The following is a 72,089-nucleotide window of genomic DNA, read 5'->3' on the forward strand; positions in this document are numbered from 1 at the left end:
TATTTCGGCGAGATCTTAAGTTCTCCATAGGTTATTTTATTCCCTTCATCACGTGAGTTTTTAGGTGTTTTAGGAATAACTGTAAATTCCTGTAACACCATCTGCATCTTGACCGATCCCTCGAAGGGGATATGTGCACTGTAAAAAATTTCCGTCATTATACGGAGGATTTCCGTCATTATACGGAGAACTGCAGGTAAAAATACGGAAACTATGCCATATTTCAAAAATACGGCAAAATCTGCCGTTAATATACGGAAAGTGCTCTCCGCTTTAAGCTTTACGGACATTTTCACTGTAATCGTATAACGGCTATACACTGTTTTGGACGAAACAGACAGAATTCCGTATTTTTGTTATGCGAACATCCGTATTATTGTGAGAAAACTTAAGCTGTCTGAATGAGCGCTCGTACTCATAAAGTTTCAGCTAACAATATTTTATTGAACACGCAAACTGTACGCATTATGAAGATGCGTACAAAATGCGAGAGCTAGCCTTCTACCAAAAGCTGCAATAACAGATCGTATAAATATATATACGCATCTTCTATTGTGGTCGCAGTTTGCCGCGCATATGGGCCTTGTAACGCTGATCATATGCGCAAATATATGTGTGTTCTCACAAGAGTCACAATGTTCTGAAATTAAGCGCTTTGTAGTTAATAACACAGCATGTATGTTTAAGTGAATGAAGAGCCGTGGACATACGTGCACACGTAAACAAGCTTGTAGCATTCAGGTGCTGGTGCACTGGGAATGACATTGGTGCTCTATACTCCAAAAATTTTGCGCACTCTAAATCAGTACCGAAACGCAGGAAGTGGTATAATGACCGTAACTGCGTTTACATTTTGCAACAAATGGTCTCGAAGGGGACTGGCGGCCTATAGATCCAGGTACAACGGTCGGGTGAAATTTTCGAATACGGCAAGCAATTAACCCAAGTGTCAAAGGGCATTGCTGAACTGCAATGTAGTTGGTTTAACTCATTCCCATAATATTTACAAAATATCTCGTCTCTGACAATAACTGCCCATTCATTGACACAAATCGATTACGCATAATCTTCACTGTTCATGTGTTAATTCTTGCGATAAGATGTAATCGCAAACATTTGGCGCTTCATCTTGAAACAAGACCGGTAAGTGCGCTTGTTCTTGAACGGTAGAATAAAGAACGCGAACATGCACCGACATGTGTGTAAACTACTGGAAGGTGACTGAAGATGAAGGACCTATTACCGTGTTAGTACTGTGTGTACTGTCAAAAAGAAGAAAAAAGTAATACGGAAAGATAGAATGCCTAGTGCCGAGATGTAACGATTCAAGCTTTATTTCTTTTTGACCTAGAATACACCACCATTAGTTCCATGTGCTTTATATATGGGTAATGTTTTGACACAACTCATTATTTACCTGTTCATTACAAGCACCAACCTGCCCAAATTATCACTATACTAGAGCTTATGGACGCACCGCAGTGCATTGCTTTGCACTTCATTGCAGCACAGGGGTTTGCTATCCCCAGTAGCGAACGCTTTGGTTGACCTCCCTGCCTTTCTGCTTCTTGCATTCTCTCTCCCTTTGTATAAAACACACTAACTTGCGGGAGAGAAAGCGTTCTCCTCTTTTAGAATTCAATTAATTCTCAAGCAATTATATTACAGTTCCAGTAACTAGAGCACAAATGCGAAAACGAAACCGATTCAGTTCTGTTCTCCGCGCTCACAGAGTGCGGCACCAGGGGGCAGCGCGCGCTGCGCGTCCGTTAGGAGTGGCAGACGGAGCTGCACATGTGTAGTCAGCCAGAATTTTTCGTGTCGTGTTGTAAAAGTTGTTAATTTGCCGTAAATATCTCTTGATTTGTACTCAAGAGTGGAGCAAGACCCCAAGGAAGAGAGATTGACGCATCGGGAGCGAAGAACAGAAACGATGGATGCTTACGATGCTTGGGTCTCGGCACGTTCGAATTGGCTAAGTTGCGAATTTGTCGCTGTGTTGTGTACGCTTGTGCGCTCGTCATTTGCCGTCATCGCGAGGAGATATTTGCGCTGGATGTCTTTCACTTCGTGTACAAAACTCTGCACGCTGCGGCATCGAAGAAGTTGTTCTGTGTTTGGGTGCACGTATGCGCTTGGACACGGATAGCCTGCTTGCTCTCAACGGGTGTTCAACAGTCTACGCGCGCTCTTAACTTGCTCATGAGGTAAGCCCATTTTAATCTTATTTGGTTTGCATAACGTAGGTCTTAAAATTCTGTGTGGTAAGCCGGTGTCGCGAACAGAAATATTGTTTCAAAAGACCACTATGCAACGTCTTAGGGCAAAAATGACGCATGTATGGGGAAAGGGATCACCCTATCTTTTCAGATCGATTCCAGTCGTAGCGCGATCGGCTCGATCGCAATTTCTGTGAGGTACTTCTAACCTTTTGCTCGCTCGCGTTAAAAGCGTAGAATAATACTGCGTTCAGTTGCGCACTTGTATTGACGCTTGTATTGGCTTGAGAGCATATTGTATCCGATACAAGAACTTCTGTTAAAACACGGATATAAACGTTCGAGGCAATAGCAGTCACTCACTACCTGTGATCGTTACTTTCTTGCTTGGGTGCACGTTTTAATTGTGACCAGAAAAAAAGTTCTTTGCTCTGGCTGCTCTGCTGTGTTTCCTTGGTGCAACATTTTGCGGTGCAGCAAGACGTGTTGCTTCGAATGATGTCTGGGCAGTCAAGGCATTCGTGTCAGTAAGCAAGCAGTAAACGGGGTATCAGTGCGAAAAAAAATTGGACATACAAGAGAAGCGAATGGTATCATCATCGACTCTTTTATTTTACGAATAATTCAGTTGTATTACTAAGGCGGGGAGTGGATCTGCATGAAAGTCAGATTGTATTGATACTCAGCAAAAACAAGGTAACTTATCATTACTAATCAATCCTTTTCTTTTACTGAAAGGCAAGTTGCTGTTGTGCTGGAGCTGAGAAGAGGTCTGCTGCCTGCAATGGGTCCATCTCTCTCAAGTTATCGCAGTATTGTAGCCCTCGAAGTGAGTGGATTTTTTTTTCTCTTAGCTATTTGCCACCTGAATCATGACCATCTACTTAGCTGTGTAGGTGATCACTCTTAGTGACATTGGAGTGCTGGTGGACAAGCACTCCTTTATGATTGCAACGCATATGACAGAGTGCAGCTGTGGCAGTATGCGAATGTGTTAATCTATAAGGCAAATTAGGTCCTTTCAGGTAATATGTTAATATATTGATGACATTGGATTGTGGTCTAGCAGGCAAAAATGCTAAACAAGGAGAAGTAACTTTAATTTGCACTTGGTAAGATGTGCAAGCAATTCAGGCTGTTATACATGAAATGGGACATTTGCAGATGTCTTCTACAATGCTGCACTCCTGAATAACTTTGGAGTTGAGTGATACCACTATAATTTCTCTGTAAAGTATGCAGCACAATTTACCATTGGGGGAGGCTGGCATCAACAGGCGTCTACTTACTGTGAAGTTCAAATGAGGTGTTACTGTTAGGGTGACTATAAATAATTTATGGTTTAATTCTAATCTTGTATGAGACAGACATAGTTTACCCACTTGGTTAAACAATAGAGATGTAATATCTGTGTATACAAGTATTACCCATTCATTTATGCCATTTGGACAATGGCAGAAATGCGGCTTAGAACGACAGAAAGCTGAGCTAGTTGGTAAGGATTCATTATGCAAATAAAAGGGAGGCGTGCAGACAGGACACAAGAGTAGAGAAGTGGACAACACAACACAGCATTCGTGTTGTCCACTTGTCTACTCTTGTGTCCTGTCTGCACGCCTCACTTTTATTTGGCAATGCATGGGTACATAGACATTACGTCACTATTGTTTAACCAAGGGGTGCCCCTGCATGCTAAATTTTACAGGGCTATTATTAAGTAATGTCAACTTTTGTTGTAACATTAAGGCACCTTTTATATTATTACAGATTACCACCATTGTGTACCATCGTAGTGTGATATTTACACTAAATGCATTTGACTTTGCTATAAAACCCTGCACAGTGGTGCATCATGAAATTTTTTTCTATTGTTTCTGGCCTCAGAAAGCACTTTACGTTATATTCTGGTTTGCAACAAGACTATAATGCAGGTTTCTCTCCTTATATTTTGTGGCACTTCAAACTGCGGCGAGCTAAACCACTGGGCAGCAATACTGGAATCGCTACCGCGTGTGGAGCTGTCTTCAAACACACAGAAGAAATACATAATTGCTTTTTTAGCGCTCAACGTACACAAGAAAGACGACGAGAACAAGGCGCTACTCTCAACTGACATCACTTTATTGCGTCCCTCCTTTTTAGACAGCAGAATCTAGAAGAACATGCACTGTGAACGCCATGTGCAGGAACCACCCAACATCTGATCACAAGAGCACACTCATGCGACAGAATCCCCAAAAAAAACATATTGAGCACTGTGCAAGGTTAAAGAAAGCACACTAATGCACTGTGACCCCAATGACTGTATGAAGAAAGCTTCCGATAACTCTCTGGCGGTGGTATCACGGCTCTTTTTTAAAATCGTAGTATCACGAAACATTGCGAACATAAGCGATCCATACCAGCAGGCACAGGTTCTGATTTGGCACAACATTGTAAAATATGGAAGTGCAAAGCAATGTTTCGTGATACTACGATATTGAAGAAGTGGTGTGATACCACCGCCCGAGAGTTATCGGAAGCTTTCTTTATACAGTCATTGGGGTCACAGTGCATTAGTGTGCCTTCTTTAACCATGTCCAGTGCTCGATATGGTTTTTTGGATCCCGTCGCATGAGTGCGCTCTTGTGATCGGTTGTTGGTGCTTCCTGCACATGGTGTTCACTGTGCATGTTCTTCTAGATTCTACTATCTATAAAGGGGTGACGCAATAAAGTGATGTCAGTTTAGAGTAGCGCCTTGTGCTGGTTGTCTTTCTTGTGTCCATTGTTTTGCGCTTAACAAAGTATTTATGAATTCACACCAACTAGCCCGCCAACACATTGTGTTGCGGGCACTTCTGAAGTACTGTCTGTCCAATAACCTTGGTGGCATGGAAGTGCCGTCCACTTCTATGCGTTGCTTTCTGTTTCATTGTGGCATCACATCACATTCTAATCATAATGTGTATGTACTTTTTCCAAAAGACCCATATTCCTATCCTTGTGTTATATTTTGCTGTCACATTATTTATGTGCAAATGACCAGTGCTCCAAGCTCCATTTTATCGCAAAGTAAACTACTGATACCTAAACAGTTCTGTATATCAGAAAACCAAAGCCGAACTGCCGAACAGTACCATGCAGCAGCCTTAGTGCAGTGTCAAGTAGTCAGATTTTATCGGTCATGCAGAGGTGCACAGCATACCTCTTTATTACTTGCTGAACACTTCATAATAATATTTGGGGTTTTACGTGCCAAAACCACTTTCTGATTATGAGGCACGCCGTAGTGGAGGACTCCGGAAATTTTGACCACCTGGGGTTCTTTAATGTGCACCTAAATCTAAGCACACGGGTGTTTTCGCATTTCGCCCCCATCGAAATGCGGCCGCCGTGGCCGGGATTCGATCTCGCGACCTCGTGCTCAGCAGCCCAACACCATATCCACTGAGCAACCACGGCGGGTCCTGAACATTTAAGCTGTGTGAAAACTGAGTATTTATGTAGCTTCAACCACATGCTATTGGCCATTGCTCCTGCCCTCAGCAAATGTGGAAGATTATCACGGCATTTCTTTTTCTAACTCTTTTTCCTTATTACAGCAGGATTACTGCATGCGTAAGTAGGAAACGGATCACATAGGCAATCAAAAGCCAACAATGTGTAAACTTGGAACATTGATTGTACAGTTTGATGACCCAGAATAAGTAGAAATACACCATAAATGATTGACAATTAACTTTTACTTGACACAGGGCTAGAGCATACAGTAAGCATACTGTATGCTCATACGGTGTCACATCAATTTAAATTTTATTGTAGCTTTACAGTGTACGCTTCTATTGTTGCATTCTGTCAGAGGGATGGTAATGTTTCACGTGTCTAGCAACTAGACTGTCTATATACAGTAGTAAAAATGTGCGAACTGTATTTTTTAATGATTTGATGGAATGTGTAGAACAATAAAGCCATACAATCAACGCACAGTGATGTGACTTTCTCTGCACATGTTGTAGGTTCAAAAAAGCATGGTGGAAGCGGTTGCCAAGGTTCCGACCAGAAAAGACTGCCAGTATAAAAGGGTCCACACCACTGATCTCTACTACAGGGGATGGACAGCACATCGAGCACCCTCGACTGAAGCCAACCTTGTCCCGGAAGTTGGTGCTTCACGACTTTGCAGCAGCACTTCGTTTGCACGGGTGTGTGGCATTTCTTCCCCTAACATGCCTGCCTGATGTGCCATAAACTACCCAAGCAGTGTTTCGAGGTGTCCAGAATTTTTCCATTGCAGTGTCTACAGTGTCGCTAACATAAGTGGCGTGCAATGGAAAGACTGGTAAATGAGAAAAAAACTTGATATAAGAGAACACTATCGTATACGGGTTCAGATTGTCATAAAAGCGCTTACCAGACATGTAGAGACCTCCTAAAATGTGAAAAACCACAAAGAAAAGTTTTTCGGCAGCAATATTATCTGATCGCACCCACTAGTTAGTCCACCATATGCCCTGCTTCCAGGACAAGCGCCTGCATGACACCGCATTTCCACTGACTTCACCTGCATCCAGTGCGGTGTGCTGCATCCAGCAAAACATATTAGAAATCAGGGGTGCACAGTGTTTTCTGTCCCCTTTCTCGACGCCTACTGAACACATGGTAAACTGTTTCCAAAGCAGAAAAACAGAGGGAAAGGGCTCTGAACACATTGCATTTTAAAGTGGCTGGTACTGGGTAACGCAAGTACTGTGGCATAGTAGATTTGCACCAGGCAACGTGGGCGCCCAAAAAGGCTGCTGTTTACTTGCAAATGGCCAACGTATTGTGAGCATGTTGAAGTTCTGTTTTTATTCTCATCGCTTATTTAGCTAGTGGAGACAGCTTTCACAACTGGAGAAGAAGCCTTGGAAGCATGAAACACTCCACAAAACCAGCTTCAATATATCGTGTCTGCATCACAATTTCATGGCTGCATGAGTCAACGCTCTGGTTAACATGTAAGACTGTTCATAATGTTTGCCATGCATTATCCACGTTATTTACAGGTCAACCCTATCTTGAGATTTAAGCTGATGTTGCGTTCAGAGAAATTATGGCCGAGAGCCAGCTTTTGAGAATACAGATTGAGCTCGACAGATTAAACACCAGAACAAGTCGTTGAGGATTTCAGATCAAGAATCTTTAAAGGCCAGTTCATTTAGTGGTGTTAATATTCTGCTCAAAGATGTTGATTGTTACGTTCATATGGTGCCCAAGCATTGCGGTAACAACTTCACTTGGAGTACATAGCAAGGGTGTATTCGACATAAGCTGCTGGCTTTTTTCTGTGGTTTCAAAAACTGGTTTCTTGTTCAGTTTAAATTTTCAAATTTTGCATTGTTTATTAGGTGTTGTGTCCTGTTTCCTTTTCCTTCAGCTTCTTAGTTAAACATCTGAATAGTGAACACAACTGGACCTTTTGCTTGATTTTCTAGATTACACGCTCTCAATGCAAAACAATTTCACTTCAAAAGTGCTTGTGCCGTGCTGAAAGAATAACTTGAAGCAGCCATAGCCGCCAATAACACGCAAGAGATGATTATGAAAATTGTAATATTGTTTTTTGATCTACAGGGTGTCTTAACTATCGTGCACCAAGATTTAGAAATATGTAAATGCGATGTAACTAGACAAAATGAAGGTAACATTGTTTGCCATCGCTTGGAGATACTCTGGTTATTTTTTGCATTCTGCCTAATTGCATAATTCTTAATTAGTTAATAAATATCTCAAATAATTAAATAAATTGTCAATGAAAAGTTGTAGAGCAATAGAAAGCCTCCTGATATACTTTTTTGTTACTGTTACTCATTGTGTGCTACATAAAAGTTTTTCCAAGGAATAAGCCTGCGAATACACAAAGAGTCTTGAGTGGCCAGTCATGTGTCAATTTTGTGGTGCAAAGCCACGAATACAACTTAAATGGGCTCTTTTAAGAAAAAGACTTAGCTCAGAAAATTATCCTTCTTTATGCAGCCTGTGGAGACAAGGTTTCTTAGACATGGCCATGGCCCTCAAGGAAGATGCCGCGGCCACAGGCAGTTCCTCCAGTGACCGTGAAAAGGTCCCCTGGGGCACAAGTCTAATTTGGCACCCCTACCTTTCTCCTGCAGCTTTTCTGTCTACTTAGCTAACCAGGTGGGTCAATGATGGCAAAGGGAAAAATGAATCAACAGCTTCAAACGTAGAACTTGCTCAAGGTCAATGCATTTTTGGTGTGAAGTTTTTCCCTTATCATTTATCAAAAAACGGCTAATAAGTATATGATATGGTCTTCATACGGACACCTCTTTCCCACGGAGAATTAGCAGTAAAAAAAGCAGCTTATGAAGGCTTGAATATTAGCTAGGATGATGTGGCATAGATAGGATAATGATTATGAATGTTTCTGGTGAAGGTAGTGGTAGTAGAGTGAATAATCAGACTTTATTTATAGATTAAAAGACATTTTGTTCCAATGCCAGAATTTTAAATCATCCCAAATAATTCTTGCGTTTGATAGTCTATGCACATTGAGTGACAGTGCTTCTTGAAGCTTGCTTCTTGCTGACATCATTCTTATGCTGCATAATTCACCTGTTTAATTTCCCTATTTCTCCCGTTCAAGCAACTTTACATTCATCATAAGAAACCTCATAGATGAGTTCCCGAAACTTGCTGATGAGATTAGGGGGCGACGTGCACCCCAGGCTTGGATATGCATTCAAGAGCCTCATATGTTGCAAATGTTAGAAATACTCCTGCTAAGCAAGTTCTTGGTGTCATGCAAGGTTATTTGCGAATATGAATTTGCCTAAATTTAATAAACAGTCAATCTAAAACATGTGATGAGATATCGCAGACAATACACACACATTCCAACTGAACTAAATACAAATAAATATAGCAGCACATGCAGAATCATTGGCATGGTGCCATTCTTTCAGTGGAATAAAATCTGACCTGCGTTGTAAATCTGGAATCCTTTATAATCGAGACTACTAAATATCTCATGAGGGTTGTAACGTAAAATATGCATGTATTTATTCCTCGTTTTTACTTTAAGACCCAATAATGCTTAAACAGCAGTGAAACAACTGAGATCACAGTACTTAATACTATATATTGCTCCAGAAATCCGTTTCTCTGCCGATTGCAGCATTTGACACTAACAATTTTTGACAGAAAATGTGAGACAGAAATCACATAACACTTAGGGTAGTGCTATTCACTTTCATTGTTTGGGAACGAAACCCATAATTTACATGTTATGGCCCTATGTGTCATTACCTTTGAACAACAAAAAATAGGGGGTTTGCTTTTTGCAAAACTGCATGGAGGTTTTTACTGTGTGCAATTAAAATTAGAAACCTTCACAGCTGATACTAAATGCATTGTCCACAGCTTTAGGTTATACAGGTGCACTACTTTACACAGAACACACTCTTTTACCTCGTCACTGCCCATACTCTTAGGCAAAGTTACACCCTTTGGAGTGCCCCTTCTGCCACACAACGATAATCGTCACCTGCCTTGATGCGTCTTCTTTCTTTAACGCTGCGAGCCCTGTACTTTCCAGTAACAAAGGGCATGCGCGTTATCAGCATGATAGCATTCCCGACAGGAAAGTAGCGGGCGTGGTGTTTTCAAGAAAGGAAACGCATCAAGGCAGATAACGATTATTGTTGTGTGGCAGAAGGGGCACTCCCAAGGGTGTAACTGCCTAAGAGTGCAGGTGGTGATTCAGATTCTTCAAAGGTGTTTCATTGTATGGGATGGCACATCGCTCTTCACTTATTTGCAGAATATTGCATTCCAATTGTGTCATATGAGATAAATCCATTAGAGAGCTTTAACTTGCCCTAAATTTTTTACAGCTGTGTACTGGTAAACTGGCAGCAGCTTGCAGTGCTTGTGGAAAAACAATTGTAACTGCCATATTATATGTAACTGCTAGTGCACAGGCATCGGCAGCAGCAATGGTTAGGGTACATTTGTTTCTTCTATTCTGGGGTATGCATCCTCCACCACAAAGTAGTTTTTTTTTCGTCTTCCTCTTCTACCACATTGGAATGTGAAATGGGGTGTAATTTGTAGGGTATACTCTTGCATAAACTTCATGACCATTTATTCTTGTCTGTGCCACAGATCATTGTTGCTACCACTGTAAAAGCAGGGTGCCTGTTTACAGCACCCGTAGGGAACAATCTGTGAATCTTTAACGAACAGTAAGGATAATGAATAATCGAATATTATTTAGTAATTTTCAACAAATTTAGCACTCTTTGCTTTCCACTGTGGTGTTTTTCAAACTCCAATGTTGGCACAAGATTTGACTGCAGGATGTCATTTTGTGTGAAAGAGTGCACTTGTGCGCATAACACCTCATCGTCAACATTCTGCTGCACAGAATGTCATTAGCTTTCGTATGCATTGGTCAGTATCGGCTGCTCCTTTGTTAGTTGGAATGTAGCATTTATGTAAAGCACATTTGATGTTCTACAAAAAGCATTGTGCCCTCTTATCCCCTAATTCTCCTACTTGATGCCTAGTGTTATAATAGCATGGTTGACACCATGAGAGTCCGTGTGGTGTATAATTGTGTCTGGTGGGGTGGGGTGTGCATTAACTTAAGCAACTTTTCCAGACGACTTGAATCAATATTGTGGAATGCTGTTTTTTTTTTTTCAATCACTGTTACCAAGTTTCTGTTTGGTTGTGGCAACAAGTATGATGTAGTTCGCTAGCACTCCTGCCAACACATATAATGTGCAGGCATCTGTGTTGAAAAAAAGACCAGCGAATGGTTTGCCAGGAGCTAAGCGCGCATTAGATCCCATAGATGCGATGAATATTTACAATTATTATTAGGGTTATAATTATATTCGTGTGCTGATTGCTGTGCTATCGTTTGTTAACGTAGCTTTCCCTCAAGTCTAAATATTTTAAGGCAGTTTGTCCTGTGCGTATCATGGCCACGCACGCTTATATCGCCTTTCGTTTCTCTACCACGAGTGCGCTTCAAAACCATGGCGCTGCAATTTTGCTTTCCTTTCCTTCCTTCTCCGCCCTTAAACTGTCTCTCTTAACTACTACACGCAGAGACAAAGCAACAGCGCGCGCATTAGATGCCATAGATGAGATGAATATTTACAATTATTATTAATGTTATAATTATATTCGAGTGCTGATTGCTGTGCTATCGTTTGTTAACGAAGCTTTCCCTCAAGTCTAAATATTTTAAGGCAGTTTGTCCTGTGCGTATCATGGCCACGCACGCTTATGTCGCCTTTCGTTTCTCTACCACGGGTGCGCTTTAAAACCACGGCGCTGCAATTTTGCTTTACTTCCTTCTTCTCCGCCTTTAAACTGGCCCTCTTAACTACTACACGCAGAGACAAAGCAACAGCGCGCGCATTAGATCCCATAGATGAGATGAATATTTACAGTTATTATTAGGGTTATAATTATATTCGAGTGCTGATTGCTGTGCTATCGTTTGTTAACGAAGCTTTCCCTCATGTCTAAATATTTTAAGGCAGTTTGTCGTGTGCGTATCATGGCCACGCACGCTTATATCGCCTTCCGTTTCTTTACCACGGGTGCGCTTTAAAACCACGGCGCTGCAATTTTGCTTTCCTTTCCTTCCTTCTTCTCCGCCTTTAAACTGGCCCTCTTAACTACTACATGCAGAGACAAAGCAACAGTGCGCGCATTAGATCCCATAGATGAGATGAATATTTACAGTTATTATTAGGGTTATAATTATATTCGAGGGCTGATTGCTGTGCTATCGTTGGTTAACGAAGCTTTCCCTCATGTCTAAATATTTTAAGGCAGTTTGTCGTGTGCGTATCATGGCCACGCACGCTTATATCGCCTTCCGTTTCTCTACCCCGGGTGCGCTTTAAAACCACGGCGCTGCAATTTCGCTTCAGAGACTTTCCTGTCCTTCCTTCTCCGCCCTTAAACTGGCTCTGTTAACTACTACACGCAGAGACAAAGCAACAGCGCGCGCATGCGATCCCATAGATGAGATGAATATATATATATATATATATATATACATACATATATATATATATATATATATATATATATATATATATATATATATATATATATACATAGAGAGAGAGAGAGAGAGAATTATCAGTCATAGCTCTCGTAGTATAGCCCTCTGGGCCGTTTACTTTTTTTTTCTTCGAAAATAGTCCTATTAGGGTTCTTATAATTACACGAAGGTATTTCGCCCTCGTCAGCAGCAGTCCCTGAGATAGTTATTCTGGCGGCTAGCTTCCCACGCTATGCGTGCTGCCCTCGCACCTGTTTAAGCTTTTCCTAGACGCTAGAGTTATACTAGGTCTACGCAACCTTGAGCGATCGGAAAGCGCGTTTTCCCCTCTTGGCCGGCGGAGAAGGGAGGCTTTGTTCCGGCCGCAGAGTCCTCCCCGTCTCAGTAAGGTGCCTGGTGGTGGTCTCGCACGGACGATGCCCTCTCGGTGAGCGCTTATTCCCCCTCATCTTTTAAGAGGTTCAATACTTACAAGCATTTGTCTCGCAAACCATATTTATTTCAAGGGAGTTTTCCACGTCTCAATAATTTCTCTTGTCGTATTCGAGTGCTGATTGCCGTGCTATAGTTTGTTAACGAAGTTTTCCCTCAAGTCTAAATATTTTAAGGCAGTTTTCCTAGTCTCTAAAGCCGCTCAAGTTCGCTCTTCTCCTCGGGCGGCCATTTTTCCAAGAAAGTGTGCCTTCCAACCACAACAAAAAGCGACTATCGCGGACATCAATCCCTTTCCATGTAATTATGAGGCTCGGAGCAGGAGCTATGGCGCTTGAAAGTAACCTGGGGCCTGAAGAACCGACTGAGCTATCTTTCCGGGCAACATCCAAGGGTCACGAGTTCAAATCACCTCTTATGTTCCTTTAATTCCCCGAATTTTTTTCTTTTTCTTTCTTTTTAATGTCTTTTCCTTTATTTTATCACTGTACGGGAACCCTCCTTCAAAGAAAACGATATATATGGTCAATTATATATGGCCACACATGTGCAGGTCATAAATACCAGGTTCTCTAGCCGAGTGCCATCCGTGCGGTATAACCGAGCTCAGATTGGTCCACCTTGACTGATCAAATAGGGCACCACTGTAGGTGAAATGAGGCGCACAACTCCTGCGGGACCCGCCGTGGTTGCTCAGTGGCTATGGTGTTAGACTGCTGAGCACGAGATCGCGGGATCGAATCCCGGCCACGGCGGCCGCATTTCGATGGGGGCGAAATGCGAAAACACCCGTGTACTTAGAATTAGGTGCACGTTAAAGAACCCCAGGTGGTCAAAATTTCCAGAGTCCTCCACTACGGCGTGCCTCATAATCAGAAAGTGGTTTTGTCTAGAAATGAAATCGACTTAATACTCTGCGCGAACCCTGGCATCATACAAGATGTAGACGTGCTCGGCAAGGTACGCTGCAGTGACCATAGGATGGTAAGAACTCGAATTAGCCTAGACTTGAGGAGGGAACGGAAGAAACTGGTACACAAGAAGCCAATCAATGAGTTACCGGTAAGAGGGAAACTAGAGGAATTCCGGATCAAGCTACAGAACAGGTATTCGGCTTTAACTCAGGAAGAGGACCTTAGTGTTGAAGCAATGAACGACAATCTCATGGGCATCATTAAGGAGTGCGCAATAGAAGTCGGTGGTAACGCCGTTAGACAGGAAACCAGTAAGCTATCGCAGGAGACGAAAGATCTGATCAAGAAACGCCAATGTATGAAAGCCTCTAACCCTGCAGCTAGAATAGAACTGGCAGAACTTTCTAAGCTAATCAACAAGCGTAAGACTGCGGACATCAGGAACTATAATATGGATAGAATTGAACAGGCTCTCAGGAACGGAGGAAGCCTAAAAACAGTGAAGAAGAAACTAGGAATAGGCAAGAATCAGATGTGTACGTTAAGAGACAAAGCCGGCAATATCGTTACTAATATGGATGAGATAGTTCAAGTCGCTGAGGAGTTCTATAGAGATTTATACAGTACCAGTGGCACCCACGACGATAGTGGAAGAGAGAATAGCCTAGAGGAATTCGAAATCCCACAGGTAACGCCAGAAGAAGTAAAGAAAGCCTTAGGAGTTATGCAAAGGGGGAAGGCAGCTGGGGAGGATCAGGTAACAGCAGATTTGTTGAAGGATGGTGGTCAGATTGTTCTAGAGAAACTGGCCACCCTGTATACGCAATGCTTCATAACCTCGAGCGTACCGGAATGTTGGAAGAACGCCGGTGGAAATAACTGGTGAATGAAAGCACACCCAGGAGAACTGAGCACAATATTTTCTTTCATTATAATAATGCTTGTGTACATAGACATTACGTCACTATTGTTTAACCAAGTGGTGCCCCTGCATGCTAAATTTTACAGGGCTATAATTAAGTAATGTCAACTTTTGTTGTAACATTAAGGCACCTTTTATATTATTACAGATTACCACCATTGCGTACCATCGTAGTGTGATATTTACACTAAATGCATTTGACTTTGCTATAAAACCCTGCACAGTGGTGCATCATGAAATTTTTTTCTATAGTTTCTGGCCTCAGAATGCACTTTACGTTATATTCTGGTTTGCAACAAGACTATAATGCAGGTTTCTCTCCTTATATTTTGTGGCACTTCAAACTGCGGCGAGCTGAACCACTGGGCAGCAATACTGGAATCGCTACTGCGTGTGGAGCTGTCTTCAAACACACAGAAGAAATACATAATTGCTTTTTTAGTGCTCAACCTACACAAGAAAGACGACCAGAACAAGGCGCTACTCTCAACTGACATCACTTTATTGCGTCCCTCCTTTGTAGACAGCAGAATCTAGAAGAACATGCACTGTGAACGCCATGTGCAGGAACCACCAACATCTGATCACAAGAGCACACTCATGCGACAGAATAAAAAAAAAAGAACATATTGAGCACTGTGCAAGGCTAAAGAAAGCACACTAATGCACTGTGACCCCAATGACTGTATGAAGAAAGCTTCCGATAACTCTCTGGCGGTGGTATCACAGCTCTTTTTCAAAATCGTAGCATCAGGAAACATTGCGAACATAAGCGATCCATACCACCAGGCACAGGTTCTCATTTGGCTCAACATTGTAAAATATGGAAGTGCAAAGCCATGTTTCGTGATACTACGATATTTAAAAAGTGCTGTGATACCACCGCCCGAGAGTTATCGGAAGCTTTCTTCATTCAGTCATTGGGGTCACAGTGCATTAGTGTGCCTTCTTTAACCATGTGCAGTGCTCGATATGGTTTTTTGGATCCCGTCGCATGAGTGCGCTCTTGTGATCGGTTGTTGGTGGTTCCTGCACATGGTGCTCACTGCGCATGTTCTTCTAGATTCTACTTTCTATGAAGGGGTGACGCAATAAAGTGATGTCAGTTTAGAGTAGCGCTTTGTGCTGGTCGTCTTTCTTCTGTCCATTGTTTTGCGCTTAACAAAGTATTTATGAATTCACACCAACTAGCCCGCCAACACATTGTGTTGCGGGCACTTCTGAAGTACTGTCTGTCCAATAACCTTGGTGGCATGGAAGTGCCGTCCACTTCTAAGCATTGCTTTCTGTTTCATTGTGGCATCACATCACATTCTAATCATAATGTGTATGTACTTTTTCCAAAAGACCCATAATCCTATGCTTGTGTTATATTTGCTGTCGCATTATTTATGTGCAAATGACCAGTGCTCCAAGCTCCATTTTATCGCAAAGTAAAGTACTGATACCTAAACAGTTCTGTATATCAGAAAACCAAAGCCGAACTGCCGAACAGTACCATGCAGCAGCCTTAGTGCAGTATCAAGTAGTCAGATTTTATCGGTCATGCAGAGGTGCACAGCATACCTCTTTATTACTTGCTGAACATTTAAGCTGTGTGAAAACTGAGCTTCAACCACATGCTATTGGCCATTGCTCCTGCCCTCAGCAAATGTGGAAGATTATCACGGCATTTCTTTTTCTAACTCTTTTTCCTTATTACAGCAGGATTACTGCATGCGTAAGTAGGAAACGGATCACATAGGCAATCAAAAGCCAACAATGTGTAAACTTGGAACATTGATTGTACAGTTTGATGACCTAGAATAAGTAGAAATACACCATAAATGATTGACAATTAACTTTTACTTGACACAGGGCTAGAGCATACAGTAAGCATACTGTATGCTCATACGGTGTCACATCAATTTAAATTTTAGTGTAGCTTTACAGTGCACGCTTCTATTGTTGCATTCTGTCAGAGGGATGGTAATGTTTCACGTGTCTAGCAACTAGACTGTCTATATACAGTAGTAAAAATGTGCGAACTGTATTTTTTAATGATTTGATGGAACGTGTAGAACAATAAAGCCATACAATCAATGCACAGTGATGTGACTTTCTCTGCACACGTTGCAGGTTCAAAAAAGTATGGTGGAAGCTGTTGCCAAGGTTCCGACCAGAAAAGACTGCCAGTATAAAAGGGTCCACACCACTGATCTCTACTGCAGGGGATGGACAGCACATCGAGCACCCTCGACTGAAGCCAACCTTGTCCCGGAAGTTGGTGCTTCACGACTTTGCAGCAGCACTTCGTTTGCACGGGTGTGTGGCATTTCTTCCCCTAACATGCCTGCCTGATGTGCCATAAACTACCCAAGCAGTGTTTCGAGGTGTCCAGAATTTTTCCGTTGCAGTGTCTACAGTGTCGCTAACATAAGTGGCATGCAATGGAAAGACTGGTAAATGAGAAAAAACTTGATTTAAGAGAACACTATCGTATACGGGTTCAGATTGTCATAAAAGCGCTTACCAGACATGTAGAGACCTCCTAAAACGTGAAAAACCACAAAGAAAAGTTTTTCGGCAGCAATATTATCTGATCGCACGCACTAGTTAGTCCACCATATGCCCTGCTTCCAGGACAAGCGCCTGCATGACACCGCATTTCCACTGGCTGCACCTGCATCCGGTGTGGTGTGCTGCATCCAGCAAAACATATTAGAAATCAGTGGTGCACAGTGTTTTCTGTCCCCTTTCTCGACGCCTACTGAACACATGGTAAACTGTTTCCAAAGCAGAAAAACAGAGGGAAAGGGCTCTGAACACATTGCATTTTAAAGTGGCTGGTACTGGGTAACGCAAGTACTGTGGCATAGTACCGTATTTACACGATTGTAAGTCGACCCCTTTTTTAAAATTTGAAAGTCTGAAGTTGGGGGGTCGACTTACAATCGAAACCAAAACATGGCCCCGCCAAAAAAAGCCATACCAACGAGAGCTACAACGTAGTTACAATTTCATGTTTGCTCTATAGTCCTACCCGTATCTTTTCGCTATCCCGCGTGTTTGTTCGCTTTTCGGAAGGGTTTTTCAACATTTTTGAGAGTCTTACAGTGCATGCAATACTCATGGGGGTGTGTCGATAGTTGATAAAAGCGCCGCTGTTCCCATTTGCGGCGGCACCCTCAGAACGGCGGCGCTTGCGGGGAGTATCGGTAGTTCATGGAAGAGCAGACACCGCTCGCGGGTTTCTTTCTCTGTTTAAAGGCATTGGTATTGGTTTGACTAACTTCTTGACGCGCTCCACATCGGCTACGTGCTACTTCTACGCTTCCCCAGTCGTCATGAGTGCTGCAGGCCCACTAATATTTCCGCACTCGTTCACAGCAGCGTTCAAGAGGGCTGCCATCCTTTACGCCGAAGAAACAAATCACTGCGCAGAGGGCCGCAATTTCGATGTTTCTAAACGGGTGGTGCGAGAGTGGCGACTGCAGCGAAGCAAAATTTTCACCTATGTGACGGCAAGTGAGAAATTTCCCACGTGCCGAAGTATGGACGCTTTCCGGAGCTGTAGGCTAAGCTTGCGGCGTACGTCGCTGAAATGCATGATCGGTCCCTGCCAGTGAAGTGCGACGTGGTCATGAAATAAGCCCGGACCTCCGCCTTAATTTTAAGGTTCTGCTCCGCCGTGAGTACAACGAGTGGCTGGCGGCAGAAGACTGCGAAATTACGCCAACCGGACCTGTCAAAAGAGCCTCCCTGACGGCTGCGTGTGGTTGGGTGCATTTGGCGTGGGCTGCTGTTCTGCAAGATGTCCTGGTGCGGACGTTTGCCAAATTTGAAATTTCGCTGAACCACGACGCGCTGTGGGACCGCAGCAACGATGACGATGGCAGCACTAGTGAAGACGAGTAGTCCAATGACATACTAATAAATTTTCGTTATCGAATGCGCCCTCGTTTTTTTTTTTTTTTTCGGTCAAGCGATATGGGGGGGTCGACTTACATTCGAGTCGACTTACAATCGTGTAAATACGGTAGATTTGCACAAGGCAACGTGGGCGCCCAAAAAGGCTGCTGTTTACTTGCAAATGGCCAACGTATTGTGAGCATGTTGAAGTTCTTTTTTTATTCTCATCGCTTATTTAGCTAGTGGAGACAGCTTTCACAACTGGAGAAGAAGCCTTGGAAGCATGAAACACTTAACAAAACCAGCTTCAATATATCGTGTCTGCATCACAATTTCATGGCTGCATGAGTGAACCCTCTGGTTAACATGTAAGACTGTTCATGATGTTTGCCATGCATTATCCACGTTATTTACAGGTCAACCCTATCTTGAGATTTAAGGTGATGTTGCTTTCAGAGAAATTATCGCCGAGAGCCAGCTTTTGAGAATACAGATTGAGCTCGACAGATTAAACGCCAGAACAAGTCGTTGAGGATTTCAGATCAAGAATCTTTAAAGGCCAGTTCATTTAGTGGTGTTAATATTCTGCTCAAAGATGTTGATTGTTACGTTCATATGGTGCCCAAGCATTGCGGTAACAACTTCACTTGGAGTACATAGCAAGGGTGTATTCGACATAAGCTGCTGGCTTTCTTCTGTGGTTTCAAAAACTGGTTTCTTGTTCAGTTTAAATTTTCAAATTTTGCATTGTTTATTAGGTGTTGTGTCCTGTTTCCTTTTCCTGCAGCTTCTTAGTTAAACATCTGAATAGTGAACACAACTGGACCTTTTGCTTGATTTTCTAGATTACACGCTCTCGATGCAAAATAATTTCACTTCAAAAGTGCTTGTACCGTGCTGAAAGAATAACTTGAAGCAGCCATAGCCGCCAATAGCACGCAAGAGATGATTATGAAAATTGTAATATTGTTTTTTGATCTACAGGGTGTCTTAACTATCGTGCACCAAGATTTAGAAATATGTAAATGCGATGTAACTAGACAAAATGAAGGTAACATTGTTTGCCATCGCTTGGAGATAGTCTGGTTATTTTTTCCATTCTGCCTAATTGCGTAATTCTTAATTAGTTAATAAATATCTCAAATATATAAATAAATTGTCAATGAAAAGTTGTAGAGCAATAGAAAGCCTCCTGATATACTTTTTTGTTACTGTTACTCATTGTGTGCTACATAAAAGTTTTTCCAAGGAATAAGCCTGCGAATACACAAAGTGTCTTGAGTGGCCAGTCATGTGTCAGTTTTGTGGTGCAAAGCCACGAATACAACTTAAATGGGCTCTTTTAAGAAAAAGACTTAGCTCAGAAAATTATCCTTCTTTATGCAGCCTGTGGAGACAAGGTTTCTTAGACATGGCCATGGCCCTCAAGGAAGATGCCGCGGCCACAGGCAGTTCCTCCAGTGACCGTGAAAAGGTCCCCTGGGGCACAAGTCTAATTTGGCACCCCTACTTTTCTCCTGCAGCTTTTCTGTCTACTTAGCTAACCAGGTGGGTCAATGATGGCAAAGGGAAGAAAGAATCAACAGCTTCAAACGTAGAACTTGCTCAAGGTCAATGCATTTTTGGTGTGACGTTTTTCCCTTATCATTTATCAAAAAACGGCTAATAAGTATATGATATGGTCTTCATACGGACACCTCTTTCCCACGGAGAATTAGCAGTAAAAAAAGCAGCTTATGAAGGCTTGAATATTAGCTAGGATGATGTGGCATAGATAGGATAATGATTATGAATGTTTCTGGTGAAGGTAGTGGTAGTAGAGTGAATACTCAGAGTTTATTTATAGATTAAAGGACATTTTGTTCCAATGCCAGAATTTTAAATCATCCCAAATAATTCTTGCGTTTGATAGTCTATGCACATTGAGTGACAGTGCTTCTTGAAGCTTGCTTCTTGCTGACATCATTCTTATGCTGCATAATTCGCCTGTTTAATTTCCCTATTTCTCCCGTTCAAGCAACTTTACATTCATCATAAGAAACCTCATAGATTAGTTCCCGAAACTTGCTGATGAGTTTAGGGGGCGACGTGCACCCCAGGCTTAGATATGCATTCAAGAGCCTCATATGTTGCAAATGTTAGAAATACTCCTGCTAAGCAAGTTCTTGGTGTCATGCAAGGTTATTTGCGAATATGAATTTGCCTAAATTTAGAAAACAGTCAATCTAAAACATGTGATGAGATATCGCAGACAATACACACACATTCCAACTGAACTAAATACAAATAAATATAGCAGCACATGCAGAATCATTGGCATGGTGCCATTCTTTCAGTGGAATAAAATCTGACCTGCGTTGTAAATCTGGAATCCTTTATAATCGAGACTACTAAATATCTCATGAGGGTTGTAACGTAAAATATGCATGTATTTATTCCTCGTTTTTTACATTAAGACCCGATAATGCTTAAACAGCAGTGAAACAACTGAGATCACAGTACTTAATACTATATATTGCTCCAGAAATCCGTTTCTCTGCCGATCGCAGCATTTGACACTAACAATTTTTGACAGAAAATGTGCGACAAAAATTACATAACACTTAGGGTGGTGCTATTCACTTTGATTGTTTGGGAATGAAAACCATAATGTACATGTTATGGCCCTACGTGTCATTACCTTTGAACAACAAAAAGTAGGGGGTTTGCGTTTTGCCAAACTGCATGGAGGTTTTTACTGTGTGCAATTAAAATTAGAAACCTTCACAGCTGATACTAAATGCATTGTCCACATCTTTAGGTTATACAGGTGCACTACTTTACACAGAACACACTCTTTTACCTCGTCACTGCGCATACTCTTAGGCAAAGTTACACCCTTTGGAGTGCCCCTTCTGCCACACAACGATAATCGTCACCTGCCTTGATGCGTCTTCTTTCTTTAACGCTGCGAGCCCTGTACTTTCCAATAACAAACGACATGCACGTTATCAGCATGATAGCATTCCCGACAGGAAAGTAGCGGGCGTGGTGTTTTCAAGAAAGAAAATGCATCAAGGCAGATAACGATTATTGTTGTGTGGCAGAAGGGGCACTCCAAAGGGTGTAACTGCCTAAGAGTGCAGGTGGTGATTCAGATTCTTCAAAGGTGTTTCATTGTATGGGATGGCACATCGCTCTTCACTTATTTGCAGAATATTGCATTCCAATTGTGTCATATGAGATAAATCCATTAGAGAGCTTTAACTTGCCCTAAATTTATTACATCTGTGTACTGGTAAACTGGCAGCAGCTTGCAGTGCTTGTGGAAAAACAATTGTAACTGCCATATTATATGTAACTGCTAGTGCACAGGCATCGGCAGCAGCAATGGTTAGGGTACACTTGTTTCTTCTATTCTGGGGTATGCATCCTCCACCAGAAAGTAGTTTTTTTTCGTCTTCCTTTTTTTTCCACATTGGAATGTGAAATGGGGTGTAATTAATAGGGTATACTCTTGCATAAACTTCATGAGCATTTATTCTTGTCTGTGCCACAGATCATTGTTGCTACGACTGTAAAAGCAGGGTGCCTGTTTACAGCACCCGTAGGGAACAATCTGTGAATCTTTAACGAACAGTAAGGATAATGAATAATCGAATAATTTTTAGTAATTTTCAACAAATTTAGCACTCTGCTTTCCACTGTGGTGTTTTTCAAACTCCAATGTTGGCACAAGGTTTGACTGCAGGATGTCATTTTGTGTGAAAGAGTGCACTTGTGCGCATAACACCTCATCGTCAACATTCTGCTGCACAGAATGTCATTAGCTTTCGTATGCATTGGTCAGTATCGGCTGCTCCTTTGTTAGTTGGAATGTAGCATTTATGTAAAGCACATTTGATGTTCTAACAAAAAGCATTGTGCCCTCTTATCCCCTAATTCTCCTACTTGATGCCTAGTGTTATAATAGCATGGTTGACACCATGAGAGTCCGTGTGGGGTATAATTGTGTCTGGTGGGGTGGGGGGTGTACATTAACTTATGCAACTTTTCCAGACGACTTGAATCAATATTGTGGAATGCTGTTTTTTTTTTTTTTCAATCACTGTTACCAAGTTTCACTTTGGTTGTGGCAACAAGTATAATGTAGTTTGCTAGCACTCCTGCCAACACATATAATGTGCAGGCATCTGTGTTGAAAAAAAGACCAGCTAATGGTTTGCCAGGAGCTAAGGTTCATTTAGACCATTAAATTTTGAGCTTACGCCGGTGGAAATAACTGGTGAATGAAAGCACACCCAGGAGAACTGACCACAATATTTTCTTTCATTATAATAATGCTGAAGCTTTGAACCGCATTTGAACTGACTTGTTTAAAAAATGACCCATATCCTTGTTCAAGTAAGACAAAGGTTCCACAGGAAGACAGAAACTTGAAGCCGTCAACAGCAGCATGAATATAAACAGCGCTCGACATTTTGCAATCTTGCACCTGGTTATCATATGGTCTATCCCATTTTTTTCCACAGGCTGTTCTTTACTGTTTTATTGTCATACCCAGTTTAATTTTAATGTCCCTATTTTTTAATATTTGGTTAATATATCTTTTCTTCATCGGCTTTCAACAAAATCTATATTCATAATGTGCCTTCATTTACCATTTACATTGCTCTTAACCAGATGCATCTTGATACAAAATTTATTTTCCTTAATTCTTCGTTTTCCTTTTCCAAAAGTGCAAACTGTTTATCTTGATGCCTATTTTGTCTTCTGGGAAGATTATGTCTACTGGATTAATGACTGCTTACATGTGTACATCGTTTTCTGTTTTGGTCACCCCTGCCCTTAGCAAGTACTGACAGCAGTGCTCATACCCGCTCCATCACAATCACCACGGCTTAAGCACACCCTTCCTTCCTTTATTTTAACACTTTGGCTTCTCTTGACCTATTATATGCACCAGTTTCTTCTCCGCCAATGAGGCCAAGGAGGCCAAACAACACAGCCAAGGAAAACATTTGCTACCCTAATGAGAAGCACCTATGTCGAAATGTTGGCTACAGCAACATCCCTTGTTCCAACAATGTTGGTCTACTGACATGTTTTTCTAACACAGAAGTTACTGCTTTGTAGTGTTCTGTGATTATACTCTTTTGCCGCTTTCTTTAGGATGGATATTCACGAATACTATTTGTTTCTCCTAACAGCAGCAAGTTTATCCTTGCAAGCGTTTGGAGTCAAGAACAACTTTCACCAGGAAGAAGTGCAAGATGAGTGTGTGAAGAAAATAAAGTTGCTTCTGTGATCTAAGAACTTGAGGACTGGAATGTTGCACCTTTTTGTATATATGCTATGCAGTGCATTCATATTACAAAGTGCAAAGTGTTTTATCTCTGCAGCCATGTCAGTGTGTTGGCAAGACAATTTTCTCAATGGTGACCTGCTGCTTTGGCTATGAGCTGGCTTCATGATGTTTGCATTAAAGGAGATGTACTATCGTGGACAAAAGTGCCCTGGAAATGCGAGCGTTGACCAAATTGCATTTCTGTTCAAGACCGCTGAAAACAGTGGGTCACGTATGCACATTCCGAACGCAGATGGTAGCATGGCTGATCCCAGCAAATAGTGCGCCATAAAATTCGGTCAACTCTCGCACGTCCTGGGCAATTTTGTCCCCGATGGCACATTCTTCGAACAATGGATATGCTCTGCAAGATGAAATACGGGAAGCACCTGTACTTTAACGGATATAGTACAGATTTAGCATACTGAGTCTTTCGTTTTCTGAATACGGCAAGCACCTGTATTTTAACGGTTATAGTACAAATTCAGCATACAGTGCGATCCGTTTTCTGAATACGAGAAGCACCGTACTTTAACGGTTATAGTACAGGTTCAGAATACGGAGTCTTCTGTTTTCTAGATACAGGAGCACTCTTATCTTGTATTACGGTCTCTCTTTTACAGTTGTCCGTTCTACAGAAATTACCGTTCTTAATTTACGGAAGAGTGTTCGGTCACAAATTACCAGCAAATTTTCTGAAAAGTAAGGCAAATTTTTTTTACAGTGTGCCCTAAGAGATGGAAAACGTGAAGGAAGATGATAGACTACACGGACTAAATTAAACCAACGGCATAGTATAGCATCTCCCTGTAGAAAGAGAACAGCCAGGCAATAGCAGAAGAAAAAAGAAAAATAAAACGGCCATGTCGCACCGATTACAGTAACATGTAAGATCACACGAAAACAAGACTAGCAGAATTTCGTCCCTCCGAAAGAAAAAAATGCTTTAGAGATGACAAGGCTAAGTCAGTTTCTTGTAGGAAATAGGCAGGTTGACAATAAATCTGCTGGCGCCGAAAAGCAAAACCACGTTGGGTTGTCGTACTTTGCCCGCAGAATACGACTCCCGAAAGGACAGGATGTATGCAAAACGGGACCGGTTCAGTGTGCATTGAAGGTTGCGGTTTATTACAGCGTGCGCCACCACAGTCGATGTTGAGTTTCCCCAAAAGATGGTGCATATATACTCACGTTGACGAATCACCACAGACAAACTAATCCTATGAGATTGTACAAGTGTCGAAATTTGCAGTTTTTTTTTAAATCATATTACAAGGCGCATCTGGGAGACGCATTGTTAATGTGCCATTGGAAGTACACCATTCTCCTCCTTAAGCTTAAGCTGGATTGGATATTTCAATACGGAGTGATAATTTTTAAGTTTTAAGGATCTCTAATATCGCTGGTGGCAGGCATCATAAATGTTATATATTTCTAGGAACATTTGAGACGGGTAGGTGATTAACACTTGAGAATGCGATTAACACGAATAACACTTGGGATGGGGGAGTGATTCCACGGTCAGCGTGCTTTGCACAGAAACAGGGTCAACAGTGTGTGTCCGTGCTGTAAAAATAATGTATAGTTGCGTGGTAGTTCTCGGTGATTAGTTAGACGTCAAAGTGGTTTGTTCGGCTAGTTGCTACGTGGATGTAGTCGCTGAATGCCATCAAACTTGAAAAAGGAGAAAGTCGAGAGGTGTAGGTAGACAAGGCGAGAGAAGGGTGTCTGGACAAACAACTGATCTTTATTCTTGCAAACAGTTTCCCCTAGCCGCGCTGAACATGCACAATGCACAACATAATGGCAATGACATTATCAGTACACGGCAACACTGTTGAAAATATTGAAGCTCTTACTTGGTTAGGAACACCGATGTAGCGCTTACACACTTTTCGAGTCCAAGTTTAGAAATGCGATAGACTTCTCTCACCTGTCTTTCCTGCTGCGAGGTGGAATTCCCTCCGACTGACATGTTGCTGAAGATGGAAGTGCATCCGTATTGCTTACAATGTAGCGGAAGGTTGCCGCCCGAGCCTGTAGGCACAAAACACCCACGAGAGGCAGGTGACGTTCTGCCTTTTTCAGTTTGCCGCCACGTTTATATAAAGCTATAAGCACTTCAAATATGTGTCGAAGTCGCGACAAGCAATTTGTTCGTGGCTGTGCTAGAAGTACAGTGTCTGCCGCTGTCCAAAACTGCATGTAGTCAAAACAAAGGGTGAACAAAGCGCGGAAGAGAAATCATTGGAACACGGCACTGCTTATTAAGCTGTTCATTTGGTTTTGAATCGCATGCGCCATGAGCCCGGTCTTGAATTATGGGGTTTTACGTGCCAAAACCACTTTCTGATTATGAGGCACGCCGTAGTGGAGGACTCCGGAAATTTCGACCACCTGGGGTTCTTTAACGTGCACCTAAATCTAGGTACACGGGTGCTTTCGTATTTCGCCGCCATCGAAATGCGGCCACCGTGGCCGGCATTCGATCCCACGACCTCGTGCTCCGCAGCCCAACATCATAGCCACTGAGCAACCATGGCGGGTGCACCCGGTCTCCCTGCGACAAAGGGGAAAAACGGCCCCCTAGTTGCATATCGTTCAGTGTATATATATAAACGTAGGGAATAAAGCATCGTTTTTTTTTTATATTTTCGGGAATGTGCGTCCTCAACCTAAAAGTTGCCCTTAGACTACCGGATCCCGGATGAGATTCACTTATACATGTGTATATATATATATATATATATATATATATATATATATATATATAGGCACAAGATCCACCTCAATTTAAACAGAGAAAGAGTAAAATTGGGCAAGAAAGAACAGGTCATCTTAGAGGCAGTAAGGACAAAAGCAGACAAATTTAGGCTGGTACTTGCTAACAAATTTGCAGCCTTAGAAGAGAGAGATGATGATGACATAGAGGTATTGAATGAAACCGTAACGAGGCTGGCTTCAGAGGCAGCAATTGAAGTGGGAGGCAAGGCACCTACGCAACCAGTAGGCAATCTCTCCCAAATAACAATAGACCTAATGAAGAAACGACAAGGAATGAAAGTGTCCAACTTAAGAGATAAGATAGAATTCGTGGAACTGTCAAAACTGATCAACAAGGCGAAAATAAGTGATATTCCAAACTACAACGTGAGAAAGACTGAAGAAGCCGTAAAAAATGGACGCAGCCTGAAATCAGTGAGAACAAAAAGGACAAACCAAGATGTATGCACTAAAAGATAAGCAGGGCAATATCATCAGCAATCTCGAAGATATAGTAAAAGCAGCGGAAGAATTCTATACTGACCTTTACAGTACCCAGACGACACAGGAGCGCTCTATTCAAAACAATAATGAACAGTATACTGAAACTGCTCCTATAACTAGAGTTGAAGTCAGAAAGGCCTTGCAAGGCATGAAACGGGGAAAAGCGGTAGGAGAGGATGGAATAACAGTCGATTTAATCAAATATAGAGGATATATAATGCTAGGAAAACTGGCGGCTCTCTATACGTAGTGTCTATCGATTGCAAGGGTCCCAGAAAACTGGAAGAATGCAAACATTATACTAATCTACAAAAAGGGCGACCTTAAAGAACTAAAAAATTATAGGCCAATTAGCTTACTCCCAGTATTCCATAAAATGTTTACCAAAATAATCTCCAATAGAATAAAGACAACCCTGGAATTTAGTTAACCAAGGGAGCAGGCTGGCTTCAGGGAAGGTTACCCTGCAATGGATCACATCCATGTCATTAACCAGGTTATCGAGAAATCCCCAGAGTACAATAAACCTCTCTATATGGCTTTCATAGGTTACGAAAAAGCGTTTGATTCAGTAGAGATACCAGCAGTCATAGAGGCAGTGCGCAATCAAGGAGTACAGATCGCTTACGTAAATACCGTAGAAAATATCTACAGAGATTCCACAGCCACCTCAATTCTGCACAAGAAAAGTAGAAAGATACCTGTAAAGAAATGGGTCAGACAAGGAGACACAATCTCTCCGATGCTATTCACTGCGTGCTTAGAAGAAGTATTCAAACTATTAAACTGGGAAGGTTTAGGAGTAAAGATCGACGGCGAATACCTCAACAACCTTCGGTGTGCCGATGACATTGTTCTATTCAGCAACAATGCAGGCGAGTTACAACAAATGATTCAGGACGTTAACAGGGAGAGTGTAAGAGTGGGACAAGATTAATATGCAGGTACAAAGGTAATTATAAATAACCTGACAAGCGAAGAAGAGTTCAAGATCGCAAGTCAGCCTCTAGAGTCTGTGGAGCAGTATGTTTACCTAGATCATCTAATCACAGGGAACCAGACCATGAGAAGGAAATTCACAAAAGAATAAAAATGGGTTGGATCGCGTACGGCAGACATCGTGAGCCCCTGAATGGGAGCTTACCGTTATCATTGAAAAGGAAAGTATACAAACAATGCATTTTACCGGTGGTGACATACGGCGCAGAGACTTGACGGTTCACAAAGAAGCTTGAGAACAAGTTAAGGACCGCGCAGAGAGCGATGGAACAAAGATTGCTAGGCATAACATTAAGAGACAGAAAGAGAGCAGTTTGGATCAGAGAACATAGACGATATTCTAATAGACATTAAGAGAAAAAAAATGCGCTGGGCAGGTCATGTAATGCGCAGATTAGATAACCGTTGGACCATTAGGGTAACAGGATGGGCACCAAGTGAAGGGAAGCGCAGTTGAGGACGGCAGAAGACTAGATGGATTGATGAAATTAGGAAATTTGTGGGTGCTATTTGGAATCGGTTGGCGCAGGACAGGGGTAATTGGAGGACGCAGGGAGATGCCTTCGTCCTGCAGTGGACATAAATAGGCTTACATATATATATATATATATATATATATATATATATATATATATATATATAGTCATATCATAAGAAGCCAACAAACACTGACACCAAGGATAACATAGGGGAAATTAGATGTGCTTAATAAATGAAATGACGAAATGCTAAATTAATGGAAATCAAAGTGGATGAAAACACAACTTGCCGCAGGTGGGAACCGTTTTCCGATTTCTATTAATTTATCATTTCTTCATTTCATTTAGTAAGCACATCTAATTTCCCCTATGTTGTCCTTGGTCTCAGTGTTTGTTGGCTTCTTATGATATGACTAATAAAATTCGGGCCCCTCGGTCAACCCCCTCTTCTCGTTTATTACATAATGAGGGTCTCGAATCCGGCAACATTGATGCCTTCAGGTAGCATGTGTAGGTTTATTGACCAGTTGCCTTCACCCTAAAAGATCACGTTCTCGTGACGTTTGCGGCAAGAAAAAAGGAAGTTCCACGTCCGCCGCTAAGGTCTATGAGTGGTGGCGCTGGCTAATACTCTCAGGGTTCTACTCGGACGCATAAATACCCAGGAAAGTGGATGGGGAAACAGCGTCGCGGTAGCTGAATTGGTAGAGCATCGCACGCGAAATGCGAAGGTTGTGGGTTCGGTTCCCACCTACGGCAAGTTGTTTTTTCATCCACTTTGATTTCCATTAATTTATCGTTTCTTCAGTTCATCTACTAAGCACATATAATTTCCCTTATGTTGTCCTTGGTGTCAGTGTTCGCTGGCTTCTTATGATATGACTAATAAAAATCGGGCCCCTCGGTCAACCCCCTCTTCTCCTTTATATATATAAATATATATATATATATATATATATATATATATATATATATATATATATATATATATATGTATACATTGGAATGGTCAAAAGTAAACAAACAACATACGCATCTCAGCAGTTGAGCTGACAGTCTACTTAAGGCGAGACAGAGAGAGTGAGAGACAACTGCTTTATTGAAAATGCTTGCAGAAACGGTTAGGCTCCCTCCACGCAAGGAGGACAAGCTTTTACCGCGACGCGTCCACTACGTCAGTCTCGTTCGTTGTGCTCCTCAAGGTCTTGGTCTCTCGCTAGTTCCGCAGGTTTGAGAGGGCGGCCGCCCCCTTCCTGGGGGTGCTGCCCCTCTTCTCCTCGGTTTCGCGCGGTCGCTGCCTCTTTAGAACTGCCGAGACCTGCTGGACGGCCTTGAGTTGTGTCTCTTGATCATAGCTCCTTGTTGCAGCCTCTAGCTGCGGCGGGATCGTCGTCTTCTCGCTGGCTTCTCGCGGATTTACGCTACAGTTTCAAAGGATGTGAGCCGCTGTGGCTCTCTCCTTCGTGCACAGTCTACACGCGTCACTCGCGTACACGATCGGACACACGTGCTTAGCTAGCACCGGGGTGAGCAGGGACCCCGTCTGTAACTGTCTGTATAACACTGCCTCCTTCCGGGTAAGCCCCAGGTGAGGTGGCGGCGTAGACTGTCGCGTCAGTCTGTACCACTTGACTATTTCGTTGAAGGTGGTCATCTTGTCCTTGGCACTGCACCGCGACCAACACTACTAGTCGGCCGTGCTTGCAGCTGCCCGGTTGGTTAGTCCTCGCGCGGCCGGGTTCGCCGTCTCGTTGCCGTTCACGTTCCCGCGTTCCGACACGTCACTGCCCATGTGGGCCAGAAACCACTTGATCACCACAGCACTTTTGCGTCCGATGTCTTCGGCCTTGCGCAGTATGCGCGCGGCCTCACCACTTACCCTACCCTTGGTGTAGTTCTTCACTGCCGTTCTAGAGTCACACAAGACTGTAGTGCATCCGGGGTCGGAGACAGCCAAGGCGATGGCCACCTCCTCCGCAAGGTGCGCTTCTCGAGTCCGGACTAAGGTCCCTTAGTCCGGACGCTCGCCGCGGTCTTCGTTGCACCCGTCGATGCCCCGACAACCACCGCCGCGTATGCGTCGCTGCTCCCTCGGTACTCCGCCGCGTCCACGTAGACGGCGCCTTCTTCTGTGGCGTGGAGGTCCACGAGAGCCCTGGCCCTCGCCAATCTCCGCTCCTTGTTGTGCTCGGGGTTAACGTTCCTCGGGATCGGGCAGACCCTGAGCTTTCTATTGATGCTATCCGGTATAGGTACGTCTTTCGGCTGCTTGCCTTCCCTCGGCTCGAGGCCAAGGTCCCGCAGTATCTGTCTTTCGGTTCTCGTTTTAGAGAGACACTCGAGTTGCGCTGTTCTCTGTGCTTCGTCTATTTCGTCCAGCGTGTTGTGGACTCCCAGCGCCATGAATTTTTCGGTGCTCGTGCTCCCGACGAGACCGAGTGCCGCCTTATACACCTTGCGCATGGTGGCGTCTATCTTGTTACGTTCGCTCGGCCTCCAGTTGTGGAAGGCGGCCACGTGCGTTATGTGGCTAACTGCGAAGGACTGAACGAGCCTAGTCAGGCTCTCCTCCTTCATCCCCGTTCTTATGTTGGACACCCTCTTGATGAGTCTCATTGCCGCGGCCGCTTTGCCCGCGAGCTTGTTGACCGTTTCACCGTTGACTCGGTTTCGCTGGATGCGCAGCCCGAGCACTCGAATCTTCTCGACCTCCGCTATTACTTGTCCTCCCGCCGACTTGACCGTGATCTTGGGACCCTCGTACTTGACTTCCATATTCTTTCTTTTCCTGCCCGCTCCTGTCGGTGGAATCACCAGCAGTTCTGACTTGGCCGGAGAGCAAACGAGTCAAGACCCGTCCAGCTGCTCCTCATTGGCGTTGACAGCTTCTTGCAGCGTTGTCTCGATGTGTCCGTCGCTTCCTCCCGGTACCCATAGCGCAACGTCGTCGGCGTAAATGGTGTGCCTGCCTCCCGCTACTCTTTCTAGCAGGTTGGCCACCCCGATCATCACGAGGTTGAAGAGTAGCGGGGAGATCACCGAGCCCTGCGGATTTCCGACACTGCCCAGCTTCTTCTCTTCGAGCTGCAGGTCTCCCGCGCAGATTTCGGTGGTCCGTTCCGTCAGGAAATCTTTGATGTCTGGTATGTCCTCTTGCCCACCGTAGCCCGAATGATCAGGCACATGGTTTGTCTTGAAGCGGTACGTCCATATTTTACATGTGTGTGGAAGTTTTGGACGGCAGCCAGTTTTGGTATGTGCCGGTAGACAACTTCATGAGGTGAAGTGGCAAACGAATATTGGAACGCCGCATTAAGTGCGTATGCAGGTGCCGCTTCGAAATGGTCGTCCCAGTCCGTTTCATTTGGTTTCTTGTTGTTGGATTGAGGGATGAGTCGAGCCTGCAAGGTCTGGTTGTACCTCTCAGTTAACCCGATCGCTTACGGAGTCTACGCTAAAGTGAAGCAGTGTTCGACGCCAGCATTCAGGAGGTAAGTTTGAAGTTCTAGACTATGGTAAAGGGTCGCTCGATCTGGAACCACCTTTCTGGGCAGACCGCGTTTCCACTCAAAGCTGTCCTGCATAAATTTGTGAACAAATTAGCAGCCAGAGAAGGCACTGCAGTGACTTAGAAAAAATTCGGTAAGTAGTGCACTGCGACTAACATGTTCTGGTTGCCTGCTGCCGTAGTTGGTAATGTGCCGACGTCATCAATCCCGATTTTTGAAAAATAATGTCAGGGAGTGGAATGGGCAGGGGGACGGGGTTGGCCTTCTGGGTGACGCCTAAGCTTTTGGATCAGCTCGCAGCTTTTGACGTACGATGGAATGCTGTTATCCACACTATATAGGCCACCAAAAATATCCCTGGATCTTACGAAGATTAGCACGTAGGTCTATGTGTCCGCTTTCCGGGTTATCATGAATGGCGTGGGGGATTTGAGAACGAATGGTCAAGGGGAATATTAGGAGTTGACATTAATCTTGGTTGCCAGTCGAATGGGGTCAATACAAAGTTTTTCGCACCGCACAAATTTGGAATCGCGCTGCTTATCTTCGACGGAGGTTATTATTGATGCCAAATCTGAATCGCACCGTTGAGAGTTAGAATCGTCCTGATGTACGAACTCCATCCACCCTTCTTGGACTTGAGGGGAGCTCTCCACGTAGATGCTTTGCCATAGTGCATCGGAAAGCTGGTTCAGCGTCACAACTCTTTGCTTTATGTCGTAGGCGTAATCTCCCAGTCGAATGACCCAGCGGGCAAACTTCTACTTCAGGCGTTGTTTGTAGAGTTTCGCACGTAGGTAATGGCATCGCCAATGCGGGTACGTTGGTAGCAATCGTGAGGTGGTATGCTTAACTCTCAATAATGGACACAAAAGTTGTGACTGCAGTTCGTCTTCGCAACGACGACAGGTGCGGCTGAGAGGCTAGAAGATCATCTCATGACGCTAGCAGCCAGCATTTCCTGCACCCTTTCGGCAATGAGAGCACGTTCGCGTACGGCGTAACGTCACACTGGTATCTACATAGCTGCGTGGTCATCTGTAGGAAAGCAATGTTCCAGTAACCTATTGCCTCGTAACTACAACGTATTACATGCGAAAATCGCTCTATAGCTCTCTAACACTGAGAAAACAGTTATAGGTATGTCAGGCTGTGGCGACTACACCAGCTGTTGAAGTCGAGGCTATTGGGTGGAGACGGACTGTGCCGCCCTCGATCACGAGATATACGTCAACGGACGGGAGGTAGTCTGCTCGCAGGTTCAGATCTGCGGGTAATTCGTTTAAGGCAGGAGCAAAGGCCAGATACGTGCTTCCATCGTCCGTGTGGAGCCGAAGGTCAAGAGCGGCGCTGGGCAGATCGCGACCCAGAGGTAGCGTGTGCGTGCGCGCGCGCGTGTGTGTGTGTGTGTGTGTGTGTGCGTGCGTGCGCGCACGGAGCGTTGGTAGTGGGCAGGTTTGTTATTGCATGGTCTGTCGCCGATCTTGCGAACTCTTCCTATGCAGTGGCCCACGCTGCCACAAGAAAACCATCCCCGTCTAGCCAGCGAATGGGCGGAGGTGTGCTCTGGGGCTGTAGTTTCCAAACGCAGAATTGCGGCATCCTGCACTTCCACTGCCGTCCGGACGAAAGCTTGCAGACTGGGTTCCACTGGGTGCACGTGAAAAATGACCGCATGGGTGGGAACTCGGACACCATCAACTATGTACTGCCTGGTCCCAGGAGACCCCCAAGCAAAGTTGCAAGCTCCGAGAAGGTGTAATTTCTCGTATATGTATGTGGCGACATCCTCATTGTCAGCCTGCCGGCAGGATCACATGTCCTTAAGGCAAACTATCTATACTCAAATCGCAGCTGCTCCTTTACCGCCCAGGCTGCCGGTCCAAGCCTACAGGCTTATCGCGCCAATGTGACGAAATAATCCTCTATACGCAAGACAGCTCCTGTATTCCCTGATTCCCGAACATACGCATCCTCGCATGCATATAACAACCAACGGTCAAACATAGAAGCTATCCGCAAAATCGAACGCAAGGTTACAGCGGCTACCCGCCTGATCAAATTTATTACAATAAAGCACACGGGCATGAAGGAGGACAGCGTCATACGCCTCATACACGCTTTCGCAATCAGTCACATTGCTTATGTGGCTGCCTTCCGCAACTGGAATGTCACCGAAAGGGAGAAAATCAACACCCTTATTCGCAAGACTTGCAAGATTGCCATTGGCCTAACGGAGTCCACAACCACTGCTCGTCTGCTACAGCTGGGGCTATACAACACGCTTGAGGAAATCGTGGATGCGCAAAGATCCTCGCAACTCGAACGCATGTCCCTGAGAGCCACGGGCCGGTACATCCTGCAGAAACTCGGCTTCAATTACCACGTCCGACACGGTCAGAAACAGGTCATTCCACCTGACCTCAGCGACACACTGATCGCCGCCCCTAACCCCCGAAACATGCACCCCGAATATAATCGGGGCCGATGCCAGGCCCGCGCAAAGGCACTGCTGCGCTCCTTGGGCGGGAAGAGGACTACGCGCTTCGTAGACGCGGCAGAACACACACGCGAACACCGGTTCACGGCGGTAGTCGTAGACGTTAACTCCCGGCTTACGCACGCATGTAGTGTCGCAATGGAATACCCAGAAACAGCGGAAGAGGTAGCGATTGCGCTTGCGCTTACTGACCCCGAGACATGACCCGTCGCGCAGAAGCGGAGACCGCCAATTCGAGTTCGGGGCTCCTGGTTCAAAACACGCGAGAACGCTTGGTCAGCTATAATGACATCACCAAGCACTACCAGCTAGGCAGGTGCTCATTGCCCCCCCCCCCTCTCACCCCAAGCTGAAACGTCGCCAGGCAGTCGTCTGGCGATAACTGCAGACACAAACCTTCCCCAGTCCGGTGCGATTGCGGCACACTTTCCCCGCGCAATACCCGAGTGCTCTTTGTAAGTTATGTCCTCAAACTAGAGCGGCGCTCTCACACATGTTGTGGGAGTGTCGTGTTATATCAGCTACATTGGCAGTAGCTCCGGAAGCTCTTGCGTCGAAGTGGGCCGGAGCTCTGTGCCGCTCCAACCTTAAGACGCAAGAGTGGGCTGTCCAGCAGGCCTGAGAGACGGCGACGAGGCAAGGCCTCGAAGTCCCCTCATGGGAGACCAGAGCCCGGGTCGTTAAACTTCGCCGGATTTAAAATAAAGTTGTTTCCATCCATATCGTAGCTCCCGGAAACTCATCAAATGCGCACATCAACGCCGCGCTCCAGCTTCACCATGTCTTGTAGTGGCGGAGCTTGAAACAATGAACACATCCTTCGGCTCCATGAACACATCCTTCGGCGATCTATCTCTTCTGTGCGTCCGTTTATTGATTGGAGACAGCCAGCGTCCACGCTGTTAACTAAGTGGAAAGAGTCATCCTTGAACCCGTGAACGTCAGCAAGCCTCTGTGCAGAAGTCGCCAAAGCACCGGGGCCGACGGGTGGAGCAAAAGGATGAGTCACATCACGGAGACATTGTGACAAACCGGAGATTGTCGGTGCAAGATCCCCGCAGCAGCACTGCTAACGCCCCGTAGCGATGCCGCTTTGGAGACCTGAACGCCGTCCAAGTGCGTTGCAACAACTGAGTGCTGGGAATTTTGGCCCGAAAGCTGGCGACCTCTTCGGAGCACCGTGTTTGATGGTCAGGTGCTGGGAGTCCCATTGTTAGTCGACTGCGCCATTGTAACCAAGAAAAAGACACAAGACCCGTTCTATGGTCCTCCTGTTTCCTTGATTAATGGTGGTGATGTTATTAAAGTCCTTACCACTGTTTTTCAATCCGTCTTGTTGTTCTTGTTGACTAAAAATATGGCTCGTACGCAGCGTTTTGTTTCCTCCTTTTTCGTAGCCGGAAAAGCATTAGCATGCTGCGCAACAAATTCACTTGGAAATTTTGGAATGTTCCGCTTTCAACGAACACCTATCACGCCGACGCTTCAGCGAACTGCGGCATTCTTTCACTGGGTATGTCTTATTCCTCAAGAAACCTCTCGACATATTGAGTATGAGCCACTGGGTGTGCAGCTTGCGAGGGAACAATTCTCAGCGTTTCCAGGCACAGGCGCACTGCGCGTCCCGTCTCGGGAGGCCGCGCGTGTACTGGCTCTTAAAGAAGCGCGAGCTCCGAGCTCGGTTTCCACATCAAGCGGTTTCCACATCAAGCACGCCATGCATTTCGAAGGACACGCGTAGGCTTGGCGGCGACTAGGCTAGTTGGCGCCGAATGTTTTTAGGGATGCGCGATAGAGGAAAGCCGCTGCAGTACACGCCTCATACATAACTCCTTTGGACGCTGGCAATACGTTGCGGGGCAATATTGATTCAGTGCTATCGCATTAGCCTCGACAGTCATCGGCAGATGGGCGCTGGCGCTGTTTTTTACATTCAGTGTCAAGAACAGGTAATCATCCCTTTGCTTTTCTTGGCATCATTGCCGGATGGGTTCCCATATATATATATATATATATATATATATATATATATATATATATATATATATATATATATATATATATATATATATATATATATATATATCATACGAAGCCAGTAAACACACCAAAGGACATCATCATCATCATCAGCCTAGTTACGCCCACTGCAGGGCAAAGGCCTCTCCCTTACTTCTCCAACTACCCCGGTCATGTACTAATTGTGGCCATGTTGTCCCTGCAAACGTCTTAATTTCATCCGCCCACCTAACTTTCTGCCGCCCCCTGCTACGCTTCCCTTCCCTTGGAATCCAGTCCGTAACCCTTAATGACCATCGGTTATCTTCCCTCCTCATTACATGTCCTTCCCATGCCCATTTCTTTTTCTTGATTTCAACTAAGATATCGTTTACCCGCGTTTGTTGCCTCACCCAATCTGCTCTTTTCTTATCCCTTAACGTTACACCCATCATTCTTCTTTCCATAGCTCGTTGCGTCGTCCTCAATTTCAGCAGAACCCTTTTCGTAAGCCTCCAGGTTTCTGCCCCATATGTGAGTACTGGTAACACACAGCTGTTATACACTTTCCTTTTGAGGGATAGTGGCAACCTGCTGTTCATGATCTGAGAATGCCTGCCAAACGCACCCCAGCCCGTTCTTACTCTTCTGATTATTTCAGGCTCATGATCCGGATCCGTAGTCACTACCTGTCCTAAATAGATGTATTCCCTTACCACTTCCAGTGCCTCACTACCTATCGTAAACTGCTCTTCTCTTCCGAGACTGTTAAACATTACTTTAGTTTTCTGCAGATTAATTTTTAGACCCACCCTTCTGCTTTGCCTCTCCAGGTCAGTGAGCAAGCATTGCAATTGGTCTCCTGAGTTACTAAGCAAGGCAATATCATCAGCGAATCGCAAGTTGCTAAGGTATTCTCCATCAACTGTTATCCCCAATTCTTCCCACTCCAGGCCTCTGAATACCTCCTGTAAACATGCTGTGAATAGCATTGGAGATATCGTATCTCCCTGTCTGACGCCTTTCTTTATAGCGATTTTGTTACTTTCTTTGTGGAGGACTACGGTGGCTGTGGAGCCGCTATAGATATCTTCCAGTATTTTTACATATGGCTCATCTACACCCTGATTCCGTAATGCCTCCATGACTGCTGAGGTTTCGACTGAATCAAACGCTTTCTCGTAATCAATGAAAGCTATATATAAGGGTTGTTTATATTCTGCACATTTCTCTATCACTTGATTGACAGTGTGAATATGGTCTATTGTTGAGTAGCCTTTACGGAATCCTGCCTGGTCCTTTGGTTGACAGAAGTCTAAGGTGTTCCTGATTCTATTTGCGATTACCTTAGTAAATACTTTGTAGGCAACGGACAGTAAGCTGATCGGTCTTTAATTTTTCAAGTCTTTGGCGCCCCCTTTCTTATGGATTAGGATTATGTTACCGTTCTTCCAAGATTCCGGTACGCTCGAGGTTATGAGGCATTGCGTATACAGGGTGGCCAGTTTCTCTAGAACAATCTGACCACCATCCTTCAACAAATCTGCTGTTACCTGATCCTCCCCAGCTGCCTTCCCCCTTTGCATAGCTCCTAAGGCTTTCTTTACTTCTTCTGGCGTTACCTGTGGGATTTCGAATTCCTCTAGGCTATTCTCTCTTCCACTATCGTCGTGGGTACCACTGGTACTGTATAAATCTCTATAGAACTCCTCAGCCACTTGAACTATCTCATCCATATTAGTAACGATATTGCCGGCTTTGTCTCTTAACGCACACGTCTGATTCTTGCCTATTCCTAGTTTCTTCTTCACTGTTTTTAGGCTTCCTCCGTTCCTGAGAGCCTGTTCAATTCTGTCCATATTATAGTTTCTGATGTCCGCTGTCTTACGCTTGTTGATTAACTTAGAAAGTTCTGCCAGTTGTATTCTAGCTGTAGGGTTAGAGGCTTTCATACATTGGCGTTTCTTGATCAGATCTTTCGTCTCCTGCGATAGCTTACTGGTTTCCTGTATAACGGCGTTACCACCGACTTCTATTGCGCACTCCTTAATGATGCCCATGAGATTGTCGTTCATTGCTGCAACACTAAGGTCCTCTTCCTGAGTTAAAGCCGAGTACCTGTTCTGTAGCTTGATCCGGAATTCCTCTAGTTTCCCTCTTACCGCTAACTCATTGATTGGCTTCTTGTGTACCAGTTTCTTCCGTTCCCTCCTCAAGTCTAGGCTAATTCGAGTTCTTACCATTCTATGGTCACTGCAGCGTACCTTGCCGAGCACGTCTACATCTTGTATGATGCCAGGGTTCGCGCAGAGTATGAAGTCGATTTCATTTCTAGTCTCACCATTCGGGCTCCTCCACGTCCACTTTCGACTAACCCGCTTGCGGAAAAAGGTGTTCATTATCCGCATATTATTCTGTTCTGCAAACTCTACTAATAATTCTCCTCTGCTATTCCTAGAGCCTATGCCATATTCCCCCACTGACTTGTCTCCAGCCTGCTTCTTACCTACCCTGGCATTGAAGTCGCCCATCAGTATAGTGTATTTTGTTTTTACTTTACCCATCGCCGATTCCACGTCTTCATAAAAGCTTTCGACTTCCTGGTCATCATGACTGGATGTAGGGGCGTAGACCTGTACCACCTTCAATTTGTACCTCTTATTAAGCTTCACAACAAGACCTGCCACCCTCTTGTTAATGCTATAGAATTCCTGTATGTTACCAGCTATTTCCTTATTAATCAGGAATCCGACTCCTAGTTCTCGTCTCTCTGCTAAGCCCCGGTAACACAGTACATGCCCGCTTTTTAGCACTGTATATGCTTCTTTTGTCCTCCTAACCTCACTGAGCCCTATTATATCCCATTTACTACCCTCTAATTCCTCCAATAACACTGCTAGACTCGCCTCGCTAGATAGCGTTCTAACGTTAAACGTTGCCAGGTTCAGATTCCAATGGCGGCCTGTCCGGAGCCAGGTATTCTTAGCACCTTCTGCAGCGTCACAGATCTGGCCGCCGCCGTGGTCAGTTGCTTCGCGGCTGCTGGGGACTGAGGGCCGGGGTTTGATTGTTGTATTCATATAGGAGGTTGTGGCCCAGTACTGCACCAGGGTGGCCAATCCTGCTCTGGTGAGAGAGTGCGTTACCGGTTCTGGTCACCGGGATCAGGCCGCACTCCAGGCCTGTTTGTGCAATTTTCTCAACACACGTTTTTTTTTTGTATTTTCCGGTGGAGAATTTCGCTGCACCGGGATTTGAATCACGGTCCTTTTGCACTGGAGACGGATACTCTACCGTCCCCGCAGGAGTTAAATTAAAAATTGGAGAATGGGGTTTTGCGTGACAAAACCACTTTCTGATTTTGCACGCCTTAGTGGAGGACTCCGAAAATTTCGACCACCTGGGGTTCTTTAACGTGCACCAAATTCTAAGTACACGGGTGTTTTCGCATTTCGCCCCCATCGAAATGCGGCCGCCGTGGCCGGGGTCCGATCCCGCGACCTCGTGCTCAGCAGTCTAACACCACGACCACTGAGCAACCACGGCGGGTCCCGCAGGAGTTGTACGCCTCATTTAACCTACAGTGGTGCCCAATTTGATCAGTCAAGGTGGGCCAATCTGAGCTCGGTTATACCGCATGGATGGCACTCGGCTAGAGAACCTGGTATTTATGACCTGCACATGTGTGGCCACACATAATTGAGGATATATAATTTTTTTTTAGGAGGGTTTCCGTACAGTGATAAAATGAAGGAAAACACATTAAAAAGAAAGAAAAAAAAGGGGGGAAAAAGGAACATAACTTGTGATTTGAACTCGTGATCCTTCAATGTTGCCCGGAAAGGTAGCTCAGTCGGTTGGTTCGTCAAGCCAGCGGTTACTTTCGAGCGCCATAGCTAATGCTCCGAGCCTCATACTTATGTGGAAAGGGGCTGGTGTTGTCCGCGACAGTCACAACTTGTTTATCTAATCCACATTTATCGTTCTCAAATATCACACAATTGAGAGTTGACATTTAAATTAAACATGTGCCAAGTATTTTTAAAGGCCTCACTTTATAATTGATACATTTTTATACGACTACACCCCTCGACACAACCCAGCCGCTTTCTTACCGTTAGTTTCACGTTGAGTTCCCAGTAGTGGCTCATTATTTGAGGAAAAGCCGCGCACGACAATATTTACCGCAGGTGTAATCCGGAAAGAAATACACGCTTATAACAACTGCTATCACGTAGCGGTTCTGCCCTCGCAGAGGGTAATTTTTTGTTTTTGTGCGAGCACCCTCGGATGGGTCCGAAAACAAGTCAGAATGTGGATGAGTAAAGAAATGCTACAGAGAGGCAGACATGTGAAACAGCTTTTTCCCTCATTATTAACATTTGATTTTCTTTTAACACCTTAGCGATTCATCGAAAAGTGGCTAGATTTCTCTTCACTATTTTCTAACATATACAATATCATCAGTTAGATATAGGCAATACAGGCATAACGTTAGAGGTTTGAAGTTTCTTTATTAGGTTGATATTTAGAACCTTGGCGAATCCCCCTCGCGTTGACTTGCCCGAAGTTCAAGGCAACAACAACGAGGCGGTTCTCTTCGCAGTTGAGCAATACTGCTGTCGCTGTAGAAAAATTGAGAGCCAATTAAATCGATGTTGTGTGCTGTCCGTTTTTTATCAAGCAGTGCGACATGGTAGGTCAGAGAATCACATAATACTATGCCGTTTAATTGAAGCACGGTCTTATGCAACTACCCAAGCAACAAAGGCTGGCGAGTGTAAATGTACCTATGCAAATTATCAATGAACTGGTAATTTATGTTCGTACATCTGTTACCACTCAACGACTTGGCCTACTAAATGAATACCTTGCTAAATTCGGAAAAGAACCACAATAAAAGTTGCTCTTGGAGCGTTTAAAATTGTATACAGTCACCAATGCTGCTCTCTTCTAGATTATGTCTTTCTTTCTTGCTGTCCTCGCGACGGCAATTCTCAATGTCCCTCGTCCTCACCAGCTTCCGCGGTAAAAGCGCGGCGAAGCCTCTACATCAGCACGTTGAATGTCCGGACTTCACGTTTGATGGCACCATGCCTGCTACTGTCGCCATGAGTTTTCTTGCCATCAAGGACTACGTGGTCACCCGATATCGACCATATTACAAGTAGCGACAGCTAGACATTAGCATAGCTATTATTTGCGTGAACGTATTTACCCTTGCCTCCTAAACTACTACGTCGACGACTCATTTATCTGGATCTGTGTACGGCGAACACCACACTCACCACGCTTAAACTACCAACTAAAATAAGTTCACAGGGAACCTGTTAAGGATAGATTGCTTTGCGTTGCTTCTTCCACCTTAACAGGTGGAAGAAGCAACGACTAAATCGGCGCCTAAGGAAGAAGGTGGCGGAGCTGAATCGCGCCATCGAAGTTCATTGTCGGCTGCTCTGCACGCAACAATGGAACGAAATCTGTAATGCTGCGGACGGGCAGATGCATAGCGGCAAAACCTGGAACTTGATGCGGCATCTGCTCGACGAGACTAAAACAAAGTCCCACCAACGCGACCGCCTCGCAAAGATCATTCATAGAGCAGTCAAGGAAAACGGGGAAACTGAAGTAATCAGACGCATAAACAGCAAGTATCTTCCGGTTACACCCACGGAAAGGCATCCTGAGTACGGCGGTCAAGCCAACGAGAAGCTTGACCGCGACATCAGCGTCGAGGAGGTGCGAGCGGCCCTGCACGAACTAAACAGCAAGTCGGCGGCCGGCCCGGATCACATCTCGAACAGAGCGCTCAAGAACCTCAGCGATGTGGCCATCGAAAACCTCACCGGTTACTGCAACAAGTGCTGGAGTGCGGGGTCACTGCCCCAGCAGTGGAAGACTGCCAAGACCATACTCATCCCCAAACCAGGCAAGCCGCCGAACATGGACAATCTCCGGCCCATCTCGCTCACGTCCTGCGTGGGCAAGGTGTTGGAGCACGTCCTCATGTGTAGGTGGCAGGATTACCTGGAGGAGTCGGGACTATACCCCACCACGATCATCGGGTTTCGGCGTTCCCTCGGCACCCAAGACGCGATGATTCTGTTGAAGAAAGATATAATTGACGAAGATACCCTAACGAAAGACAACAAGGCCATTCTGGGGCTGGACCTGCAGAGCGCCTTCGACAAGGTGAAGCTCTCTGCAATCCTAGCCCAGGTGTCCAGACTCAACATGGGCGCAAGAACATACAATTATATCAAGGACTTTCTGACGGGACGGACTACTGAGCTCTGCGCCGGCGATCTACGGCTCCAAGAGAAGAGGCTCGGCAGTGTCGGGACCCCCCAAGGCTCGGTCATCTCGCCGTTGTTATTCAACCTCGTCATGATCGGGGTGGCCAAGCGACTCTCTCGCGTCGAGGGCTTCCGGCACACCATCTACGCCGATGACATCACGCTGTGGGTTCCGGGAGGCAGCGATGGTCACATTGAGAGCACGCTGCAAGAAGCCGTCGACGCGATTGAAGACCAGCTGAACGGTTCTGGTTTGATCTGCTCACCGAGCAAGTCAGAACTGCTGGTGTTACCACCGAAATACGTCAGACGTAAGAAGAGCGAAGCGAGGGATTACGAGGCCATCAAGATCGTGACGAGGAACGGCCACGTGATCCCGGAGGTCGACAAGATCCGGGTGCTCGGCATGATCATAGACAAGCGACGGGGCAACGGCGAGACTATTTCCCGCCTTACAGCCAAGATTACCAACGCAATACGTCTCATCAGACGGGTCGCCAACCGCAAGGCCGGGATGAAGGAGGAAAGCTTGATTCGGCTTGTGCACTCCTTCGTAATCAGCCACGTCACCTACGTTGCAGCCTTCCACAACTGGATGCAATGTGAAAGGAATAAAATCGACGCCCTGATACGCCGAGCTTACAAGGCGGCGCTCGGACTACTCGAGTGTACGAGCACCAACAAGCTCCTGAGCCTGGGGGTACACAATACCCTCGACGAAATTGCGGAAGCGCAACGGACCGCCCAGCTGGAGCGGCTCTCTATGACCGAAGCCGGCAGGCGCATACTTCAATACTTGGGCTTCACGCCCGGAGCGAAAGCGGCGAGTAGCGACGTTTCTGTCCCGGACGGAACCCGGCGCCGGATTCGGGTGGACCTCATCCCGAGAAACATGAACCCGGAGTACAACAAGGAGAGAAGAGCGGCGAGGGCCAAGGCCCTCATCGACTTTCACGCCAAGGACGAGCACGCAAGGTTCGTGGATGCGGCAGAATACCAGGGAGACTGCGCGGCGTTCGTAGCTACCGTCATCGAGGCGTCGTCCGGCGCGACGAGGGCAGCGGCGAGCTTACGGGTCCGCGAGGCGTGTCAGGTGGAGGAGGTGGCCATTGCCCTGGCCATTGCCGACCCCGGGTGCCAGACGGTGTTGTGCGATTCCCGAAGTGCAGTGCGGAATTATGCAAAGGGCAAAGTGTGCGGTGAGGCTGTGCGCGTTCTGTGCTCGGCTGACCTGCAACGACAGAATCGGTGTGTTAGAATCAAGTGGTTCCCGGCGCACGCGGGCAACGATGCGTCCGAGAAGCACGATAACCACAACGAGACGGCACACGCAGTGGCGCGAGCGCTAACCAACCGCGCCGCTGCAACCGACCGTCCAACGTGGTGTAGTGCCAAGGACCGCATTACGACGTTCAACGAACTTACCCAGTTCCACCGCCTGGCTCGAAGGACTTTCCCACCCCCGCACCCGGGGCTGAGCCGAGCGGAGGCGGTGCTGTTCAGACAATTGCAAACTGGTTCTTTACCCACCCCAGTATTAATGACTCATCTATACCCTAAATTATATCTGAGTGATGTGTGCCGCGTGTGCCAGCGGGAGAGGGCCACCTTGACGCACATCCTATGGGATTGCACCAAGTTCCCCAATGAGGCTTCGACAAGTACAACGATTCCTCCGCGACTCGCGGCTGCGGCGGAATGCTACGACCACGAAAGCCAAACCTGGGCCGTCCAGCAGGTCTCGGCGGCTCTTGAAAGACAAAGGCCGAGCGAAACCGACGGAACGTTGCCCCACAGGGCGACCAACCGCGGGAGTAACACGCGCTGGAGTTGAGTAGAGACCACCCGCTGAGAAGACGTCAGGGCCCGCGTCACGGCGCCATTTAGTCATGGTGTCGTTCTGCAGGCAACTACATGAAGTTGTCTCTCTCTCTCTCTCTCTCTCTCTCACAGGGAACCAGTTTCTGCGATAGCCGTTTGTGTAGCGATCTCTGTACAACTCCATGCAGCTACATCTTGTTGCTATGGCCTCGGTCAAAAAAAGAATGTTCATTATTTAGTCTTCGTAAACTGTCTACAGCGAGTGATTTTTAGTACATTTCAAAAATTCTTTTTGTTCTTACCAGCTTTGTTAACGCAACCGTCATAGCTATCAGTTACACAATGCATTACTGTGCGCCAAGATTGTTCTCGCATTTAAAGCCCAAGCATAACAACACTCTTGGAGCGAAATACATGTCGTCCATTGAACCGAAACAACACTTGTTCTCATGGTCACGAGAGAATCGAATGAAAAGGCTCTTCGCACCAACCAATATGCCGTATTGATGTTGTGGGCCTAAGTAATGTGCTATATGAGCAACACAACTTTATGTGCCATTTAACTGAAACTTAGCGTCAAAAAAACTTCGAGAAAAACAGCACTGAACAGAAGCGATGGTAATTCTGTGGATTCTTCAGCAACATTACCAGGACTTGCCATGCAAGAAGCGTTGGATTTATTACTTGATCGTGAATAATTGCGCCAAAAACATATTAATATGGAAGTAAAAGTACAGCTACTTCTGCTGCTTCGGTATCTCTAGCACTATTTCAACGGCGAGGGCCGCATTATTCAGCCAGCGAGGGCGGTAACCAATGGCTGGGTCACGGGAACACTTAAGCTTGTCGCTCGCGACACCAACGAGGGCCAGGAAATGCGTGTCCTGGCATCACTCTCAACCAGTTATCGCCTCCGCCACTTCGGCTTCGGTCCGGCCTGCCAGTAGGAGCAGGTTAACGAGTAGCGACCGGCTCTCGAGCACCTTCTTCAATAGCGTGCCTCCAGTTGAGGTGTGTAGCGCTGCTCACAGTCGCTGATGGTTATAATAGCGTGTAAGGTGTTTCTAGGCCTCGAGGCCCCTCCATCAGGACGACGTTCGATTCCGGCGACAACGCGTCGAACGTGACGTGGTTCAGGGTGCAACTCCTGTGCAGCATGTCACTTAAGGCGGTCGCCGCGTGGTAATCGAACAGCCAGCCACCGAAGATGAGGAAGTAGAGGCTGCTGCTCTTGCCGATAACTCTGCGTTGCGCCCCAACCTGAAAAGTCTGCGTGGCGAAGGCCAACTTTGCGTCCTGAAGGTAGCGGCATCTGATGGAAAAGGTGGAAGGTAGGACGGCCACGATGCGGTCAATCATGGGACCCATCCGAAACACGAGACTCGAGCTGTGGCGTTGCCATAGTAGTATGCGCGATTGAGTTCCTGGTACTCGGAACGGGCCAGAATAGTGGATGGTTCAAATATTACGTGCGATATCTTGGGGCCGTACTGCAGACAGTCGATCACGTCGTCGGTCGCAGCGTAGCAGTAACTGAACTCGATCCTGCTTCTCAGGTCTCTCTCGCCGACTTGCGTCCAGAAATGTCCCTTTCCCGGCTGCATTACCGTGCCGAGGCTTGGGCGCTCCAACGCCCAACAGGGCATCTGCAGGCCGCAACAGGGCATCTGCAGCAGGCCATCTGGATGCCGCAAGCCATTAGCGCTGCTAAGGCACGCCTGGCTTCTTGAGCGTGGCATTCACCTCGATCGTCCTCTCTCTCAAGAAGTCAACGGGGACCAAATAGCCGCTCATGTAAATTTGGGCAAGCGTCGCGACGTGCCAAATATCAGACGCGACAGCCAACTCGCGGCCCGCGGAGGCGGGAGTGCATGTGACCTTCGGTGTCTTCGCGTTCGCGCTGACGTTCAGCGCTATGGATAGGTCCCGGATGTCAGCGTCGTTCTGCTCGAAGTTCTGCATCTCGAACGTTCCCAGGAGCTCGCACCGGTCGGCGATGACCTGAGAACCCGCGAGAGCCGCGAACTCGTGGGGCGCACTGTGCGTGCCCGGCGCACAGCAGCTCACGACGAGCTTCTCGATGACGGCACTAGGCAATACCAGTTCGGCCAGCACACAGCAGCAGACGATCACCTAGAACGTCTCGTCGACGTGGAACGTTGAAATCAAACGTTGAAAGAGCACACTAGCAGCCACCACGCAGCTAACACAAAGAGTAACAAATAAAGCTCACGGTCGCCGTGAATCAGATACTCTGCAAGTGGTACAAGCTTTTACCATGAGTAAAGTATTGTATTGTGCGTGCTATCCTAAACTGAATGCAGCCGAAACGCAAACAATAAATTCTATAATCAGGCAAGCTACCGAGGCAGCGCTCCGTCTGCCGAAAAACACCAGTAACGAACGCCTGGCGGTGTTAGGTGTGCATAACACCTTACAAGAACTAACCGGAGCGCACTTACAGGCTCAATATCTCCGATTAGCCAGCACCCCTACCGGAAGACATATACTTTCCAAGCTTCAAATTAACATTCCTGCTAATCATAACTCCCTAAAAGCCCTTCCCACGGCAATTCGTCGAATGCTGCGCATTCGACCGCTCCCCCGTAACATGCGCCCCGAAGAAAACCGCGAGCGACGAAAAGCCAGAGCAGCAGCCCTTCATAAACGGTACGGCGATGAACAGAATGCATTATGGGTAGATGCCGCATGTGATCAGCACGGAGCCACAGCGGTTGCTTACACATCGAACACCCCTCCCTTAATACAGCAACTACCTCCGGGAACAGACTCAGAGGAAGCGGAAGAGATTGCTATAGCGCTAGCTCTCGGCAGCTCCAGTGCTACCTACATCCTGAATGATTCTAAAACTGCGCTGCTAAATTATGCTGGGGGCAGAGTTCACCCTGCCACCTTCCACGTACTGACCCAGAACCCTCCCTTCTCCCGCAGCGCAGAGCTCATCTGGGTGCCCGCGCACTCGGGAAACCCTGGCAATGAGGCCGCCGATTCTTTAGCCCGAGGGTAGAGAAACCGGGCACAGGCGGACCTCATGGGGCGTTTCTCGAGGGAGCGTGCGTGTACCTTCGCTGACGTCATCGCGAATGCTCGTGCCGAGCGGCAAATATACCCACCCCCCACTCTTGCGTCACTACTAGGGAGCAACACTTATGGCGCCGCCTGCAAACGCGCACGCAACCTACTGCATCCCTCCTATCCCACTACCGACCCATCCCACCTTCTTGCCCTTTGTGCAATGCGCCGAAAGCAAACCTCACACATATACTCCTGGCCTGCCCGGCTTCTCCTCCCCCCGGCGGGCCGGTACCACTCCAAACTTGGTAGGACTGGGAAATCTCACTACGCTCCACGGACCCGGCAAGGCAGAATATCCCCGCCAACCGGGCTGCCAACGTCATGGACATGTTAAACATGAACATTTGAGTGCAGTGGGATCGTCCGGGGACCCAGGGGGCCTGGGAGGTCCCAAATTCCTTTGAAAAATAAAGTTCTTTCTTCCTCCTCCTCCTGCTGCCGTAGGCGGGTTTTCATCCCCCGACGTCGTGCTTAGCAGCTCAATACCATAGCCGGAAAGCCTGTAGTGGCTCAGGTCATTTTGTGAGAATGCAAAGCGTTGAACGGCTTCTACTGAACCAGCGGACAATGCCTGTAAAAAATGCTGCATGTTGAAAAGCATGCCCGTCTACTCGAACTTTCTTCGTTTTATAAAGAGTGACTGTGTGTTTATACACGTACGTAATTCGCCTAGTGTTCTGAGACAATGCATCAATTTATTTTCTTAATTTTCTGCTCTCCTGTGGCTTCATTAGCTTTTAGGAAATCTAATCAGTATACCTTCAGAAAACATTGCAGGCTGATTGACCATCCTAAACGCGTACAGCCTGCACTATTTCCTGAAGTGAGAGATATGAGACGTTCTAACTGAAAACTAAACAACAGATAAAGGAAGAAACATTTAAGTCGCATGCTATATCCCTCATCAGGTGAAGGGTAATCAAACTGAAGGGTGTAGCTATATCTGCGAGCTATTATATCTTGAGTTCCAGTATATAGCGGATGATAAACAAAGAGGGCAACACAGAGCAAAGAGGAGCCAAAGCTCACAGCGCTTCATATGTCCCCTTTTCTCCTTTTAATAACTTTCTTCATTGTGAGCTAGGCATATATGAAGTCGAGATATGCCAGCTCATGCCTCTTATAATAACAAGGAATCCGTAACTTCCGACAATGGAATAGCGATGCCCCCCAAAAGTAAATTTTCAGGCCAACTACAATTATCGCATAGATGAGAATATATTTTTACAAAACAGGCAAAATTGAAGATCTCGCGGTAATTAGGCGGAAGCGGTGTACGAGTTTCAGCAGATCCCTGCGGAAACAAACAACTCAGAAATGTCCGCCTCAACGGATATCTGCGTCATCCGTGGAATTATCTAGAGGCCCGTCATGGGAAAAATTGCCCGAGGGCAGCCAGGATTGCACCTCAGCGATTGCAGAGCCGATTTTATGGAAGCCTATAACGTCCGAACGAACAGCCCGGACGTCCTTGTACTGCTTGAAAAGTACGAGAATATCAGCAGTCATAATAGCAGCACGGTGATCGGCCTCGATGAACTGAAACGCCCCGCACGTATGTTGAAGATCTCGTGGTTCTCGCCGTGGGAAAAGGCACCGCGTCGAATTGCGATGACGGCGGGATTCTCGACTCCGCGAGCGAAGCCAGCCACGCGAAACCTGTGCTTGCAATCGAAGCGAGACACGTCGCCCTTGCGCCAAGCCCCACCAGTGGAACAGCGGCTAGGACTGCGCGGTGCTCCTGCGATGGTCAGGCGGTGGGCGGAGGCTTCCAGAACCCGGGGCCGGTGTAAAGATCTGGGAGGACACGCTGGGCCACCTGCGAGCTCGACCCTCCTTCTGTGAACCATCGTCTTGGTTGCTGCAGCGGGAGCGAGAAGCAACGCGGTCGCTGCGTCTGCCGATCCACGACCGGCATGACTCGGGAGGCCCCTTCTCGTCTGATTCTCGCTGAAAGATCAAGATTTTGCACTAAATCAGAATATTTGCGTCAATGTTGCTAGAAAGTTCTTCACAGTTTGTTTCTTCATTTGTATTATATTTATCTTTCGCATAACTTATTTTAATACTGAACGCTCAAAAAACAAGCAACAAAATATCTAATTATTTAATCAAATATTTTATCAAAGGCCTAATCGAATAGGATGCATTTGGCTCTTCGGCGTTTACAGAAAATTGTCATTAAGCTAGAAGTGTTCACAAGAGCAAATGTCACCCAACCATCATTTCCGATGTTTTACGAACAAAAAAGCAACCTCCTAGTGGCAACCACCCAGTTACAAACAAAAGGTCTCTGCTTCCTTCAGCTGCTCATTAAGATCGATAAAACAAGGCTTCCACAATGAGAACACGTCCACACGAGGTGAACGCAGTGCCGCGTGTGTTCTCTCTGTGTTTGGCCTTCTGCCGTGCATGAAAAGCATTTAAGCAAGTTTCGCTTTGCCCGCTTAACAGGTTCCAGGGGCCTGCACACAAAATGTACAAACGACATGCACGTTTCTATTGGGATTAGCGATACGGGAGAAGGAGTATTCTCAATAGCCATAAAATTGCTTGGCTGCTGGCCCTGGTGTACGGTGCCACCGAGATGTTGGTGACCTCTCGCCAAAGCACTACATAGAGACTACATTTAAACTGTCTCTCAGAAATGCTATGGTTTGGCTGGTAGAACATGTAAGAATATTCACCTGTCGACTGTTCCGTTGACCAAGACGCTCGGGCAAGCGTCTCCGGACCAATGGAACGCCGACACGAGGCAGCCGCCGGAAGGAAAGGCCCCGGGATGCCTGCCGCGTTTCGTCCACCCACGAGAGCGTTGAGACCGAGGGTCGCCGTGTCCGGACCGTGTCGCTGATCTCTGAACGCGGCCGCAGCCGCCGTTTTGTTGAGCAGTGGGGCGAAATCCGTGGCCAGTCGTCTTTGCATCCTGGTGCGAAGTCGTGGCATCGCGTTGAGGTCGTTGCATCATGAGTGACACGAGGCGTCGCAAGAGTTCTGCTCGGCGGAAAAGAAGGAGTTCAAGCTGGTCGCGTCCAAGAAACGTCGCCGGATTATTTAGATGAAGCACTGCGGGACGAAAGCGCCTTGTCTTGTCTTGTCTTGTCTTGTGTCCCAGACAGTGGCGCGTACCCACTATGGGGGATTGGCCAAGAAGCAGGCGGTTTTCCGTAAGGTTAGAAGTATAGAGAAACTAGATTTGAATAGTGGAGCGTGGGGCAATAGAACTGTAATTTAGACTTGCAATGAAAGTATTGGTAAGAATTTTGATAAAATAATTTAACGTAAAGAAATGAAGTAATAGAAACTATGGATAATTGTAGAAAATCAGCAAGGTACTCTTTTTGTCTCTCTAATAAAATTGTAAACAGCAAGAAAAGCATCCCTGTGGCTGGTTCCCAGTGAAGTTGCCCCAAAAGAAAGAATGTTTGTCGAGGTTAGTGATAGGGCAAGTTTGGTAAATGAGTATTCTAATATTCTTATTTGTCTTAGAAAGCGGCGGCATGAGAGAAAATAATGTTCGATAGTTTCAGGTGCACTGCAATAAGAACATAGAGGGGACATCGCGAGACCAGACCTGTGTAAGTAAAAATTTAGAGGAGGTATACGGCATCTCAATTTTGTAAAAGATACTTCCAATTGCCTTGAAGGACACCAATTAATATTCCATGGGAAGCCAAGATGGTGGAATTCAGAACACGGTGTTAGCATGGATATTGCAGAATTTTGAGATATAGCGAAATTTCTGTACCTTGCCGCGGTGACGTAAGCTGATGTCGGCAAAACAGATATGATACGGCCGTTAAGGGATGCTCGTGCGAGTGAGTCTGCCATATCATTCAAGTGCAACCCACGATGTCCCGGTACCCAAAGCAAACATACTTTTCGTAAGTACGGAGGTATCATCGAACGAAATGTTCTTTGAATTGCTGAATTTAATGATGCAGTTAGTGCTGTGCATACAGATAGCGAGTCGGTCACAATAACAGCTAGTCGCTTGCACAGAACGGAGGCAGGTGCGCAATGCACGAGACAGGCTGCGTTCCTCTTTTTCTTCTACTCACGTGCACAGAACGCATTCGAGGAAATATCTTCTGAAGACTCCAGAGGATTACTGTAGTAATTATTATTATTATTATTATTATTATTATTATTATTATTATTATTATTATTATTATTATTATTATTATTATTATTATTATTGGCCTTGGAACACATATAGGTAGACACAGATGGAAATGGTGCGGAAGCAGGCTGGCCACAGCCACCAAGGTACGCCGAACGCCTGCCTACTCTTTAGGAAGGAGGGAATGTAGAACCAATTTTAAAATGAAAAAAGAGCAAGTTGACGGGAAATTTGTAGTTGTTTCGGGGAGATTCTTAAGTTCTCCATCGGTTATGTTTATTCATTTTATCATGTGAATTGTTACGTGTTTTAGGAGTAACTGCAAATTCCGCTAACACCATCTGCATCTTGACCGATCCCTGGAACGGGGTACGCGCCATAAGTGAAGGAAAACGTAAAGGAAGATGATAAGCCACACGGACTAAAGTAAAAAAAAAACGGCAAAGTATAGAGTGTCCCAGTAGAAAGAGAACAGCCGTGCAGGAGCAGAAGAAAAAAAATAACAAAGAACTCGGCATGTTGCACCGATTAGAGTAACATTTAAAATCACACGAAAACAAGAATAGTAGAATTTCGTCCGTCTCAAAAAAAAAAAAAAATGCTCTAGAGACGGGAAATCTAAGCCAGTTCTACGAAATATGCAGGTCGCTATGGTTTCTGGTGCCGTCGAAAAGCAAAACCACTCTGGGTGGTCGTACTTCGCCCGCAGTGCACGATACTCGAAAGGATATGATGTATCTAAAATGGCACCGGATCAGTGTGCATTGAAGGATGGGGGTGTTGTAATTGAATTGAAGGTTGCGGTTTATTACAGCATGCGCCACCACAGTCGATGTTAAGTCCGTAAAACATAGTACATATATACTCATGTTGACGAATGACCATAGAGAAAGTGATCCTATAAGGTTTTAACGAGTGTGAAAACTTGCAAAAAAATGTAAAAAGAAACCGTAGTACACGAAGCATCTGTGAGACACATCGTTGTGGTGGCGTTGGAAGTACACCTATTTCCTCCTTAAGCTTGAGCTCGATTAGATATCTAAATATGGAGTGATGTTTTCTTAAGTTTGAAGCGTCTTTTTAATATCGGTGGTGGCAGGCAGTATAAATCTTATATAATTCAAGTATTATTCTAAGAACAAAAGCCCGAATAACACTCGAGAATTGGGGGCGGGGGTGGTTCCACTGTAAGCGTGCTTTGCACAGAAACAGGGTCAACAGTGTTTGTCCGCGTTATACAAATAAGGTATCGTTGCTTGCTACACTTGGGTGATTAGTTAAACGTAAAAGTGGCTTGTTGGGCTAGTTGGTACATGGTTATAGTCGCAGAATGCCAGATAATTTGAAAAAAGGAGACAGTGGAGAGGTGAACGTAAACAAAGCGAGAGGATGGTAACTGGACAAACAACTGATCTTTATTATTGAAAACAATTTCCCCTAGCCGCACTGCACATGCGCCAGGCACAACATATCATATTAACGGTAATCACATTACGTATGCGCGGCAACACTACTCAATACATTGAAGCTCTTTCTTGGTTAGGACCACCGACGTCGCACTTAGACACTTTTCGTGTCAAAGTTTAGAAACGCGATAGGCTTCGTTGAACTCTCTTTCCTGCCCGACTGTCATGTTGCTGAAGATGGGAGTGCATCTGTACTGCTTACAATGCTGCGAAAGGGTGCCGCCCGAGCCTGCACGCACACGGGAAACGAGGGGCAGGTGACGTTCTCGCCTTTTCAGTCTGCAGTCACGTTTATTTAAAGCTTTAAGAAGTCGCCATGGCAGTGCTAGAAGCACAGCTTCTGCCACTGTCCAAAACCGCATGTAGTCAAAACAAAACATGAACAAAAGCACGGAGGAGAAATCATTGGAACGCGTCACGGTTATTATGCTGCTCATTTGGCTTTGATTCGCGCGCTCAGTGCGCCCGTTCTCGCAGCGACATAGCGAAAAAATGGCCCCCTAGCTACATATCATTGCGTGTATATATATCGAAACGCACGGAATAAAGCATCGTTTTTTTTTTCGAACGTGCGTCCTCAACCTGAAAGTTCCTCTTAGACTACTGTATCCTGGCTGACCTTCGCTTACAGATATATAGAGAGAAATGGAGCAAAATAAACAACAAACGCACCTCATCAGTTCTGCTGAAAGTCTCTGTTCTTAAGGCGAGACAAACGCACGAACAATTGTTTCTCCTGCGTTTGTCCAAGCCGGTATCACTACCCGTGTACCGTAAAGGCCCCGTGTTCTCACCCAGTCTCTCGGCGATCCCGAAACAGCACTCGAACTTCGCGTACAACTTTTTGCCTGGTGACTGTGCGTATTGCTCTACCCACGCCTGTTCCCAGACCTGCTATTGCGACGCTGGTCGGTCAAAGCGGCTTTAGTACCGTTTGTGGGCCTGTGCGCGTCTGTAGCCCTTTTGCATACCGTAGCCCGAACGTTGAGGTGCATGATTTGTCTTGAAGCGGTACGTCCATCTTTTACATGTGTGTCCAAGTTATCGACGGCGGTCGGTTTGGGACTGGGCCGGTAGAAAACTACGTGAGGTGAAGTTCCAATAGAAGATTGAAACGCAGCATTAAGTGCGTATGCAGGTGCTGCTTCGAAATGGTCGTCCCAGTCCCTTTCATTTGGTTTCTTGTTCTTGTAATAAGGGATGAGTCCAGCCTCTAGGGTCTGGTTGTATCTCTCAGTTAATCCGTTCGCATGTGGATGCTAAGCTAAACTGAAGTATTGCTCGACGCCACCATTCAGTAGGTAACAAGAAAGTTCGCGACTGCAGTAAAAGGTCGCTCTGTCTGAAAACCGCTTTTTGGGCAGACGGTGTTTCCACTCAAAGCGGTCTTGCGGTAATTTGTGATAAAGTTAGCAGCGAGAGAAGGCACTGCAGTGAATTCCACAAAATTTGACAAGCAGTCCACTGCGACTAGCATGTTCTGGTTTCCTGGTGTCGTAGTTGGTAGTGGGCCAAAGTGATCAATGCCGAGTTGTGAAAAACAGTGTCAGGGAGTGGAATGAGTTGGCATCCCAAACCAGGTTGGCCTCCCGAGCGACGCTTAAGCTTTTGGATCATCTCCCAGCTTGTGACGTACTACAGCATGCTCTTACGATCCTAGGCCAACAAATATGTCCCTGGACCTTACGAAGGTTAGCTCGTAGATCTATGTGTCCGCCTACTGGGGTATCCTGAATGGAGTGCAGGATTTCACAAGTCATGTTGAAAATATTCCTAGAAGATGACATTTAGCTTGGTTGCTGGTCGAATGGCGTCGATACAAAGTTTTTTCGCACAGCAAAAATTCGGAATCTAGCTGCCTATCTTGGAGGGAGGTTTTATTGATGCCAAATATGAATCGCAACGTTCAGAGTTAGAAGCGTCCTGTAGAACGAAATAGATCCACCCTTCTTGGGTTACTCTCCTCGCATGGGTTTCGCTATCGCGCATCGAAAACCTGGTTTAGCGTCGCGTCCTGATGTTTTACGTCGTGGGCGTAATCTTGCAGACGGATGATCCAGTGGGCGAACTTGTATTTTAGGTGTTGTTTAGCAAACATCGATGCAATGGCGGCGTTGCTCATCACGACAGGGAACATGTGGCCGAAGAAATAGTGCCGGAACTTCTCATCAACGCGCCAGAGATCTGCCAAGCAGTGTAGCTCGCTCGAGAAGTAATGACGCTGAGTGTATCATAATTTGCGGATGGCGTAGGCGACAACCTGTTTAACTCCGTCGGGGACGCGTTGAACGAGAACTGCTCCTAGAACGTACTGGCTGGCATCAGTCCGCACCTGTGTGTCTCACTAGTCCTTGAAATGACTCAGAATTAGGCATCGTGTGAGCCAATGCTAGAGGGTTTGAAAAGCGGCGTCTTGTGAGGGCCCCTACTTAAAACTCGAAGCTTTCTTAAGAATATTCGTGAGTGGAGCTGCTGTCGATGCGAAGCTTGGAAAAGCTTGCGCAGGTACGATGCGAGACCCAGAAATGCCTGTAGCTACTTCAAACGGAGTAGGAAAGCTGTCTAATCCTGCTTCCGTTGCGGATACAGGTTGACTGTTCTCTACGGAAATGGTGTGTCCCAAAAAGGTCATGGTGTTCGTAGGAAATGGGCATACTTCACGGTTTAATATGCACCCGTATCAAAAAGTCGTTCTAGAAACTCGTCCAGGTTGCAGAGATTCTTCTTCGGTTGTGCCCGACTAATATTTCGCCGAGGGACACAACACAAGCATGACCTTTCAATGTGCCGAGAACAATATTCGTGGCACGCTGAAATGTGCTTGGCGCTGTTTGCCGCCCGCAAGGCATGGGGCTAAACTCTTAAAGGCGGGAAAGTGTCCGTAACGCTGCGTTATTCTTGCCTTCCTCGGCAACGTTGATTTGCCAGTGCCCCTATGAAGATCAAGTAATGAATATAATCTAGAGTTTCGCATGTCAATGGCGTCGTCACAGTGGGTACGTGGGTAGGAATCGGAAGTGACGTGCTTGACTCCCAATAATCGCCACAATGTCTAAGATTGCCTTCCTTTTTGGCAAAGACGGCAGGTGCAACCAAGGGGCCAGAAGATCATCTAATAAGGGTAGTGGCCAGCACTTCCTGAATTTGTTCTGCAATGACGGTACGTTCGCGTTCGGCAGTACGTCCCAATGGTACATGGTTGCGTGGTCATCTGTAGGAATGCGATGTTCCAGTAAGCTAGTGCCTAATAACTACAATGCATTCTAAGCGAAAATCACACTATAGCGTTAGAGCACTGAGAAAACTGTTATAGGGCCGTCAGACTCACTCACCCGTAGCGACTTTAGTAGCTAATGATGTCGAGGCTATTGGGTGGAAAAGGACTGTACGGCCCTCGATGACGAGCTGTATGCCAACGGAATGGAGCTGTCGGCTCCCAGGATCATATCGGCGGGTAATTCTTTGAAGACGGGTGCAGCGGCCAGAGACTTGCTTTCAACATCCACGTGGAATCGCAGGTGACCAGCAGTGGGGGGCACCACGCCACCCAGAGGCATTGAAGTGGTGGTTCGGTCCATGACTGGTGTGTGGATGTGGCGTGATGTCGCAGCAGGGCCACGCGCTCAGCTGCCGCGTTCACAAGTACCGAAAGCTCATTTATGCCGACGACGCGGACCCGGAGCGTTGTTAGTGGACGTGGGTTTCATAGTGCATGTTTTGCCGCCTATCTTGCGGACAGTTTTTATGGCAGTGGCCCACGCGGCCAGAAGAAAAATATCCCCGTCTAACCAGAGCCTGGGAGTAGGTGTGCTCGGGGCTCTGGCTGCCAAACGCGGACTTGCGCCACCCTGCACTTCCACTGCCTTCCGGACGAAAGGATGGTCGCATGGGAGGGATCTCCGATACCATCAACGATATACTGCCTGGCCGCAGGAGTCGCCGAAGCAAGGCTTTCGTGAAGGTGTGATTTCTCGTAGACGTTTGTGGCGACATCCTCATTGTCGGCCTGCCTGCACGATCGCATCGCCGTACAGCGAGTATCGTAGCGCCGCAGAGGTCTACGAAATGCGGATATCAACTCTGCGCTCCAGTTTGCCCTTGTCGAGTGTTGGCGGACCTCAAAACGATGCCATGCTCCTGCAGCTCCATGGAGACATCGTTCGGCGATCTAAATCTTCTGCGCGTCCGTTCATTGATTGGAGACGGGCAGTGTCCACGCTCTTAACTAAGATGGAAGAGTCATCCTTGAGCCCGTGAACGTGGGCACGCCTCTGTGCAGAAGTTGTCAAAGCACCGGGTCCGGTGGGTGGAGCAAAAGAATGAGTCGTGTCATGGAGACATTCCGACAAAGCAGAGACTGTCGGTGCAAGGTCACCGTCAGCCGCGCTGCCACCGCCCTTTACCGATGCCGCTGTGGAGACCTGAACGCCGTCCAAGTGCGTTGCGGCAATTGAGTGCTGGGAATGTCGGCCCCGAAGCTGGCGACCTCTTCGGAGCACCGTGTTTGACGGCCAGGCGCTGCGAGTCTTTTTTTGTCAGTCGACTGCGCCATTGTAACGAAGAAAAAGACAAATCACCCCTTCTGTGGCCGCCTGTTTCGTTGCTTAATGGTCATGATGTTCTTAAAGTCCTTGCCACTGTTCTTAAATTCATCTTGTTGTTCTTGTTGACTCCAAACATGGCTCCTACACACTGTTTTGTTTCCTCCTTTTTCGTAACCGGATGCGTTAGCATGCTGCGTGACAAACGCACTTGCAGTTTTTTTCTTTCAATGAGCACCCTCTCACGCCGACGTTTCAGCAAACTGCGCCATGATTTCACTAGGTGTCTTGCTCCCCAAGAAACTTCTCGCCATTTTGGGGCACTGAGTATGTGCCACTAGGTGTGCAGCAAGCGAGGGAAAGAAGTATCAGCGTTCGCAGGCACCGTCACACCTCGCTTGCCGTCTCGGAGTCTACTCGCGTACTTCTCTTCAGTTCCACTAGATGGCGCAGTATTTCTAGAAATAAACGCGAACTCGGAGCTCGGTTTTACAGATGAAGAGTTCCTCACCGTTCTCAAGCACCGCCACGCCATGCATTTCGGAGGAAACGCGCAGGCTGGGCGGCGGAGGCTCTAGTTGGCGCCGAATGTTCTTAGGAAAGCGCGGGAGAGAAAACCCGCTGCAGTACACCCCCCATATGCTTTTCTTGGCTTCAGAGAATGTCGGCTTTATATATATATATATATATATATATATATATATATATATATATATATATATATATATATATATATATATATATATATATATATAAGCACACTAAGGATGACATATGGGTAATATTTGTATCTAATAACACAGTTGATGAAATGAAAAAGTAATGGAAATGAAAGATGAAAGGGAACGTAAAAAATAGCTGCCCGTAGGTCAGATACGTACCCATGTCTTCGCATTACGGGTACGATGCTCTTACCACCTGAGCAACATCGGCGCCGGTTTCCCATACACTTTCCAGGGTATTTGTTTTACTATTAGAACGAAGCTAGAGGGTGTTAGCCAGCGCCACCATATATATATATATATATATATATATATATATATATATATATATATATATATAGGCACACTAAGGACGACATATGGGTAATATTTGTTTCTAATAACACCCAGTTGAAGAAATTATAAATTAATAGAAATGAAAGTGAAGGTAAAAAACAACTGCCCGTAGGTCAGGTACGTACCCATGTCTTCGCATTACGGGTACGATGCTCTTACAAACTGAGCAACATCGGCGCCGGTTTTCCATACACTTTCCAGGGTATTTGTTTTACTATTAGAACTAAGCTAGAGGGTGTTAGCCAGCGCCACCATATATATATATATATATATATATATATATATATATATATATATATATATATATATATATATATATATCATACCTCATGTAATTATAAAATATACATCATGAACGTTCCAATGCCTTTGTCTTCTCTATTCACTCCTAAATAAAAGGTGTGATAGAAATGACAGGACGCATTATGACACTTCTAGCGCTCGTCACAACTCAAGTTACACATCCAAGAATGAGTTCAAGCCTGTGATCAAGGTTGTCTTCTCACACTGTACCCGCAGGCCATATTGCCTCTGATAATTCCGAGTTCACCTTTTGTTCATATAGGGCTGTGGGAAACTGCACATCTTCAAATGCTCTGGGTCTTACGAATTACATTTATGCGAATGACACTGGCACAGAATGCGCGGAAATCAAAGAATCTACCGTCAAAATAGCCGATGTAGTAATTTTCATATGTGGGCCCACATTTACATAGCTGAAACGTTTTCATCTCGGAACTTCGTGATCAACTAACTTTCTCTCCACGCGACAATATTGTTCGTGAAAAGCACTCATTTTTACATGAAATTAACAAAATATCTACGTAGGTGTGAACTAATACTTCACTCTGATTTCTTGCTTTATGCTAAGTTTCCACGGGGAAGGCATCATGTAGCAAGCGACTATTGTCCTCCCTGCAGTTTCGCCATCGCAGCCGGGTCTGCTAACTCCTGTCAAAATGGCACAGGGCGCTTCCAAAGAGATAGCAGCTGCTGCCGCGAGTCTTGCCAGGTACCACTGATGTTGTCGCGTGGACTGATCCCTGGACATATTCACATGTATCATTTCTGTGTGACCGCCTTCTCTGGACCTTCAAGAGTGGGCAAGAAGTTATCTTATGCGCAGTCGGCGGTGGTAATGGAGTTCCACGGAGATTATTTGCGCTCTCGCCTTGCCCCACCGCCAGGCCCGAGCTCAGCACATCTTCTATCCAAGCGCACGCGATATTTCTCTAGCACATGCACTACATCTGCGGGCAAGCTACACGGAATGTTCGCCTCTGGATCGTCTTGACTAGTCTCGTGAGCCTCGTAACGCGCATTGAAGTCGACTACGCTACACTGGCTTTGAAATATGCTTGCTCCCGCACAAGCTGTCCTATGCTGAAGCTACCCACGGCCCTATGGCGAGGGGTGTATCGTGACATTGATGGCCACATTTGCTTCTTCCCTCACTGTTACTTTTTAAGGATTTGCAGCTTTCAGTTTTATTCAGAGCGTTGACAGATATGTCGTTCACATTACAACGTATTACTCCTTTTCCTTGAAGATTAAAGTACTCCTTATGTGTGTCAAACGTCGCACTCACCATGTATCTATACAAGTGCTATATATGGAAAAGCCCAAACTGAAATCGCAATAATGAAGGAATGTCCTCTTTATTCTTCCAGTAGGGGCATTAGTGGAAGTAGAAATTCTAGATGTCTGCTGATACAGTACGAGTCCAGAGAGAAATGGGAAAATTTGAAGATACAGGGAGTTAGCCGTAACTATTCTTATAACGTTGTCACATTGATTATGGATTGTCATAACCATCCTATAGAAAGCCACGACCCTCAAACTCTGTCCCGCGCATTCTGTTTATTCGGTGATTTTAGCTTTCCGCACATAAATTGGCATAATCTGTCATCAACTTGTCGAACATCAGTGCATTTTCTTAACTTAACCTGTTACATCTTAACTGGTTAACTTACAACTTAACTTTACATCTTAACCTGTTCCAGGTCGTTCACAAACCAACCCGTGGTACTAACAATCTAGACCTTATACTCACCACCAATCCCGAAAAGATTGAATCCGTAATTCATCTCAACGGCTTCATCGATCACGATCTACTTCAAGTAATTATCAGTGTTCCACTACCCTTTTCAGGGATCTCAAAGAAAATAATACGCGATTATAACAAAGTAAACAATTCTAAAATAAACGATGAATTTGAAGTATTTTTCAAACGCACGCTACTTCCTTCTTTTCATAATCGCTCGGTGGAAGGTAACTGGGTATGTTTGAAGAATAAAATGTCTGCTCTAGTTAAGAAATATATTATGTTGACCTCGATAAAAAATTACAAATCTAATCCTTGATTTAATAATGCCCTATGTAGGCTCAGGAATAAAAAGAAACTTCTGTACAATACCGCTAAACGTACCAATTATGCTCTTTGTTGGGAAAGGTACAGGCTTTGCTTAAAAACCAAATTGTTCGGCCTTAGCTGCAGCTAAATATAAATATTTCTCCGCCGGTTTACCTTCTTTCTTACATTCGAATAAGAAAAAGTTTTGGCGAGATATATCACCTGACCACGACTGTAACCGGATAGCCTTACATAGCGATGCAAATACTCCCCTCTCTGTTAATGAATGCCCCTCTGCTCTGTTTTTTTCATCCATTTCCAGCCACGAGGATCATACCAATGTACCTGATGTTGCTGATTACGACTAGCAATTCATGGAAAGTATTGAAATCTCGGTGGAGGAAATTGCATGTCTTATTAATAATCTAAAGTTATCTATTTCATCTGGTGCTGCTAATATTAGTTCCAAGTTACAAAATACCATTTATTTATCCAGTAACATTCTGTACCATATTTTCAAGCTCTCTTTGTCGTGGGGACAGCTGCCCAATGACTGGAAAATTGCCAAAATCATGCCCATATTTAAAACTGGGAATGAAAACTCCCCGGAAAATTACCGTCAAATTTCATTGGCCTGCATTTGCTGCAAGATGTTCGAACATGTAATTGCTTCTCATGTGTATAATCACCTAGAATCCAAACATTTCTTTTTTCACCATCAACATAGTTTCAGGAAAGGATTATCATGTGAGACAGAGTTACTTCAATTCACGACTGACCTGCACCTTAACATGAATAATAACCAGCAGACCGACTGCATTTTCCTTGACTTTTCCAAATATTTGATCGTGTAGCCCATTGTCGCCTTATTGCAAAATTACCTGCACTTCGAATTGACTCCTTCACTCTATCATGGCTTCGCAATTTTCTTTGGAATTGTCAACAGTGCAGTATTGCTTTGTCTCCTTCTTACGTTACTTCTGGTGTGCCTCAGGGCAGCGTTCTGGCGCCTTTACTCTTCTTAATTTACATAAATCATTTGCCACCTAATGTTTCTTCTCGCTTACGTATTTGCGCTGATGACTGCATTATTTACAGATCAATTAACAGTACTGACGACCACCTGGCCGTTCAAAATGACCTTAGCATAATTCATAACTCGTGTAACACCTGGTTAATGGCTTTAAATGTATCAACATGTCAGGTAATTTATTTTAGTCGTAAGCACGACAACTCACAATTTTCATACAACGTCAATAATAAATAATTGTTGCATACATCATCATATAAATATCTGGGTGTTCACCTAAACGAGAACCTCTCCTGGATAGACCACATTGCAGCCATCTACGCAAAAGTTTCAAGGACATTAGGTTACCTACGCCGTAATCGGGATAATTCACCTTCCAACATCCGCAAATTGACCAATCAGACATTTGTTCGTCCACAGCTCGAGTATGCATCATCCATTTGGTCGCCACATCCTACCTACTTAATCGACATGCTCGAATCAGTTCAGAGCCGAGCTGCGCGTTTCATCTCACCTAATTATAGCCACAACTCCAGCGTAACGTAAATGAAACTCGATCATTCCCTCCAGTTTTTAGTTATTCGCCGTAATATCGCTCTGTTATCCTTGTTCCACAAATGTGTTTATAATGCCACACAGTCCACACCGCATAGAACGACAGAAAGCTGAGCTAGTTGGTAAGGATTCATTATGCAAAAAAGAGGTGAGATGAGCAGACAGGACACAAGAGTAGAGAGTGGACAGCAGGAACGCCAACTATCAATTGAAGGGAGCACTGAGGCAAACAAAGAAAGAGGACACAAAGCTCATCTGCGCAAGCTCCGGATTGGTGTCAGCACGTGCCAGTCGGGTACATGTATAGGTTTATGTGAGAGATACTGTTAAGGCATTTAATCTCATCTTTATGTAAAGTAATCGAAGGCTGACTCACGCACGCGCTTCCACCATTGTAGATAAGCCATGCCTCTACCATAAGACGCGTATCTTCATTCTTATGTCTGTACAATATCGCGCATTCATCTAACTCTGGCTTGCACTTACAATCTTGGCAATGTAGGGAAATATTAGAAGGCGATCCACCGGTTAACGACCTTTTATATTCCATTAGCCTCTGATCGATACACCGCCCCGTTTGTCCTACCACACCCATACGACAGTAAGTAAAACAAGACAATCTTTCATAACCTGTCAAGGGATGATCTTGATAATCTGATAGCGTTGTCTCTAATGTCAAGAAATCAGAATCCCTCCCCTTGGAACTGTTTTTCTTGGCGAAGATCCATGAGCAAAAAATTCCTTTTCGTGCTATAGTATCAGAGAAAGGGACGTGGCAAGTCTGTGTCGCTAGTTACTTACAGAACTGCTTAGCTTCACTAGTTTTTTCAGACCCCTTTTGCTTGAGTAATTCTCAGGCACTAGTTCAGTATTTGAGAGAGGTGATTGTACCGCTTTTAGTATGGATGTCGAAGACCTGTATTATTTCTTGCCGCATGATTGGTTGCTAAATTCCGTAGATGAGTGCATTAAAGTACAAGTGCAAGAGTCGGCTTTTATTGACAGATGCGGTGTTTCCATGGGAGCTTTCCTAGAAATTCTTTCAATGTACTTGAAGTCGACGCTGATTGGGTGGAGAGATGGCGTTTTTTCTGGAGAAATCAGGCATTTGTATTGGCTCAAAGGTTGCCCCTATTCTTAGCAATATTTACCTGAGTAAGGTTGACAGCTGCTTAGAGAAAGCCTTAGGTGATTGCGTCATCAAGATATTTCGTTACGTTGATGATTACCTGATTTTCTGCAATAGGGAAGAATTCGATTCCGCTGCTACCTCAGTAAGTGAGCAATTTAAACTTTATGGAGGAGGATTAAAGTTAACCAAAGAATTTCCCCAGCGACGCGTAATTCAGTTTCTAGACATTTCCTTGGTCTTCGAACAAAATCACGTTTGTTGGCAGTACTCCCCAAGATCTTCGAAGCCGTTGTTAAACTTCGAATCCAAGCATTCCAAGGTAGCAAAAAATACGGAATTGCCATGTCGTGCCTTAAGTCTTCTCTCACCAGATGCTGCATGCACAAAATGAGCGCCAGTTTTAATGCACAGGTCTGGCGCTTATCAGAAGCAGGTTGTCCTAGTGTAGCAGTGGCCACTGTGGATGAACGCCTAAAAAGTTGGCTTCGAGGGGGACGGACGTGATTATAGAAAGCAGGAAGAGCAAAAAAAAAATAGTAGTGGCTATTCCATACATTCATTCACTGTCGCACAGGCTTTGAAAAGTCGCAAGTAGATGTGATGTTAACGTTGCTTTCACTGCTCCCAATAAGCTAGGTAAGATATGCGCTGCCATGCAGAGGAAAAAGGAGCAGGTAAAAGGCAAAAAAGAACAGATATTTGTCCAGTAAAGCGCAATAAGAACAATACTTTTACTGACTGTCGTATTGGTGCGGTTTAAAAAATTCCCCTTAGATGTGGCCAGTTCTACGTAGGGCAAACGGGGCGGTGTATCAATCAGAGGCTAATGGAACATAAAAGGTCGTTAACCGGTGGATCGGCTTCTAATCTTTCCCTACATTGTCAAGATTGTAACTGCATGCCAGAGTTAGATGAATGCGCGATATTGTACAGGCATAAAAATGAAGATACGCGTCTTATGGTAGAGGCATGGCATATCTATAATGGTTGAAGTGCGTGCGTGAGTCAGCCTTCGATTACTTTACATAAGAGATCAAGTGCCTTGACAGTTATCTCTCACGTAGACCGGCACATGTACCCGACTGACACGTGTTGTTACCATTCCTGAGCATGCGCAGATGAGTTTAGTGTCTTCTTTCTTTTTTTCGCCTCAGTGCTCCCTTCAGTTGATAGTCGGCGTTCGTGTTGTACACTTCTCTACTCTTGTGTCCTGTCTCCACACTACATATCCAGATAGCCTCAAACACGTCTCGCCGATGAAATAACCACCTAAGTTCTGCGCGCATGTACGGTACGACACATGCTTTTAACTTTGCCGCACTCCCTACGGCCATTCGCTTCAGGAACAATCTATCTGATAACATTGCTTCCAAGTCAGATCAAGAAAAATTTAATAATAATAATATAATATTTGGGGTTTTACGTGCCAAAACCACTTTCTGATTATGAGGCACGCCGTAGTGGAGGACTCCGGAAATTTTGACCACCTGGGGTTCTTTAACGTGCACCTAAATCTAAGCACACGGGTGTTTTCGCCCCCATCGAAATGCGGCCGCCGTGGCCGGGATTCGATCCCGCGACCTCGTGCTCAGCAGCCCAACACCATAGCCACTGAGCAACCAAGGCGAGACAAGCAAAATTTCGTCCTCTCCTACACGAGCATTTTTCATAATAGCACTTACAAATCACTTTATCTGGTTTCTTGCACATGGCAATGCGCTTCGAACATCTTGCGATGTTTTCATTTCTATTGATGCATTGCTATCTCGCTCGTATGAAATGGTATTTTATGCTGCGTCACGTGTTCACTTGTATGCTCTGTACATATATTGTTGCTTTTTTGCGTCTTTTTCGCGAAATATCCCTTGAAGCATTGTATTTCTTGTTCTGTTCATTTTTCGTGTATTGTACTTTCTAGTATTAGTGCCTTACGTTAAATTTTACTCGTGTTCTTTCCTTGAAATGTACCTTTATAGCACTTTATTACTTCAGTTTTTTTTCTTTTTTTCATTTTTCGCGCGAGTGAAAATGCACAAATGCTAATTATCACATGCACATATGCACATATGCCTGTGTTCGTAAATCTGCTACCATTCAACGACTCGCCCTACTAAAGGAATACCTTCCTAAATTCGGCAAACATCCACGAAAGCAGTCGGTCTTGGAGCGTTTAAAAAGTTATACAGTCACCGCTGCTGTTGTTCTGTAGATTTTCTTTCTCGCTGTCCTCACTAATGCAATTCTCAATGTCCCTCATCGTCACAAGCTTCCATGGTGAAAGCGCGACCAAGCATCTACATAAGCACCTTCAAAGCCCCAACATCTTCTGATGGCACCATGCCTGCAACTGTCGTCACGAAACTTCCTGCCATCAAATACTACGTCGTCACCAATAACGTCTATTTTACACGTTTTAAATAGCGACAGCTGTACATTAACACCGCTAATATATGCGTGAACATATTTACTCTTGCCTCCGAAGCGACTACGTCGACGACGCGTTCATCTGGACCTGTGTACAGCGAACACCATACGCGCCATTATTATTCTACCAGTTGACACAAATTCACAGGGAACCACTTCGTGGGATAGCCCTTTGTGTTGCTAGTTCTGTAGAGCTCCTTGCAGCTACATCTTGTTGCCATGGTCTTGTTCAAAAAATAAGTTCATTTTTTAAATCTTCGTTAACTCTCTACTCGTAGCAATTTTAAGAGACTTCAGAAATCCTTCTTGATCTCACCAGCTTTGTTAACGCAACCGCCTTAGCTATCAGTTACACAAGGCGTTACTGCACGCCGAAATAGTTAACGCACACAAAGTTCAGGCATATGTTTATGCTGAGACCTATGTTCTAAGGTTCGCGAGAGAATCGAATATAAATACACTTTGTTGCAACCAATATGCCGTATTCATGTTGTCGGCCCAAGTAATATCCACTTAGAGCAACATCATTTTATGTGCCGTTTAGTTGAAATGAATTATGGGATTTTACATGCCAAAAGCACTTTTTTAATCATGAGGCACGCCGTATTGGAGGACTCCGGAAATTTCGACCCCCTGGGGTTCTTTAACGTGCCCCTAAATCTAAGTACACGGGCGTTTTCGCATTTCGTCCCCATCGAAATGCGGCCGCCGTGGTGGGGATTTGATCCCCCGACCTCATGCTCAGCAGACCAACACCATAGCCATTGGGCAACCACGGCGGCTCGTTTAGTTGAAACGTAGCGTAAAAAACCACTTCGGGAAAATACACTGTCGAGAAAAGAAAACACTAAACAGAATCGATGATAATTCTGTGGAATCTACAGCACCATTACGAGAACTTGTCACGCAACAAACGTTGGTTTTATCACTTGATCGTGATTAATTGCGCTACAAAATATGAATATGGAAGTAAAAGTCACATCCGGCATGCAGGTATTGCTAGCGCCATTCTCACTGCCGCGATCCAACCGCGATCAAGCACCTGATGCCACAGACCTTGTGTCCAACGCAAACTCATAACCATGCATCAAATCTAAAACACACATCGTACCCCGATTCTCTCTTCGCGTACACCTACTTCTAAAGCTTAGGTATCTCCAGCACTATTGCAATGGTTAGCCGTGATGTACTCTCATTCGGTTCGCGACAATATGCAGTCGCACCCAGGCGACACAACGGCACAGGATTGTTGTCCTGTCTTCGACATATCAAGTCTTTACTAAGATCTTTTATCTTTACTCAGCTATAGAAATTAAGTTAAGTTCACAATTAAATTAAGTTCATTCAGCTACTGACTACTCTCTAGGTCATGATAACACTAAAGTTTTTCCCTCGTGACACCAGCGAGGGCCAGGAAGTGCGTGTCCATGCTGCTGTCATTGTCACCGAGTAACCGCCTAGGCCACCTCGGCTTCGGTCAGGCCAGCCAGTGGGGACAGGTTAACGAGTAGCGACCGGCTCTCGAGCACGTTTTTCAGTAGCGTGGCCGCCATTTAACGTGTGTAACCGGACGGCAACACGAACGGCGTCGCTCCACCCGAACACATTCTGCGCGGGGTGGCGCTGTTTACAGTCGCTGGTGGTTAAGGGCGTGTAATTTGTTTCTAGGCCTCGCGGACCCTTCATCAGGTAGACGGCGGATTCCGGTAACACCGCGTCGAATGTGACATGGTACAGGGTGCTACTCCTGTGCAGCATGTCACTTAAGGCGGTCGTCGCGTGGTAATCGAACGTCCAGCCGCCGAAGATGAAGGACCAGTGGCTGCGGCTCCAGCCGTTAAATGTGCGCTGATTCCCGGCCTGAGAAGTGTGCGTGACGAAGACCACCAGAGAATTCTCGAGGTACACCCTGCTGACGAATACAGTGGACAGCAGGAAGGCCAAGGCATGGTCGATCACTGGACCCATCCCAACCACATGACTCTTGATGTTGGCGTTGCAATAGTAGAATCCGCGATTGAGTTCCTGGTACTCGGGCCAGGCCAGAATAGCGGGTGGTTCTTATGGGACGTGCGAGATCTTGAGGACGCACTGTAGACAACCGATCACGACGTCGGTCGCAGCGTCGCAGCCACTGAACTCTGTACTGCGTCTCAGATCTCCCTCGCCGACTTGCGCCGAGAAATTTCCCATTCCCGGCTGCATTACCGTGCTGAGGCTCGGGAGCTCGTACATCCAGTTGACCGACAGAGCACCTACAAGCCGCAATTCATAATCGCTGCTAAGACACTCCTGGCTGACTGTTAGCTTCTTGAGCGCGGCATTTACCGCGATCGCCCTCCCTCTCAAGATGTCAACGGGCACCAAATATCCGCTCATGTAAATTTTGGCGAGCGTCGCGACGTGCCATATATCAGGCGCGACAGACAGCTGGAGGCCCGGGGAGGTGGCGGTGCATGTGACCTTCGGTGTCTTCGCGTTCACGCTGATGTTCAGGTTCGCGCTGAGCTCCGGGATCTCTGCGTCGTTCTGCTCGAAGTTATGCATCTCAAACGTTCCGAGCAGCTCGCACCGATCTCCGACGGCCAGAGAACCCGTGAGAACTGCGAACTCGTGGGGCGCACTGTGCGTGCCCGGCGCACAGCGGCTCACGACGAGCTTCTCGATGACCGCGCTGCCGGATACAAGTTCGGCCAGTACATAGCAGCAGACGATCACCTTGAACGTCTCGTCGACGTGGAACTCGTGCTGACCATGGTGCGTGGCGTAGCAAGGTATCCGCGCCTCTGCATCGGACACGTCGCTCCTGTTCTGAAGGAACACGAGTGTGCGCAAGGCCTCGAACCTGTTTAGGAGTTCACTCGGTTCGTGAATGCTGGCGCTCGAGAAGTGCACGCTCCCAGTCTCCAGTATGTCGAGCGTGGTCACCGGGGAGCGGAGCGAGTCAGTCAGATTTCTTGGCGGGCAGTCGTCTAGCAGGCGGTGGCAGAGGTTGGCATGCCTCAGTTTTCGGATCAGTTGCAACTTGTTCCGGAACAGAAATCGATTTTGAGACATGTGCGACTCGCACAGCTCCACGATGTCCATAGAGCGGTAGTCCATCAGCAGCCAGCGGACCAGCACGAACGAGTGCCTGCGCTGCAAGTTGTAGGCTGCAGGAACAACGCCTCGGCACAGGCAAGCCGCGGCCAGCCGTCGTTTCCGCAGCTCGATGTTGACGACCAACAGCGATTTGTTGCACGCGGACCGCTCCGAAAGGATGAAGCCGCTTTCGGCCGCGTTGGCTGTGCACGACTTGCTGAGGTCCACCCGGGAATAGATCCGGACGATCCGCAGGTAGCGAATTCTGGAAACGAGCTGGTTCACCGACGGCCACAGGCCGGGACAGCTGCCTACCAGGCACACGGGGTACCCTCGTAGGCGGCCTCTCCAAGGTATCATCTCGCAAACCTGGGGACAAACACCCGTCAGGTTTGTACGCCTGTCTACTTTCACGTTACACAGCGATAACATGACGTTTTTCTGATACGTGCTGCAATCCCGAGTAGCAAGCTGCACGTGCATGGGCTATAACTAAGAAGTTCTCCTTGAAAGACCTACCCAGAAGTTGTTTGTTAAAAAAGAAGTCTGGCGATGACTATAGTCATCCCTTTACGCTATATATTTTCGCTTACAGTACAGTGTAAGCAAAAATGGCAGACGAATGCACTGGCTCTCCGCTAATTGCCGTTTGCTTATTTCAAGAATAATAATAGGTCAGCTTCATTCTAACAGTAACTCAGAAGTATTCGTCTCACTTTTGAGAATGCTCAATCATGTACACTTTGTCGAAAAATATGCTGACTGTCCTGCAACTGTCCTGCGAATTTGCTTGCAAATGGGCCCAAATGAAATGAAATGAAAGTGGCGCAAGCCAATCAGGAGAGCGAACCACGCAGATGTAACTGAATTTGCACAGCCGGTCGCTGTACGTCAGAGCTTTGCCTACTCCATTGCCAGGGCCACTGTAGAGCACTAGAGGACATCTACCTTGAAGCCGCCACTCCGCTGTCAGGTAACTGAGAAACGTAAGTTTGGGGCACCAGAAGCATTCATTTCTTCACTCATTATGTCGAAGTCATTTACCGAAGCAAAATTGTAGCTCCATTTGTTATAAGTGACCACAGAAACTGACCAGACGCAGGCTGACGCACCAGACGCGAATACTCCTTCTGTATGTAAATCCACATACACGGAATGTATGTGAACGGTAAACACAAAGATAGCTTGATTATAAATGGAACAGTTCTGGTTTTGGCCATGCCCAGCGGTGGCGTATATCGACATCGGCGCAGCCACCGCGGCTACCTTTCAGGTACTATCAACTAAACTTCAAATGCGAATACAGTATAAAGGCGACTACGCTACACTATAGCTTTTTTAAGCTTTGCCTGCGTTTAGTACACAGTGCCTCACTTCACGCACAACGATGTGCATTTGCGTTCCTGGTTTGCATCTTGCTTAAAGATTGACCACCGAATCACTTAACATTTCGCTTCCTCGTAGTTTTCATGAAGCTGAGGCGAGATCAAAAATATTTTGCTTTTTTTTTCAGATTGTGCGGATCCTACTTTCAACTTGATTTTCTAGTTCGAATTATGTAGAAATCTCTTCGCCGTCTAAGAAAATAGCGATGCGGCCGCTATCTAAATGCGGCTATATAGGACGAGAGTCAAACCATCGACCTGAGGCTCAGCAGCATAGCGATATACACCCACGGTTACACAACGCTGCGTCGGAAAGAGCTCTTCTTTACCGAAGCGACCGAATTTACCGAATATTGACCACGGAATCATTTAACACAGCACTTCCTCGTGGTTACAAGGAACATGTGTTCCGTGTAATTCCTTTTGTCTACTCCTTGCAATGTATGCGGACGCTACTTTGAACTTGAGCCTCTAGATCCAATTTCGCAGCAATCTCGTCTGCGTCTAACAAAATAGCAATACAGCCACCACCGAAAGGCGGCTATCTAAGAAGAGAGTCAAACCCTCGACCTTGGTCTCAGCAGCACAGCGACATACACCCACGGTTAGACAACACTGCGTCGGAAAGAGCTCTTCTTTACCGAAGTCGCCAACATAACTGAGAGTGAGGGAAGTGTCTTACGTTGTCGCTGGAGCGCCGCCGTCGCCTCAGGTCCATCGGCATCATCGGCGTCGTCGGCTGCTGAGCTGAACCGCCTCTGGGTTTGGACGCGATGCTGGGCGCAATTCCTGGAGCCGAGCAGGGCCGGTGGCTGGATCGTGCTTCGCGCGGTTCACGTGATCATCAGCGCCCTTTCGTGGTCACGCATTGCTCGTGGCAGGCTGTTTCGGGGCTGCATCACGTGACGCGAGGTTGACCCGTTCATGACATGCTGCGTGTTTCTGCGCAACAAGTCTGCTCAACCAGACACCGCGACGAAGCGAATTGATGCGCAGGTGAAGTGCTGCGCTCGAAGCAATATGAACGTATGTGCCGCCATATGTATTTTTGTAAGTGAAACAAAGAGACTGCCATGTTAATCTTATCGTTTTATTTTGCTGAATGTAAACACAAAACTATTAATTTCAAATTTTAGAATAACAAAGCCTGAAAATTTGTATTAACGATTAGTATTGCGTCATAATCTGTTCTGCAATT

General features: G+C 45.8%; 2 protein-coding genes and 1 pseudogene across 11 annotated transcripts; 1 reads left to right on the top strand and 2 right to left on the bottom strand.

Annotated features, from left to right (window-relative positions):
- Positions 1-1,747: 1,747 nt before the first annotated feature.
- LOC142575094 (uncharacterized) lies at positions 1,748-23,747 on the top strand. 10 transcript variants are annotated; one of them, XR_012826563.1, is made up of 7 exons: positions 1,748-2,207; positions 2,958-3,048; positions 6,217-6,402; positions 8,216-8,377; positions 16,680-16,865; positions 19,839-20,000; positions 23,645-23,742. XR_012826563.1 is itself a non-coding variant. In XM_075684105.1 (5 exons), exons 1-4 carry the CDS (start codon positions 2,203-2,205, stop codon positions 19,914-19,916), a joined length of 360 nt encoding a protein of 119 aa, XP_075540220.1. In that variant the 5' UTR covers positions 1,748-2,202; the 3' UTR covers positions 19,917-19,926; positions 23,642-23,740. The 10 variants fall into 10 exon arrangements, 3 of the variants coding, with proteins under 3 accessions (XP_075540220.1, XP_075540237.1, XP_075540224.1); XR_012826562.1 differs by having other exon boundaries at positions 23,642-23,740; XR_012826575.1 differs by lacking the exon at positions 19,839-20,000 and having other exon boundaries at positions 23,642-23,744.
- A 5,992-nt stretch (positions 23,748-29,739) lies between these two features.
- LOC142574852 (uncharacterized) lies at positions 29,740-47,701 on the bottom strand (annotated as a pseudogene).
- A 1,251-nt stretch (positions 47,702-48,952) lies between these two features.
- Positions 48,953-50,826, bottom strand: LOC142569635 (uncharacterized). Its single transcript, XM_075678622.1, has 2 exons — positions 50,431-50,826; positions 48,953-49,693 (listed from the first exon to the last, which is right to left on the bottom strand). The coding sequence occupies exons 1-2, from the start codon at positions 50,687-50,689 to the stop codon at positions 49,494-49,496; spliced, it is 459 nt and encodes a 152-aa protein (XP_075534737.1). The 5' UTR covers positions 50,690-50,826; the 3' UTR covers positions 48,953-49,493.
- Positions 50,827-72,089: the final 21,263 nt, after the last annotated feature.

Source organism: Dermacentor variabilis, chromosome 1, assembly GCF_050947875.1.
Source record: "Dermacentor variabilis isolate Ectoservices chromosome 1, ASM5094787v1, whole genome shotgun sequence".
In the NCBI taxonomy this organism is placed as follows: Eukaryota; Metazoa; Arthropoda; class Arachnida; order Ixodida; family Ixodidae; genus Dermacentor; species Dermacentor variabilis.

What these genes read in the sequence shown, in the direction of transcription:
- LOC142575094 (XM_075684105.1), top strand. An exon ending in GCAGTATTGTAGCCCTCGAA is followed by an intron (nt 3,049 to 16,679) that starts GTGAGTGGATTT and finishes CACACGTTGCAG; the next exon opens with GTTCAAAAAAGTATGGTGGA. An exon ending in GCAGCACTTCGTTTGCACGG is followed by an intron (nt 16,866 to 19,838) that starts GTGTGTGGCATT and finishes TTCTTTATGCAG; the next exon opens with CCTGTGGAGACAAGGTTTCT.
- LOC142569635 (XM_075678622.1), bottom strand. Translation starts at nt 50,689, where the DNA reads ATGCCACGACTTCGCACCAGGATGCAAAGACGACTGGCCACGGATTTC. An exon ending in GTCAACGGAACAGTCGACAG is followed by an intron (nt 49,694 to 50,430) that starts GTGAATATTCTT and finishes TTGATCTTTCAG; the next exon opens with CGAGAATCAGACGAGAAGGG.